The sequence below is a fragment of the Lutra lutra genome, chromosome 5 (genome assembly GCF_902655055.1).
Source record: "Lutra lutra chromosome 5, mLutLut1.2, whole genome shotgun sequence".
NCBI classification, from domain to species: Eukaryota; Metazoa; Chordata; class Mammalia; order Carnivora; family Mustelidae; genus Lutra; species Lutra lutra.
The window spans coordinates 148,011,412-148,083,218 of NC_062282.1; the positions used below are offsets into that span (position 1 = coordinate 148,011,412).

At 46.1% G+C, this 71,807-nt stretch overlaps 1 long non-coding RNA gene and 1 pseudogene across 3 annotated transcripts; both read right to left on the reverse strand.

Moving 5' to 3' along the window:
- Positions 1-25,700: 25,700 nt before the first annotated feature.
- On the reverse strand, positions 25,701-26,535 carry LOC125101224 (GTP:AMP phosphotransferase AK3, mitochondrial-like; annotated as a pseudogene).
- A 4,058-nt stretch (positions 26,536-30,593) lies between these two features.
- LOC125101321 (uncharacterized) lies at positions 30,594-36,742 on the reverse strand. 3 transcript variants are annotated; one of them, XR_007127786.1, is made up of 5 exons: positions 36,711-36,742; positions 36,087-36,250; positions 34,970-35,044; positions 30,953-31,091; positions 30,594-30,723 (listed from the first exon to the last, which is right to left on the reverse strand). It is a non-coding gene; the product is annotated as an uncharacterized LOC125101321 (long non-coding RNA). The 3 variants fall into 3 exon arrangements; XR_007127787.1 differs by lacking the exon at positions 36,711-36,742 and having other exon boundaries at positions 30,953-31,072; positions 36,087-36,699; XR_007127785.1 differs by lacking the exon at positions 36,711-36,742 and having other exon boundaries at positions 36,087-36,699.
- Between the last annotated feature and the right edge of the window lie 35,065 nt (positions 36,743-71,807).

The following is a 71,807-nucleotide window of genomic DNA, read 5'->3' on the forward strand; positions in this document are numbered from 1 at the left end:
TTTTTGGCCAGCATGAGTGGTGATAAATTAGCTGGGCTGCCAGACCTGTCTTGTGGAGACTTTAAGGTCAATTTATTTTCAGAGGCCCATGGAGAAACTGCTGAGGACATTTGTTTGGTGATGTGTAGGTTAATTTGATCTTTTTGGTGGGGCTCTAGCATCACAAAAGCCATTCTTTAAAGATTTTTTCTTTTTTTTTTAATTTGACAGGCAGAGATCATGAGTAGGCAGAGAGGCAGGCAGAGAGAGAAAAAGGGAAGCAGGTTCCCCGACGAGCAGAGACCCCAATGTGGCTCTTGATCTCAGGACCCCAAGATCATGACCTGAGCCGAAGGCTTTAACCAACTGAGCCACCCAGGCACCCCTCAAAAGCCATTCTTGATGAAGCTTACCACTTGCCTGTGAAATAAATTCATTAGTCTGAATACTAGCCAGAGGACCAAATTTGGGGTGCCTGTAAATTCTTTGGCTATTAGCATATACGTGGGATGTGGGTGAATATGTGACTTGGGACTTTAGGGGTCTTTGCAGTGCATAATTCTGCCCTACAAAGTGATCCATGACCATGGATATGTCACTGATGAGGTCACTGATGTGGCAAACTCAGTCTGTGCTTTTGGTCCCAGAAAAGACTGTAAGTATTTCATGGGATATATCTGACATTTCCAAGGAATGCCAAAAACATTCATCGTAGGAAATATTAGAGAACTTTGTGGATTTTTTCCTCCCGCTACTCATTTGGTGATTTAGAATTGTGCTGATTTTCAGTTACCCAACAGTAGGGGAGTGGGAAACGTACTGTAATGTAGCCTCTGAAGATTTTAATCTGTCTCTAAACGCCAAGGAGCTTGCCAGCGAGAACTGAAGAAGAACAAGGTGTGCTAGCATGGGGAATGAGGGTCCAAAGAATGGGAAAGCAGGGATGGGCCTTGACTTCTTTCATCACCGGGATACCAAACACTTCTTAGTAGAGAATGTTCTAGAAATGGGCTAAAGGTTTGCTTTATTTTATGCAGAGAGAGGAGTCTCGGCTCTTTCGTAAATGGTTTGAGGTTTCAAAGACTCTTTGGCTTCCTAATTTATTTGAAACACTCATTGCTTTATGAAGTGGCCTCCAGCCCTCCTTGATAGGCTGTTTATGTTGACAGCTGCTGTGGGTTTGTATCAAGCCCCAGCTGTGTAAACAAAGACTATCAACCTGTTGGTTGGATTTCAGCGACACTTTGGTCTGCACCTGCCCACTGGAATTTCCAGTTACTTGGTCTTCAGATTCTTTGTGGGACAACAACTGAAGGTGACAGGTCTATTTCTAAATAGCCCTCGTGACAAACATGTGTGTTCGAAAGAACGACCACTGGGGGAAATAGGGACTGGCATTCTCTTGACTCTCAAATTCATGGGGAAACATTTCAAAGGCGGGGGGGGGGGTGGAGGGGAGTCAAAATGGCTCAGAAAGAAAGAAGGTTCCAGACTGTCTTCATGTTAATGAGGCAAACTCGTATTTTCTACAAGGAGTGCGTGAGTCACAGTAGTATTTTAGTGGCCCGTTGTGAAATACTGGGCTTCCCGCATCTATATTCTTTCTTAGATAAGCTTTTAGAGGACCACGTGCTTTTGGGTTCACCCAAGGAGACCCAGAGACGAGGCTGAGTTTAGCTAGTTATTCAGAAGCGGATTCCAGAAAGCCACCTTGAAGGATGCATATGGTCACGCAGGAAGGGAAGAAAGCCAGTAAATCAGGGGTCACCATCCCAGGCCCTACAACTCCATCCTACCAGATCCTACCAAGAATCCGTAAGTAAGGGACTAGCATGAGCTTCAGAAAGTTCCCAGGGAAGGCCAAGGAATTTGGGTTATTTATCAACCAACTCTCCCAGTTACTGGTCAAGGATTGCTCTTGGAGTCTTTGAATTCCTGAGAAAACCCCAGACAGAGAAGGAGAATGGCTTGGGGCTTCGATGAGAGGCTGTCAGGGGACAAAGAAGGTGGCTGGAGCTAACAGATAAAGGGAAACATGGGGGTGCCCATCAATGGGACCGACGCACTGGCCACTTTTATCTGGTGGAAAACTGTAGGTTTGTCCTGAGAAGTTGTGTTTACTTTCTCCAGCAGGAAGAGGGTCTATTTGACTGTTTCCTAAAAAGATTCCAGCGGAATGATTTGGGTTACATTTCCCATTCGCACCCTCCAGTAACCATAACGTGATGTGTGAACAACACAAGAGAAAAACATGGTTGCATTATCTGAGTGCTGGGACATATTATGAAGCTGTTTGCTTTTGGAATTTTTAAGAACAGGAAAAATGCCTAGTGAGATGGTTTTTGTTAAGTAAAAAAGAGCAGGTTCTCAAACTCCAATTTCAGTTATGTGAGAAATTTTTTTTTTTACACAAAGAAAAACAAAAAAAAAAAGACTAGAAAAAATTTTCCAGGATGTTAAACAGTGTCTATCTTGGGGCGTTGATATAATGGAGAATTTGACAACTTTTCGTGCTTTTCTTCCTTTCCCAAATGTTCTACAGTTGAACATTTTTGCCTTTTTTTTTTTTTTAAATAAGTAAACAGGTTTTTTGTTTTCTCTGTGTGATCAGATTAAATGGGAAGCTTGCTGGGTGGACAGGTGGACTTGCCTCTTGAGCTCGTTGGTTTGGACACAGAGGACAGGCTGTTACTCGGCTCAGTTACTGGGCCGGGAACTCAGCCCAGCTCCCCAGGGCAATCTGACAATCTGTAGGTGCTCATTTCAAGGTTAGCTCATGAGTCTGCTTCTGCATGAACTTGCAAGGCCAATCGGGCAGTTCACAGATGGTATGTGCCCAGCCAGACTCCTGCAAGGGCCGTGGGGAGGCAGTTGGCTATCCCTTGCTTACGACACAGGAGGCCACCGGGGAGGCTGTACCTGGGCCGGGTTTCCCACACGTTTTTTTGAATCAAGCTGAGGAGCCTATCCCAGTTTACGTCTGTATTAGCTAACTGTCCTCAGCAGCCCTTCAAGCTAGTGTTGGTCCCTGGGCAGTCCATTCCCAGCCGCATCTGAGACCAGGCATGGTGCTGGGAGTCAAGAGTTTCCTTAAGGAGGAAATGTTCCAGAGGGAAGGTCATATAATCCATTAATAATGACTGATTGTGTCAAGAGGATGTGTTAAAGACCAAGGTAACCTGCAAATACAATGTGTTAGGAGGTGGTTGAGTTGGTGTGTGGGGGGCAGGTCTCAGAAAGGGTCACCATGGACTGAAGTGGTTGAGAAAGACTTTCTAGAGAAGGTAGTGCATTGAAGAATGGGTCCCTTGGAAAACGACGAAAGACCACCTAATTCGGTAGTATTTTTCATCTTGGGTCATGTGCAGCCCTGGAGTCCTGAACAGAGTAGTGTCTCTCATTCCCTGTGTGTCATCAAGAGTGTATTTCGTGGCCCCTAAAATGCCAGGGGTGACTGCCCCCAGCCCTGCAGGGGTACTCTGATGAGTAACCGCTGGTGAACATCCTGGGCTGAATTTGGGGGTGCTGTGGCCAAAGGCAGAGGGAGCCTTCCAGTGGTTTCCTGAGCTACAGAACAATGATCGTGCGAGAAAACTCAAGGGTGTCAGGGATGCTTGAAACAGTGTCCAGCATCAGCAAGCCGATCAGGAGGAATTCTCCTCGCGGGCGTGCGAGTTGCAGGCTGCACGGAGAGAGGCGGAATCCAGTGAGGACTGCTTACTCAGTTCCCCGTGTGTGTCTGACATAAAGCTGGGTAACATTGGGGGAATTAAGGACATCATCAGCCAGAGTGTTGGGCCAGTGAGTCTGTGGCATCCCAGCCTCAACCAGAGGCTGTCGGTCCTCAGGACTGCAGACATGCAGCTGGGTTTGTACCGCAGAGTTCACAGAACCTTCCGGAAGAAACCTAGGAAAGGCTCAGTCTTCCCCCAAGGACCTGGTTCATTACAGAATCTAATTCTTTCACGTCTTTGAGCGCAAGACCCCCTCTTGCCTTTGCTTGTCCCGTCAATGGGAGGTACTCTCATGAATCAGGACGCCATGTCCCCAAAACCAACCAACTAGCAAAACTCACAGCATGCCAACCCCGACTCACCCATTTCTTTATGCTGGACTATTTGCAGTATGGTCTGGCCGCTCCTGCACACTGAGCTGATCCGTCCCCACGGTGCGAGCTCTCCTGCCCTTGGGGGCAGTCCTGGGAACTAAAGGGGCAAGAAGAGGTTAGGGTTTACTCTGTCACTTCTGGGCATCAGGAGCAGCGAGGTGGCTGTTTGTGTGCAGAATACCATTTTACACCTGGCTGCAAACCATCTGATACGAGATGTTGGAATGGCTCTAGAGTCACCAGAAAACAAAAAACAGAAAAACAATACACATGAAATACCATGAAAATGAGGCCACAGGACTGCCCTTGTAACATTTCCTTCAGACAGAATTTGCAGCTCTTTTGCTGAATTGACTCACGAAGTAGGAAGCTGGAAAAGAAACGTGGTTTATAGCTGGGCCAACCCCACTCAGTGCTTGGGTACGCCCCGCGGGACTCCTCTGCTGGCCCTGGGATCATGCCCAGAAACGAGCGCTCCTCTACATGGAACCTGTAGTCTTCATCGGGAGCGTCTTCTCTGCCTGTCTGAATTCATAAAGGGCTTTCTTCTCCGGTTTGGAAGAGCCTCTTCTTCCAGCAGTTGGAAGAGCGAGGAGGCAAGAAGATTTGCATATGATGACATGTGGCCTTGTAGAGACAGTCGTTCTATTCTATTCTAATTTTTATTTTAAAGCTTTTATTTATTTATTTGACAGAGAGAGAGCACAAGCAGGGGGAGAGGCAGAGGGAGAAGCTGAGCAGGGAGACTGACACGGGACTGGATCCCAGGACCAAAGGTTAAGCCAAATGCAGATGCTTAACCGACTGAGCCACCCAAGCGCCCCAGAAATAACCATTCTATTTTCATATGGAAATGTGCTGTTTTCTTTCTCCCCCTCCCTTCTGTGTCTGCGCTCAAGGAATGAAATGCAAAGTCTCCTTTCTTCCTGGGGACGTTTGCTGATCAAAGACAAACCAACATCTTCTTTGTGAATCATCACACTCTGGGGAGAGTAGGCCTAAAGAATGGTTGCAAAAGAACAGGACGGACAAGAAGCTTGTGTTTTGGAGGAAGCTGCTTAGTAAAGAGGAGGTTCTCTTGGAACAGGAGAGGGAAGAGGTCTGTGGGTCCCTGGAGAGGGGAATGTGCCTGTCTTTTAGTCCAGGTTTCCTAAGGAAGTGGCCAGTCCTCGCGGGAGATGGTTGGATGATGGGCCTGAGGACACTGGCTCTGGGGTTCTGGGTCCTGGCGGGAACTGCCGAGTCTCACGAACGGACAGGGCAGCCATCCTCAGAGGGGTGTGTGTGTGTGTGTGTGTGTGTGCGCGCGCGCGCCTGCCAGTAGGGTGGGGCTTCCAAAGGGAAATCAGGTTGATTCACATAAAATGCAGAGAGATGTGGTCCTTCTTGCACAGCAACGGAAAGGCAGCAGCTCTCAGCATTTTCCTCCATGACCCACATCAGACCGACCTGCACTTACAATTCTGCCCCTCAGAATCTCTACGTGGCACGTTCAGGGGCTACTCCAGATTTTAGGAGACTGAAAGTTACTCAGTCTTGGGAAGGGGGCTTCTTGAAGAAAAGGGAAATTGCTTCGAAATGGGAAATTAGCTAGGGAGCCTTGGAAGGAGTCTGGGCCATCGAGGAGCCCTGAGCGTACATTTCACTCATCATGTGGCCATTCATCCTCTGTTGGCCTTATTACGTCTTGTCCTGGTTAAGCTGGTGGAAAAAGAGCCCCAGACAACCCCCCCCCCCCAACCATCCACGGACATCCTTCCTTCTCGTGAAGATATTTCCCGCTTCCTGATTTCTCCACCTCTCTGCCCATCCCAACACCGGAGACTCTGAAAATGGGTCATTTACACAAAGCATTTGTTCAGAGGCTTACTGTCTCCCTTGACGGGGTGACTCAACCCAGGTGTTTACCTTGAACTTTTAAATCTTTTACCGCAGAGTGAAAGCCTTCACTACTGCAGTCACTTCCCTCCCCCACTAAGACTCAGCCTTCTCCTTCTTCGTGCAACCATCTTTGAAAGAAAATCGATAGCTATGTTTTCTTTTAGCTTTAAAAGAAAACTGTTAGCACCGGCAAACAGGCCCAAAGACTGGGACAAAGAGGAGGAGGAGGAAGAAGGGGACTTGCCACCAAACCTCACTGGAGCCATTGATCAGACTTTGAAGGGAGACTGATTCGCTCTCTTGATGGTTGAGAGCAAGCACAGCTCTGAGAGTTTCTCCATCTGAGGCTCATTTCGTCACGGTGGAAATACTCAGGTTCACACGAGTGGTCAACATCCTGTGACTCACCTCCCACGGGGCTTTTTTTTTTGCAGGCTTTTCTAGAGAAGGTGCTGAGAGTCCAATCTCACCAAGACTGAGAATCGTTTTACTGACGACCTGCAAAAGAGTGTCCCATAGATGCGAAAGAAAATTCCCAAGAATTCCAAAACCTTTCGCACTGAGCACGATGTTCATGCTGCTCATTTGGTCGTTTGGTCTCTGTTGGGAAAGGAGATTGCATTGTCTAGGAATCAGACCTCACCTCTACTTGAAGAAAAATGCCTCCGCATGGTTGAAGGCAGAGACCTTTACATATGAAACACTGTTTACCTCAGCTGACGTTTTCCAGTGTTTGCACTGGGTGGAATGAATACAGAAACGGCAGGATCTTATCATAGAAAAGGAAGAGGTTTTAGTTGTTGGAATTCCAACATAGGATTTATGACTTTGCCTGTAGCCTTTTTTTTTTCCTGTTTTTTTTTTTATTTGTTTGTTTGTTTGTTTTGCGTTCTTTAAAAAACAACGGAAAAGCGTAAATTGTCAGAAGAGGACCAGCAGCCTAAGTGAAAGAGCAGGTAGAAGACCTGGGGTCTCGGCCCCCTTTGGCCAGTGGCCAACCAGGCTGGGGATTTGGTCCATGTGCCTCAAGCCATCTGCTTCATCCTGCTCATTAGTGCAGGCAGCGCTGGGTGGTTCCTTGGGTGTTTTCCAGTTCTGCTGCTCATTTAATGATTTTCCTCTCAGAATTCCAGGGACTACCTAACGGCACACCTTAGGGTCCATTCAGGGGATGCTCTCCTGCCATCATAGAAATCTTCAAGTTCAGAGAGATGTTCCAACCCAGGCAGGACGGCAATGGTATGTTCAGACAGGGGCAGGGAGAGCTAATAGAATCCATCACCCCCACAGGCATTGGTGTGGGGCTGCTGTCCAGCTCAGAGCCCACAAGGAATCTTTGCAGGATGAAAGGGTATGTGGGGGGAGACCTAAAAGCAAGGGCTGGGGGGAGCTCTGCCACAAACATCGTCTGACCTTTGCCTAGGTCACTGGGCTCTCTGGGACACTTTTTCTTCCTTTTTTTTTTTAAAGATTTTTTTTATTTATTTAGAGAGTGCAAATGGGGGAGGGTCAGAGGGTAAGAGGATCTCAAGCAGACTCCACACTGAGCATGGAACCCAACGTAGGGCTCCATCCCAGGACCTCGAAATCATGACCTGAGCTGAAATCAGGAGTTGGATGCTTAACCAACTGAGCCACCCAGCTACCCTGACACCATTTCTTTCTGGGTGTGAGGTGTGAGTAATGCCATCAGCCCTGCATGGCTCAGGGGATTCTGCTAAGGCCCAACCACGTATGGAAGTAAGAAGGTATGGGAATCATACAATGACACATAACGAGAAGGACCGTGATCCCCCTTGGAAAGGTGTTTCTGTCCCTGTGCCTGGCCTCAAGGAGAAGGAAGGGCTTCCACTAGAAGCTGCTCGTAGGCTGACGAGACCCGCATCAGAGGGATGGGACCCCATGGCAGTTTTGGGGAGCTTTTGGCTCTCAGAGCTGCCATCTGGGGCCTGCAGAGCAAAGACTCAGTGGCCAGACTTCCCTTTGGCAGGGTTGGTGGCCTGGCCTGTGACAGTGAGGCTGCAGGTCTTTGTGAATGACCTTCTCCTTTCTGACATTGTAACACCAGCTACCGAAGGGGTCATGGCCGCATGGATGGAATCACAGAGCTGCCCGAGTTTGGGGGAGGAAAGTGCCTGCCAGACCGCCTCACGTTTCACCCGCATCTGCATTCCCCAGATATGACACTTAACGACGTGCCCTCCCTGTGTACGACCTTTCTCAATTTTCCACCACGGGGGCCAGGAGTGTGACATTCCAGGTTTGCCATTCCTTCCAGAGTTTTGTAGTAAGTGGAGTAGACACGGGTGCATCTGGGGCTGCTCTCCAAACTGCTCCCTTCCCCTCTCCATGTATGTGCTCCCGGGGAGGGGCTGGGGGGGATGCCTACGGGACACTTCCCCCAATGTCCCGCAACTGGAGTCATGAGAGGATAGCCCCGGACAGTCTCTCCCTCCCCCTCTCTCTCTTTTTTAAAAAAAGATTTTATTTATTTATTTGACAGAAAGAGACAGAGAGCAAATACAAGCAGGGGGAGTGGGAGAGGGAGAAGCAGGCTCCCCACTGAGCAGAGAGCCCCATGAGGGACTCAACCCCAGGACCCTGGAATCATGCATGACCTGAGCCAAAGGCAGCCACTTAACTGACTGAGCCACCCAGGTGCCCCTTGGACAGTCTCTCTTACTAAGGCGCCTCTGGTTCTAAGATTCGGTGCCTCAGGAACTACCATCCGTGGGGCGCGTAACACACTCAGCTCTGGAAACGTGCTCTTCACAATGGTTTGAGGGAAGATGGGGTTCCGGTCTTAGCCCTCTGGCAGGTTCAAGACCTTTGTTCTTCCAAAGGTCTTGTTTTCCTGATCAGGACTTGGCAAGTGGAAGGATACCTTCCTTCAGATTCCCTGGTTCAACAGCGGCAGAGCTGCAGTAAAAGTAACCGGAGATTCAGTGACCCACTGGGACCCACTCTGGAGCTCACAGGCAGGGCGCAGAGAGCCCCAGGACAGCTGGGAGGCCCTCCTGTGCATTCCTGCTTCTGCCGGGCACGATCCTCACGTGGACTGCCTTATGTAAGACTCCGAGGCCGCAGCCTGCCCCTCCCTGCAGGGACAGCTCACCAGGACCCGGGATTAGCCGGTGACAGCCAGGCTCTATTTCTGGAAGGCAGAAAGTTCAGCTGAAGGGTAGCCACCGGCAAGACATTCATTTACTCCACTGAAGGGAGCGGAGATAGAGATGCCTAGGGAGAGCGTTATTTTGGGACACTCTTTTGTACCAATGTGCCAAGCACATTTGGGATCAGAGCAGGGGAAGAAAGCAGAGGGAGCGCACACTTGGACAGGAGCCCTTCTACCTCCTGTCGCCATGCCCTCCTTTAGCTTCTGTACAGATTCAACCCCAGGATTTAGAAAAAATAGAATTTATAAAGATTGTGGTTTTTGTCTTCACCACCAGCCCACACTTAGATTTGAGTACAGATTGTGCATAAATAGGTACAGTAAATCCTGATGATTCCCAGTCCCCGTGCCAGGCTGAACACTGGTTATTGTAATCAGGTTGCTGGAAGGGCCGTTATCCTGCACATGCGAGGTGGTTAGTTCTTGAGGACAGAACGAAGGGATCATTTCATGTGGCTAATTAAGGAAAGATGATCTGAACTCTCAGTTTTAGTGGTGGTGGTGATGTGTGTGTGCGTGCGTGTGTGTGTGTGTGTGTGTGTGAGAGAGAGAGAGAGAGAGAGAGAGAGAGAGGGAGTGATGGGTGTGATGGATGTGTGGAGTCTGTTGGAAATGACCATTTTCACTGGGGGCGGGGGATAGGTCCAAAGCTGGGAAAGGGACAGCCAAACTGGGATCTGGGAACTAGAGGTGAAAACTAACCTTCACAGCTGGTTGAAAGCAGGGACATTGAGGCATGGGAGCAAGGACAAATCTGGAAGGCAGGAACCAAATCAGGAAAGGGCTGTCCTATGACAGGAAGGGGGTATGGAATGGGAGCCAGGGAACTGGGCTTTGACAAGACCCGGGACATTCCTGAAATATCAAGGTTAGCGAAAGGAGCGTCCACCCCAAGTCCCAAAGGGCTCCTGGTCTGTACCATGGGCAGCGGATTCTGTGACCCGAGTACTCGGATACACTATAGGCTTACGTGATGTTATCTCCTCAGATGATCACCCAGCGTTCTGGGAAGACACATTTGGAAACTGCTCCCAGAGACAAGTTTTTGGGCAACACAGGGAAAAACAAATATATTGAGGTCTTTGTCAATGGTTTTATTATTTTACCCTTTCTACGGAAGCATAGGGGTGGCAAGACCGAAGGTGTCTCGGATGTCTGTTGGGAAGGCATCGCTGCGTCCAGGAGCAGATGACCGTGGCCCAGAGCAGGAGGGGGTTGGAGATGCAGAAGAGGCGGGCAGATGAGCGCTAGTTAGACCGCAAATAGCTAGTTAACGCTAGTTAGACTGCAAATCAAAACACCTTAATAAATTTCTGTCAATCATGAGAAAACATGAGCTAGAAAACCAGAAACCTGCAGGTGAAGAAAGACTCCAACGCATCTACCCATTGAATGCCGGGAGTGTATTTGGGGTCTTTATTCAGGCAAACGGAGAAAGACTCAGGAGACATGGAATGTGGAAGACTGACTTTGTATTAAGGAGTAATGGGATCCTGGCATTGTGGCATTGTTTTTTTTTTTAGAGTTTTTATGTTTTCCAGATGTATGCTGGGGCATTTTTGGATGAAATTAGATGACTGGAGTTTTCTCCAAAAAAAAAAAAAAAAAAAATGGGGGAGCGGGCAGGCATTAGCTGAAACTGAGTTGGCTCCGAGTGACAATGTGTTAAAGCTGAATGATGGGCTCCGGGAGCTCACTGTGTACGGAGCCAAGGCTTTCCTTGTGATGACAGCTGCTCGTGCCCCAGAAACTTCTCAGAGCTCTGTGTCTGCTCCATCCATCTCTGAAGTCTCCTATCGCTCGAGGACGAAGACGTCCAGATACTCATATTAGTAGGGACATAAGACAGCCTCCAGAAGGTGGGGGAGCTCCACTATTTGTTTTAGATGGATAGCTCTAGCCCTTCTTGCTAAAAATGGAAGAGAAGCAGCATTTTGGAACTTACCCAGAGGAGTCCAGGCATCATCATCTCACACTTCACAGACACTGGGTTTTGGGTTTTGGGTTTTGTGTGTGTGTGTGTGTGTGTGTGTTTTCTGTTGTTTTTGTTGTTGCTTTTACAAATTGAACATTTGTGGCAACCTGCTTTTCTGACAGCATTTGCTCACTTCGTGCCTTCATTTCACGTTTTGGTAATTCCAGTATTTCAGATTTTTTTCGTGGTTATCACGTTTGTTATGGTGATCAGTGATTACAACTTGCCCAGAGCTCAGAGGATAGCATTTTCGGCAAGAACGTTAATCGAGGTAGGAATGTTGCTTTTTTAGACACAATGCCATTACACAGTTAATAGACCTCGGTATGTTGTAAACATAACTTTCATATACACTGGGAAACCATTTGACTTGCGGCTTTATTGAGATATTGACTGCATTCTGGTGGCCTGGAATTGAATATCTCTGAGGTCCGCCTGTAATAATTTGTGGGAGAGGCTAGCTGTCCCCCTCCTCTTCTGCCTCTTAGAAGCTGAACCCTAATTGTTTGGCAGGCTTCACTGCGGGCCAGACACTTCCCAGACTCCTTATCTCAAGGCACGGTCATGTGATTTGGTTCTGTCCAGTGAGATGTAGCAGAAGTGTTACGTGGAACTTTCTGGAAGGCTCCTTCAGGGGAGCTGACTCCTGTAGGAGGTGTCTCCATCTTCTGTTCTCCCCCATCTGTTTCCTGCCGCCTGGAATGTGGGCATGGGGTGCAGAGCCCCCCACAGACCCATGCTGGCCCATGAAGTGGTTTTGAGGATAGAAGGCGCACACTTTACATGTCAGCAGAATAAAGGAGGAGCCTGGGTCGCTGATGAGTCTCTGAACTGGTTGAAGGAAGGAAGAGTGAACTTTCACATGGTTAAGCCAAAATTGCTCTAGGCTTTTTTTTTTTCTTTTAGATTTTATTTGTTTATTTGAAAGAGAGAGAGCGCAAGCAAGGAGAGCGGCAGGCAGAGCGAGATGGAGAAGCAGGCTCCCGGCAGAGCAGGGAGCCCGACGCGGGGCTCAATCCCAGGACCCGGAGATCATGACCTGAGCCGAAGGCAGCCGCTTAACTGACTGAGCCATCCAGGTGCCCCTTAGGTTTTTAATAATAGGCAGAGTCTTACTGCTGATTGGTACAGGTGAGTGTGTGTAAATGAATAAAGCACTATATGCCATCATCTATCAAAAAGCAAAGTGCTGGGATACCTGGGTGACTCAATCAGTTAAGTGTCTGTCTTTGGCTCAGGTCATGATCCTGGGGTCCTGGGATCAAGCCCACGTCAGGTTCCCTGCTCAGCAGGGAGTCTGCTTCCCCCTCTGCCTCTGCTCTTCTACCTGCTTGTGCTTGCTTGCTCTCTCTCATAAATAAATAAATAAATAAATAAATAAATAAATAAATAAATAAATAAATAAATAAATAAATAAATAAATAAATAAATAAATAAATTTTAAAAAAGCAACGTGCACAGAGTCATTGACTTGGCAATTTCAATCAGGACTGCAGACTGTAGACGTACAGTCTGACTGCATCAAGAATAGTATTGTTTGCAAGAGCAAACGCTGTTAAAAATAAAACACAGCAAACCTTCAGCATCCAGGCATGGGGACTGGTTACGGAAACGATCCTTCAGTGGGAGATCAGGCAGCCGCTGGAGAGTGAGACAGGCCTGTTTGCGTTTCTGTGAAAGAGCCTCGGGTCTTATTAGTAATTGAAAACAAGGAAGTTATTTTAAGACGCGTGTTTAGTTTGATCTCTTTTGTGAAATAAATATAAAAACATATGCGTGTATTTCCTAGAAGGAAAGACAAACCTGCCAACTGAAGGAAGAGAGGGTCAGGGGGTCAGCATGGAGAGAGGTTTTTACTTTGTCGGTAATATACTTTTGTACAGATTGAATTTTCTATCTTTCCCAATACTAATACAAAAAATTCCCTCCGATAGCACACCTTTGCTCAAAGCCTAATTTCCGAAAAAAGTAGCATGAATAGGGGTGCCTGGGTGGCTCAGTGGCTTAAAGCCTCTGCCTTCGGCTCAGGTCATGGTCTCAGTGTCCTGGGATCGAGCCCCACATTGGGCTCTCTTCTCGGTGGGAAGCCTGCTTCCCCCCACCCTCTCTGCCTGACTCTCTGACTACTTGTGATCTCTGTCAAATAAATAAATAAAATCTTTTAAAAAAAATAAATAAATAGCGTGAATAGTTTCTAGTCCTTAGACTTTCTCCGCCGTCACTATCTTCAGATCTAAGGTACTGTCTGATTTCCTGTCTGAACTAACTGAGATGGTCACAGCAAAGATACCTTCGTCCCCCTCCCATCTCCCTGTCCTTCTCTCCCTCCGGTCCCTCCTCTCCCCTTTCCATAAATGTCTGATGTTACGGACTCTCCAAAGACCTCATCTTCCCAGGGCCCAGGCAGAGGAGCAGGGAGACCAGAGCCCAGGAAAGCAGCTGGCAGGAGTGCTGGGCTGGCTAGGGATTCCGGCCGTCCGCCCTAGGGCAGGTGGTGAAAACTCCGCCTGAACGCAGAGTCCTGGTAACACTCAGTGGCCTCCAGGTAGTTTTCACCTGCCGTCTTGTTTGTTTCTTGCCGATGAATGAGGACACACGTGCTCTGACAACAGTTGGCATTTGTCCTGGAGCTCAGCGACCCAGGCTTCCATGGGTGTATCTGAGGCTTCCCTAGAACAAGAGAGCTCCGCTTATGGGAGCAGGACGGGAACACAGCAGGGAGCTAGCGGGAAGACAGCCATGTGCCAGGAGGCAGACGGCTGGAAAGTGACATTTGTTTCCAGAGGATCTCCAGGCCCTGGGGAGCTCACAAGAGCAGCTCAATGAGTGGGTTTCTAGAGGACTGCATGCTTTAATGAGAAGACCCGAACCCTGGCAGCCCCATGGTGCAGGAAGGATTACGTAGGATGATCAAGAACACTCATGTCTAAGGAGTGGCGAATGCCAGGGCTGCTCAGGGACAGACTCTCACATACAGTAACGCGAGTTGACAAAGTCTGAGCAACGAAGGGGAAGGGGCATGCGGGAATTATGGGATCTCCGGTGTATGGATCCCACGCACTCTGGTTGTGAAACGCATGCCCAGCTTGACCTGGCTTGAAGGAAAATCGGAATTTATTGTAACTGGAACATTCGGAAGGCGATCTCAAGCCCGTTTAGATCCTGGCTTTCAACAGTGCGTGAAGGACACTCTGACTCCCTCCCTCCCTCCGCCCTTCCGGGGCTGGCGTTCCCTACAAGGGGCTCCATCCACCAGCTTAGCAATCCCCATGTCAGACACTTCTTTCTCTCTAGCTCTGACAATGTCTGGGCTGACTTCCACGCCTCGTTTGGGACCCATGCCCATCTCTGAATCCAACACAGCCCCTGCAGACGCGGTGCCGAAGCCTGGAGCCTGGGTCACAGCAGATGTTAGGGGGGCCACCGCTCGAGGTGCAAGTTCAAAGAGAAATCAGAATGTTGTTCTCAGGGGTGGGGAGGGGGCGGGAATTCGACAGACAATTAAACGTCCACTACACTAGAGGCGCCTGGGTGGCTCAGCTGGTAAAGTATCTGCCTTTGGCTCAGGCCATGGTCACAGGGTCCTGTGATGGAACCCTGCATTAGGCTCCCTGCTCAGTGGGAGCCTGCTTCTCCCTCTCTCTCTGCTCCTCCCCACTGCTTGTGCTGTCTCTCCAATAAATAAAAATTTAAAAAATAAATAAATAAATGTCCACTACACCAGTGCATTCTTCCGAGCTTCAGGTTCCTTCCCAGTACTAAATAAAAGGCAGAAAGGAGACTCCCCAGACCCCCAGTATATAATCCTTCTTTGAAATGTTAGAGATTAGAGGCTCCCAGACCACAACCAAGGCTTTGGGGCTTTCTCTAGGATCTTTGGGGTTTTGTTTGTGTTTTGTGGTTATCCTGAGTTTGGGGTTGAAAATAAATTGGGACTTGAAAACATATACAGACTCTTAGGAGTATTCTCCAAGCATGGAGGGATTCCTGGTCTAGGATTCCCCTTGGAAAGGTAAAATAATGCCATAGTGTTCCGAGGGGATTCCTGGAGTTTTTCTGTCCCAAACCTAAAGGAGCCAGCCTAACTTATTCTTCGTTCCATATTTGCCTGTGTTTTTAGAGACTTTTACTAATGGTGAGCCAGACATTCAGGTGTGTGGCCCCCAGTCAAGCAGGCTGTCCTCTGCTCTGCCGTGGGAGGGTAGGAAGAGCAGCAAAGGACTTTGGTGCCGCTTTCCAGAAATGGGATGTTTGTGGGGCGCCTGGGTGGTTCAGTGGTTTAAGCCTCTGCTTTCAGCTCAGGTCATGTTCCCAGCGTCCTGAGATCGAGCCCCTGCTGAGCAGGGAGCCTGCTCCCCCGCCCCCGCGCCCGCCTGCCTCTCTGCCTACTTGTGATCTCTGTCAAATAAATAAAATCTTAAAAAAAATAAAAACAAATAAATGGGATGTTTCAAAAGAAATCTTCGTAAGACTGAGCAGCGTCGTCTTACATAATAGATTGAGCAGAGTCTACAGAGACTTGGAAAAGGCTGGACCCGAATGCAAATGATGTGATCAGACCAAGGAAGCCCAGAGAGAAATGCAGCATCACAAGCCCTCTGCTTCTTTTCTGAAAATGAGAAGTGGGTGAAGACAAGCAGCTCCCCTCAGAACCTGATAGCCGTCAGTTCTCTTCTTTACTGGTGAGAGAATATTCTGGAACTGGTCCTACAGGAGTGGCCATCAGGCATCAACCTATTTCCAAGCAAGAGTGAGTAAAGGAGGAGTGTCATTTGTAAATGTGAAGGAAAAAAATAAATAAAGAGTCTATCTTGACCACACAAGAAGCTGGGGTGATGGCCCATATTCAAGACTGCTCTGAAACCCTGACTGAGAAGCAATTGGCGGAGAAGATGCCACCACAGTTCCTCTCAGATGTCGAACCCCCACCAAAGCATGCTGGGAAATTTTCACAGGGCATCTGATCACTGCCAACTGCCACCTCCTTTTACTTATAGGAAGGATTAGAAAGATCAGGGAAGACAGGCCCTCTGCTCCCTTCTCAGTCTGAGAACGTGATCCAAAGAGGAACCCAAATCTGGCAGTGTCAACAGCGATCACCTACAACTTCTAGAAAGGGCCACCCAAGCCACCATTGGACCAGCGATGGCCACTTAGCAAGGCGGCAGCCACTGAAATTACTCTTTAGGGATTAGGAACTCAGAGACAGAGACAGAATTTGCCAGTACGTTTGAGGAACAGAAGGAAGTAGATCCGTGGAACAGAAGGAGAGTCACCGGGGCACCTGTGGCTGGAAGCCAGCCACCCACAGGATGTATCTGAGGTACAACATGTTTTGCTTGGCCCGCAGGGTTTGAAATTCAAAATGATTGCCAACCCTTAAAAAACTCTACGCTTTCACTTTCTACAATGGGTGGGCTTCTGGAGCACACAGGGGAGAGGGGAAATTGTGACTTTCTAAGAATAAGTCACTTGGGGTACATTTGGGACTTTTCAGACTTTGGGGACCTGCAGTCCCCAAAGATCACACATGTTCCCGGGAGGGTCCCTTTAGAAGCACCACTGGCCAGCCTCCAGATCCTGGAGCGGTCTGTGGGGTTCTACTTAGAATAACGGAGCTTTTAGCAAGCTTAACGGGGCACAGGATGAATGAAGAATTTTATATAAGTAGCCCAGAGTCCCCACCACTCCCTTCGCTCCCCAGACCCGAAGCCCGAGTGACTCAAGCAATTTTCTGTTTTAGACCCACTGTGGCATGTGTGAACGCCCACAAACCCACAAGAGGGGAGCCAGGGAGCCTGCACTAAGCAAAAGATCTTAGTTCTGACTGTGGGGGCTTCTGATGAACCACTTCCTGCCCCTATGGAGGTCTGGTTCATTAACGATTCCCTGATCCCTAACCCTACAGAGAGTGAGCTTTCTCCCTTTTCTCTGCTTCCCCCACACAACACAAAATTTACTGGAGCAAATTTGAGTGGGTTTCAGACCTCGCTGCCAAAAGAGCTCTCGGCTAAGATGACTTCTGAGGATTAACCTTGCCAAGGAAAGATGCCTGAGGGAAGAGCCCTTGACCATGGGGCCGTCACCTGAAGCCACTGGCCCCTGCAGCAAGGTTCTCCTTGCCCCTTCTTGGTGGCCTCAGGACCCTGTTGATACGGATGCTTTTAGGCTTCTTCCTACCCGCGGCATCTGGGCATAGCTAACTATATCATAGAAGACATCAAGCTAGAAACGACTTTTTTTTCTTTTCTTTTCTTTTTTTGGCCCCCACATGTTGGCGCAGGTACTCCACTTGTCCCTTTGGGGGCTATTTTTAAATGTTTGCTTCTCTCCTGCTGGATTTTGATGACCTCACTCATTGGGTCTCTTCGTAAACACCAGAAGGGGAAAGGGTCTCCGACAGGGGCACTCAGAGACCTGAGTTTTCTTTTGGCCTCTCGCCCAAGGCAGTGGGTGTGCGGCATGTTTTCAAGCCATCAGGCAGTTCTTTGCTCTTTCGTGTGAGTCAGAGTCATGTGTCTAAAATAGGTGGAGGGTGTGGGCAGGGTAGTCCAAACCCCAGAGCAAGGCACGGAGTTGATTCCCAGGGAGAGGTGGCCCCTTCCCCACAGCCTCAGCGAGGCTGCACGGGACCTGCGCCAGGATCGCACGGAGCACGCCCGCCCGCTGCGCTGTGGGGCTTCTCGCTGCCCCCGGGAGCCACACATGCACCTTCCTGCTATCTCTTCAGGGAGGTGGGAGCAGGTGCATTTTACCAGATGTCTGGACACGAAGCAGGCACATCCTTGGGGCTGGGCTTCCCCAATAAACTGTACAGAACCTGGGGTTAGCGAGGAAGGTGCGTGCTCCTTCATGCAGCTCAAGACTGAGGCATGTTTGGGCTGTTTACACGTTTACATGTAAGTTTGGAAATAAGGTACCTCCCCCCTCACCCCGCTCTCCGACACACACATGCGTGCATGCCCACAAGCATATCCTGGAGATGTTCCCGGGAACGTTTACCCAGTAGCTCATGCTGATTGTGGCACCAAGAGCTCAGTTCTAAAGCGACCTGGGGCTGGTAAGGCTTAGCGGGTGGCTCAGCTGTAGATCACGGAAAGAGTAACCACATGACTATTGGCAAATGCCCTTGAGACGTCTTGGAGGAGATGATGAGCTAACTGCCCCCCCCCGCCCCCCTCCCCAATCCCTGGCTGTAATGCATCTGAGCACGGAAATAGACATTCTTTCCTAGAAGAAAAGCCAGAGGAAGGAGGTAGTTGCTTAGAAGAATTGCAAAACACCTGTGCCGAAGAAGCTTAGTCACTGGCGAGTACCTGTTGGGTTGGAGGAAACTTTTCGTGATCGCTCTATAGGGGGTGAGGAGGAAGGTTTTGCTGAACCAATGGAACAATCCCATCACCGCCCAGCCTTGCCCTAGGCAGCAGGTTATCCATCAACCTCCCTTTCTGGAACAGTTTCTTGACCTCCCTCCTGGCTTTCACCACATCCCACCTCACCACCAGTCATACAGAGGCAACCATCACTCCCTCCACCCTCTTAAATTCTCCATTTTTATCCTGTGATTTCCTATCAGTCACTGTGTTAAAGTCTTCTGAGATGACTCTAAGCATTATTGTTAACCGTGGCGAGAAGAATGTGTCCCCCTTTGGCAATTATTATCAGAAGAGGAAGGGCATGTGGGCGATAGGAGGGCTTTTTAAAAATTTATTTATTTAAATTCAGTTAGCCAGTATCTAGTACATCCTTTGTTTCAGATGTAGAGTTCAGTAATTCGTCAGTTGCATGCTCATCACATCAGGTCCCCTCTTTAATGCCCATCACCTGGTTACCGCATCCCCCCACCCACCGCCCCTCCAGCAATCCCCAGTTTGTTTTCTGTAGTTAAGAGTTTCTTGTGGTTTTTCTCCCTCTCTGATGACTTCCCATTCAATTTCCCCTCCCTTCCCCTATGATCCTCTGCGCCATTTCTTATACTCCACATATGAGTGAAACCATGTAATTGTCTTTCACTGATTGACTTATTTCACTCAGCAAAATACCCTCCAGTTCCATCAAGATCAATGTAAACGGTATGTATTCATTCTTTCGGATTGTATATATGAACCACATCTTTATCCATTCATCTGTCGATGGACATCTGGGTTCTTTCCATAGTTTGGCTATCGTGGATATTGCTGCTATAAACGTTGGGGTGCAGGTGCCCCTTTGGATCACTACGTTTGTTTGTAACTTTGGGGTAAATACCTAGTACTGCGTTTTCAGGGTCATAGGGTAGCTCTATTTTCAACTTTTGAGGAACCTCCATGCTGTTTTCCAGAGTGGCTGCACCAGCTTGCATTCCCACCAACAGTGTAGGAGGGTTCCCCTTTCTCCATATCCTCGCCAACATCTGTTGTTTCCTGTCTTACTCATTTTAGCCATTCGGACTGTGTAAGGTGTTAGCTCACTGTAGTTTTGATTTGTATTTCCCTGATGCCAAGGGATGTGGAGCACTTTTTCATATGTCTGTTGGCCATTTGTATGTCTTCTTTGCAGAAATGTCTGTTCATGTCTCCCGCCCATTTCTTGACTGGATTGTTTTTGGGGTGTGGAGTTTGATAAGTTCTTTATAGATCTTAGATACTAGCCCTTTATCTGATATGTCGTTTGCAAATGCCTTCTCCCATTCCGTAGGTCCGCCTTTTAGTGTTGATGACTGTTTCCTTTACTGTGCAGAAGCTTTTGATCTTGATGAAGTCCCACTAGTTCATTTTTGCTTTTGTTTCCCTTGCCTTTGGAGGCGTGTCTAGCGAGAAGTTGCTGCAGCCGAGGTGGAAGAGGTTGCTGCCTGTGTTGTAACAGGAGGGCTTTTACTTTCCTGAACCTGCAGATCATGGTTTAGGGCACTAAAAAAAAAAAAAAAAAAAAAAGGCAAACAACATATCCAGTGGGGACCAGGAGTTTAAAGCCACCCACATAGAAGGACAGTGTCCCTAAAAGGGACTTGCATTGCTCTTATGTGTTGCTGCTTTTCTTGTTGTTCGAGTTGTTTGTTTCAGTTTCAGTTTTGTTTTGTTATGTTTTTAAGGACTTGGCATTTCCCTTCCCCTGGGGCCTCAAATGCAGACACAGCACTGACTAGCTCTTGACATCTCTTTGAGGTCGTGTAATCCCTGCAGCTTCCTGGTAAGATTTCCTCTCCTGACAGTTCCTGGCTACTGCATTTCACAAGGGCATTTTAAGTGACGAGAGAGCTAACAAACTACTGCTTAAATGTGTTAACTTTTAGAAGCACTCTCCCGGAGACTGAAAAAAAAGAAGGTGCTGGGACTGTTAAACTTGCTAAAGATTTTCACGGGTGCTCCAGAGATTTCTGAAATGATCACCATTGAAGACATATTGCATGCAATGTTCCCACCTTTGAGGATCTCATGAAATGGCCATTCCAAATGGTAATGACTCTAGGAAGCAAGTCCTATTGTTGCTAGATGAAAACCCCATTAAGACTTCATTTGCGGGGCATCTGGGTGGCTCAGTGGGTTAAGCCTCTCCCTTTGGCTCAGGTCATGATCTCAGGGTCCTGGGATCAAGCCCCTCAGCAGGGAGCCTGCTTCTCCCTCTCTTTCTGTCTGCCTCTCTACCTACTTGTGATCTCTTTCTCTGTCAAATAAATAAATAAATAAATAAAATCTTTAAGAAAAAAAAAAAAAGACTTCATTTGCTTCAAAGTAATTACCTGGACCTCTCTTCACTTATCACAGTTAATTGTTCTTATCAATGTCCCAGTAGGAGTGCTTTTCCATAAGAAATAAAAACATCGAGAAAGGAGAACTTGAACTCATGATCAATAAGCATGGGTCTGTTGCTTTACTCCTGTTGCAATGCCATCCATTCTCTTGTTCTCATTTCTTTCTTAGTTCTAGAGATTTCCTTCTAATCTATTGCACTCTCAAATCCCATGTCCTACCAAATAAGCAATTGCCCATTCTCTTCTGAGTCTTTCCAGTCAACATCTAACCCTAACTTCGTTTCTCCCACTCAGTGGGTCCTGCCCTTACCCTTAGAATCATGACTGGTTTGGTGTTTGATCAATCCTCAAAGCTTTACACTTTGACCATTGCCACATTTGGTATCCGTGTGGCTGGACTTCTGTCCACTTCATTAAACATACATTCTGATTACCTACAGAAAATCCCAGCTACCACCACCCATTTTGAATACGCTTTCTAGTCTCTCGATATTTTGCAGATTTTGTCAGCTTGCTGAAGGGAGGGTGGTACCACTGTGTCCTATTCGAAGTCCTCTTCCATGTGTCCTCAATGTGCCTTCCTTCTTCCTCATACCTTCTCCCCAGCTGTCCTCTGTTCAAACTCACCATTTATTCCGAATACCCGGAGTTTCCCTGCCCCTTGCTGGAGAAGACACTATCATAAGCTTGCTAGATGGTCAAGCACCAAAAGTGTGCAAGGACCTCACGAGACCAGGGACCTCGACCTCAGTTGTGGGCCGAACTGGAGAATAAGGATATCCCACAATTGCCATTTCAGCTGATCTAAGTGTATGTCAGTCAGTTACTAATATAAAACGTAGCTGTTTTCCAAGAAACAAATTGTGTTTTAGGGCTACTTAATCTTCAGAGTCCAGTTAATTGGCTTTTTAAAAATCAGGTTTTTAGTTGGAAATGAACAAAAGCTATTTTGAAGACCAGACAACATTAAACCCATATATTATGATTTCACTGCAAGTTGGCTTCACAACCCGCACACTGGAAAATAAGCATCACTATAGCCAAATTGAAATGCCGTAGAGTCATCAGAGAGCTTGACCAACTCCCCCCACCCCTGGCCGGAAAAGGTGTTTATTTAACACCTTTTTTTTTTTTTTTAACAAGCCAGGGAACCCAGTTAACTAGGGTGACATTTGATCAGCAGCAACACAGATGAAGTGAAAAATGAAAAAATGGTAGCCGTGGTAATGACTAATGATAGAATAATGAGGAAATATCCACTGCTTAAATATCCCTGTGTCGCGGGAGGAAAAGGGGTAAGGGGCTCAGAACCTTTTGTGATATAAGTTCCAGCTGGTGAGAGGGCCTGGTGGTCTTGAGTCTCTGCTGAACATGGATTTGTATTTGGATTTGTAGTCTGGTGCTTTGAGTTAATCAACTTGTTACTTTACTATAGTGACTTATAAAAAGTAGGGAGCTCTTAAAATACGGCAAACATAGCAATGAGCATGATTCTGTTCCCTTTCCCACTACACCTGACTATTCAGTCAAATTGTTAGCGGTGTCAGTGTTCTCTTAAAGCTCCCCAGATGATTCGAGTGTGCAACCAGAGTTGAAAGCTACGGCTGTAGGTGTGGTGGCGTTTAGATTTTGAGGCTGGACAAGGAATTCTGGTTCCATTTCAGGATGGTGGATTCAGGAGCCTACGGAGTCCTACAGATTCTTCTCTTCCCATGAACCAGAAATCGGGAAAGATCCTGAAATGTGGCACGTAGAGCTGGCTGATGCAAGGACAGAAAACCCAATCTAAAATGCAAACAGAGGACTATCGTCAGAAGGGTGCGGGGAGCACCAAGTCTGCTCCATCCCCAAAGGTGGCAGGCACCAGAAGCAGAAGGGTTTCAAGGACAATCAACATGTAGGCCCTTGGGCCATTGCTGCAGGAGGGGCCAACGATTCATCCTTCACTGGTGCCCTTCTGTCTGCTCTTGACCTGAATAGCAGTGACAGAATATCAGCCTTCAGGTAAGAGCCATGGCCAGGGAGCCCAAATTAGGTGGGCATGGCCATGTTTCTTGAGGCTGTCCATTGCCAGGGGAATGGGGTAGATCTGAACACCCCAGAGAAATCTCACTCAGTGGCTTATCCTTCTTCACTGTCCCTGAGAGTCATCCAATTCAGACCAGCAATCTCCCCAAGCAGATGACGCCCACTGGCAGGGAATACAGACTAATGGAGAGTCTCAGCCCATCTAGAAGATTCCAGGGTCAGGATCACCACACACTGGAGGAAGACTCAACAGTGCAAAAGACAACTGAACAAAATAGGCAAATTAACACCCAAGCAAGATAAAGCACACAGCAAGCAGAAGAGGAATTAAGAATAAGCCAGACAAAGACAACTCCCTTATGATTTCACATAGACAGGTACCATATGACTTCACTTATATGTGACATCTCAAAAACACAATAAATGAGCAAACAAACAAAAACAGGGACAGACTCATAAATACAGGGAAATAACTGATGATTGCCAGAGGGGAGGGGAGGAGAAAAGAGGGGAGGGATGGGCAAAATGGGGAAAGGGGATGCAGAGATACAAACTTCCGGTTATAAAATGAGTAAGGTACAGAAATGAAAAGTACAGCATAGTGAATATAGACAATAGGACATAGTGACTTACGCTTATTGTGGCGAGCACTGTGTCTTGTCCAGAATGGTCAGATCACTGTGTGGTGTATTTGTATATGTCAACTAGGCTTCAGTTAGAAAAATAAGCATAAGTAAATTTCTCTGCTGTTTGAGGATAAAGCAGTCACAAACAAACCAACTAGTGGTCGTAGAGATTAACGATTTGATCCTTAAAGTAACCCGAATAAGCAGATGAAGTTACTTTTTTTCTGAAGTGTAATTTTATTGTAATGAAGACTAACTTGTGTCTTATAACCTAGGGACTCATGATTGCTCATAAGTTGAGTAGTTCAGTTTTCTAGAAAGCACATAGTATCCAAGCAGGTCGTTACAGAGAGTATTTTTGAAGGATGAAATGTTTTCTGTAACCCTTTTAAGAAGACTCGGTCCATTTTGGGAAAATTGACGATGAATGAAAAATACAATTGAAAGAAGAAAAGTAAGTTTTTTCTCCCATATATCTAAGAGATCTTTGCTGGTTTTTGTATTTTAAGTGCCCTGAATGAAATGGGCCTCATTTTCAAAGGGAGTTAAGTACCAGCATGCACAAGAACTTGTTTCCTTTGATGTAGCACCAACTGAAATAAGGATAAATATGTCATTGAAGATAATAGTGTGTTTCTCCTCTACCTCCCCAACTCCTTTAGGCCACAGTAGGTATGCATGTGTCCTCCCAACCCCCCAACCCCATGAAGGAACCTAAAATAAGGATTTAAAGATGGCTGGTCAGATTACATACACTGCCAGGACTTCTCCCCTTAAGAGAGGATGTCAGGGAATGCTCTCAGGTATCACCTTCTTCGATCAGAAATAAAGAACTCCACCTTCAGCAAACTTACTTTCCTGGTCCTCTCATAGAAAGCTTTTTTGTTGCTACACCTGTTTATTAATTATGACTGCTATATTTATCAAGGAAATTTCCCACCAGGTATGCAGGATCTATTTCTATCTCCTAATGACAAAGCATGTGTGTTTTATGTAGTGTCACCAGTTTTTCTTCTTGTTAAAAAAAAAAAAAAAAGACTTGTTACCCTTCAAGGCATAATGATCAAAAAGAACTATCAAGTAGATCCTAAAGCACACACTTCTTAACCCCTGAACCTTTCCTAACCTCTGAAAATGTTAGGATGGCAATTACATTTTCCATTAAAGAACATCCATTCAACTTTGGTGCTAATCCAAGAGCTTGTATCATCATGTCAATTTCTTTTTATTTTTATATTTTATTTTATTTTTTATAAACATATAATATATTTTTATCCCCAGGGGTACAGGTCTGTGAATCTCCAGGTTTACACACTTCACAGCACTCACCATAGCACATACCCTCCCCAATGTCCATAACCCCACCCCCTTCACCCAGCCCCCCTCCCCCCATCAACCCTCAGTTTGTTTTGTGAGATTAAGAGTCATTTATGGTTTGTCTCCCTCCCAATCCCATCTTGTTTCATTTACTCTTCTCCTACCCCCTTAACCCCCCATGTTGCATCTCCTCTCCCTCATATCAGGGAGATCATATCATGTCAATTTCTAACATCAGTTATATCCCTCAGAAGAAAACAAGTCCCATCAAAGGAATATTTTCCTAAATGTTACTTGATACATTTTTATAGCAACTTGAAGATCCTGAGTAAGCTGAAAGTATGTTTAGCAACAAAATAAAATGTAACTTAGCTAGCCACCTGATAGGTTTCTTAGTTTAAAGGCAGCAGTGAATTTGCCTCCTGCCTGGAATCTGAAAATCCAGTTATTTTTATCTGGAATTTTAGAGGTACAGCCTCTCACAAAACCGTGCCCCATGTGCCAGAAATGTCTTTTTTGGCATCTGGCTGCACAAAAGCCTCTGATGAGATATTGTCTCCAAATTAGTGTCAATTTTTTCCCCCGCCACTTTTCCAGAAAAATAGGAAACCAATTGATCTTCCCTCCTGAGGAAAAGTCAGATTACTACCCCTTGCTCTTTTAATTTTGCCTTAGCTGGATAAAACACACTAGGCAGCTTCCAAAAGACAAATCTCAGCATGAGACTCATCTGGCATTATTAAGTATCCAAAATAAAACTCACAGAAAGGAAACTACTATGAGCCTCAAGGAATTCACACGCGGTGGAGCCTTAGAACAAGAGCCTTAGAACAAGGAACTTCTGAAAGAAAGGAGGAAGCGAATCTGTTCATCTCGGCTCTTTACAAGCATCGGCACTCACTGAGCCACCGAAGCTTGCGGTCCATTTCTGCAACCTTTGTCTGCAGGAAAGCATACACGCAGGGCCAGACCTTGTCGGTTTCCAATCCGGAGATGGTTTCCAGCACCCCCTTTCCCCGGTAACAGTCCAGGACGCGTTTGGTTTGGTCTTCGTAAGCCTTCAGCCTCTTGGTGAGTGTCTCGGGTCTGTCATCCTCATGCTGAACCAGGGGCTCGCCAGTCAGATCGTCCACGCCAACCGCTCGGGGCGGGTGAAATTCGAGGTTGTAGACGCGCCCACTGCTAGGATGGATCCAGCAAGCCGAGAGGCGTCGCCTGATGACCTCGACGGGCACGTCCATGTTCATCGCCAGGTGTATGTGATACCCTGTCCAGGGCCTCAGCTTGCCGCAGCGTCCTGGGGAACCCGCACAGCAGCCAGCTCCCCCGGGGGGAGCTTTTCAACTCCTGAAGGGTCAGCCGGGTCACGATGTTGTCCGGGATGAGCCTCCCCTGGTCCATGAAGATCTTGTCCCTCTGTGTCCCTCAGCATGTTGTCCCGGAGCGGGTCCCCTCTGGAGAACTTCTGCAGCGGGAAGTGTTTGACCATACGTGAGACCAGGGTGCGCTTGCCGGAGCCTGGGGCGCCCATGAGCACCCCATGTAGGAGCCGCCCCCACGCCCCCATGGCTGCTGGGCCCGGCGGGGGGGCTGCGGACGGTTGGGCCCCCGCGCTCCCTGCAGCGTGTGCAGTCAGGACCCAGCCTTCCCGCCCCCTACCACCTCCCTGCGAGCAGGTACAAGCAGGTGTTGGACACCGCCAGACAGCTTTGTGACTTGCAACATGGAGTGGCCACCTCCCCGCAGCTCGCAGTGGGAAAGTTGGTAAGCAGCAGAGCAACCCAGACACCGGAGCTGTCGATTCAGAGTTCGACCCTTCACACGCAGAAAATGGGGAGCATGGAGAGAGACGGGCTCTAGAGAAACAATTCAAGAGCACACGAGCGTTTCTTTCACCAGCTGAAAGAATGATGGGAGTCACAGGCGCAGACAGTCCAATACGTGGAGAAGAAAGCCCTGGCCGAGGTGTGAGTAAGCAGGGCTCTCGCACTCCAAGGAGGGAGGGACGTCCTCACCCTCACGGCTGGTTTGGAAGGGCAGCCCTGGCCGTGGCTTTGGAGGTTTTATAAAATTACTTCTCAGTATCTTCCTTAAGACAAGCTCTCCAAGTAAAACAAGAAGGCACACACAGGATGTTCGATTCGGCTATATTGCAACAGTGCAAAATTGCTAATTACCTAAGTGCTCACTAATGAGAGAAGAAAGAAATGAACCTTAGCCCTGCTGGCCCTTCATAGCAGCTACAAAGACAGATCCTTGTGTGCTAACGTGAAAGTAACTGCGGAGTTGCCGCATGGTATAATGTACATCCGGTTGATACTAAGGTATGTTATAATTTATATAAATATATCTGTGGAGTGAACTGGGAAGCCAGGTTGCAAGCAGCAGAAAGACAATTTGATTTCTGCATTTAACAGATTGCTCCATCTGCGACAATGAAGTGAAAAGGTGCTGGGAGGAGGCTACTTCAGCAGACCAGCAGACGGGTGAGAGAGGACCATTTTCACTTTTCTTGCCTCGACAGGAGTGAGAGTGAGCACCTTTTCGTTGACTGTGGGCCATTTCTACCAAATCTACTAGGATTTTTTTTTTTTTAAGATTGAATTTATTTATTTGAGAGAGCAAGTTTGTGTGTGTGAGAGAGAGCATGAGCAGTGGGGAGGGGCAGAGGGAAAGAGAGAAGCAGACTCCCTGCTGAGCAGGGATTGCCCCCCCCCCGCCCCCCCGCCAGCCAATGTAGGGCTCAATCCCAGGATCCTGAGATCATGACCTGAGCAGAAGGCAGACGCTCAACCGACTGAACCACCCAGTCATCCTCCATGTAGAATTTTTAAACTGATAATTATCTGCTGATCATTTCCTTGGAAGGATGCTTTAGGTTTCATTTATTACACAAGCCGTGGGACAGATCTGTCCTCAGCTTGGTCTTGGGTGGTCCAGTTGGCTCAATACAGCGTGGGACCCTGGATCGTAGGGAACATTAGCTCAGGAGAGAGTGCTGACCCCAGCATCCATTTCATTTCTCAAGAAGATCCACAGAAATGAGGTGATGGGCTGTTCTCCTCCGATAAGCAAGAGAGAAAGATTTAGGGGCGTAGAAACCCAATTTCTGTATTTGTGTTTTGTGGGAGCCAACAGAACTGCCGTTCTAAACGCGCAGACTTTTTTTTTTAATTGTTTCTGTTACTTTGGGTCTTTAAGTTAGTCATATAATCTCCTACTGTTACCATATTCAAAAAAGTTACGTTGAATACATAAGAAGATTCAAAAGGTGTACAGATATTTAATAGAAATTTGGCCCATATCCTCCAGCAAAGGAAAAGAGAAATGATGTTATAATTGCTTTGTGTGATAAAGCAGCATACTCTTACTGTCTTTTAATTATATACACAAAAAGCGATCCCACCGGGGTCTTTCTATCTTCCCGGATAGATTTAGACTTGGAGTATATTCAACCGTTAATTGAGACACCTAATTTGGTACCCGGATGTGATCCCAGAATATCCCAGAGAGTAGCTTCAGAGAGAAGGTGGCATTTTGCTCAGCTGCAGGTGTGAGTGGGCGACGATGTGTTTCCCAGCAGCTTAGAACAGGCACAGAGGATGCTGGGCTGCAGGTAGACATTGGGTTCCTACTAAAGCACAGGGTCATTTCTGGTTCCCGAGACCACCTCGGTCCCTCCTCTTTTCCCAGGCTGATGGCACTTAAAGCCACTTGGGACACTGGTTGTACAACTTCACAGCATCTGTTTAGGAGACTTTCTGACCAAATACGTAAAGCCCAATAGCCTAGTCCCATCACGGAATCCGTTTGGCCACATTTAGCAGACAATGTCTTGTGCCCACTGAGTGTGATTATGGACAGTTACTGAGACTTCCTGGGTGTTTTCCGTGGTGACAGATGCCAAATGGTGAGAAAACAGCTGGGGATCCTCCCACAAGGCTTCTTTTTGCAGTGCTAGTCATGTTGGGGTACAAATTTCCAAGTTAATTGATTGCCCCCTTTCTGGAGAGAGTTAGCAGGTCAGGGCATCCGAGGAGACCACAAGGAAGGTAAGAGGCTTGATAATCCTTCACTCATGGATTCAGCAGACTTTCATGGGGGTTTATCTCTGTGACTGGTTGTTCAAAGCACAGGGGTATAGCCCATGTGAAAGAATGAAGCCTGAGCGTCTGTCCCCGTGACTCTGACCTTCTAGTAGGTATCATGAGCTAGTGTTTCCCACTGGGGAGTGTGACATGGTTTTAGGTCTCCACAAAAGAACATTCTCCTCCCCACCTCTGGGTTTGACAACTGTGTTTTACTTCATTTTTTAAGACACTATTTTATTATGAAAACGTCAATGACACGGAAAATTAGATTGATGTTAGAATCAGAATGATTGATGCTTTCCCAATGCTATTCTATCTTATTTCTTCCTGGAGTATTTTCCAATCTTGTCCTATCTTCCCCGCCCCGGGATATTTTAAATAATAGCATTTTCCATTTTAATGGTGGATGTGTATGTTTTAATATGTATAAGGAAAAATATAACTAGCATTCAGACCTAATATCTGGTAGTGTTCTTGCTTAGGACAAAACTACACCAGAAATTTAAGTTTTAAAACTGCTGCACATGGGGGACATGGCACCTGGCTGGCTCAGTCAGTAGAGTGTGTGACTCCTGATCTCAGGGCTGTGAGTTCGAGCCTCACATTGTGGGTAGAGTTTGCTTTAAAAAACAATGGAAACTGGTACACAGATCGGCAAAGTCCAACAGGGATACATAAATGATGGAAGTTTATGAACTATTGGCAGAAGCAACAAGAAATGAAGAGGGGGTAGAAAATGTTCCCCTTATCTTCCCTCCTTCGGTGAGGTTACGATGGTCAGAGAGATTCCTTGTATAGAAAACCTTTAGCACCATGCCTGGCACTTAGTAAGCACCTTGAGAAGAGAGGCTAGTATTGTTTTGGGAAGGCATCTTTGATTCTAGAAACCAATGCTAGCTAGTATTTATTAAACACTCACTGTGTACAGATACTGTTTTTAGAGATTAAAATATCTCACTTCCTCTTCATAGCCCCACTAGGAGTAGATGATAGGATCCCCAGTTTTGGGATTAAAAAATCGTCTTGGAGAAATTAAGTAACTCAAGGTTACAGAGCTCTTCAGTGGCTGGACTGGGGCTTGAACTGAAAGCCTGCATTCCTCCAAAAGCCAGGTTTCATTTTCTTCCTGGCTCCCAAGACCACCAGAAGGCAGCTAGGGAAAGACCTAGCTGGGAGTCCCAGTGTCAACCTGACTCTTCCATTTGCTAGCACGGTGACCTTGAACATCTCACTGCACTTTTTCTGAGCCTCTGTGTCTTATGCATCAAATGGGGACAGCAGTGCTAATGACCCAATTTGCAAGCACAGGATGAAATAATGGGTTACGGAAATCCGACGCTGGAGGCATTAAGTCTGTGTGCTATATTCACACATCACGGACAGGGCATATGCGATTTCAAGCAATCCCCTTCCCTCTTTGGGTCTTGGTGTCCTCAGCTGTCAAGATCATGGGGTTGACCCCAAGAGCCCCACTAGGGAGAACGTTCCAGAATTGGATTCTGATTGGACCAGGGTAAATAGTCCTGACTCTTGACTCTTAATGAAAAGAACCGGATCAGCTTCCATCCAGTGTGCTCTTGGTTGGTAATTGTAATTATCATCGTCTGCAGTCCTTAGAAAGCCGAACCTGACAATAGCAGGTTGCTGCTGCTTTGTCAGGAGCAGTCCCCGGGAGCAGAAGCAAGAGAAAAAGAATGAGACTAAGAAGGAGGAAGGGCACCTGAGCAGACACAGCTGGGCTGGTTGCCACGAAGTACCCGCCGACGACTTTATTTCATAGCACCGCCTCTGAAAAGCGGCATCTCTGGACAGTCTGGAGTAAATAGAAAAGAGAATGAATTTATTTACCCGTCTCCATCTCCCATGGTGCAATATTTAGACCATGGGGTGTCATGTTAATTCCTCTGCAATTAGGGGTCATGCGGTTCTGGGCTCTGAAGCAAGGTCCCCTACTGTCCCACGTCTTGGGGCTCCCAGGGAAGCCAAGGTGGGAGACGAGAGGCATGTGTATGGGTGTGAGGCTGGGCTTGGGGAGCGGGTACCTGGGAGAAGTTACAGGTGCTGATGGCTATGGTGGCCGTGGGAATGAGAGACAGGTGAGGCTGAGGGTCGGAAGCTGTCTCTGTGTGCCATCCCGTAGCTCGGCCCGGCCAGCTGCCAAACTGAATCGGAGGGGGCCGACTTGTAAAACAAGGACATCGATGAAAGAGGAAATAATCCATAAAAACACCTGAAAAAGGAACTCAGTTTTTATCCTGAAAAGGAGGATAATAGTAATACAAACCCGTAAGTAATTAAGAAGTTAGAGGCATTCAAGGAGTTAAGATCTGTAAAGCGTTTAAAACATTAGGTGCTTACAGAAGCTATGATGTAGACATTTGGTTAAAAGAATGGAACACCAGCCACGTGAGCTTAGGTGATTTCTGCAACCTCACGTGTTAATTTTACCTAGAAGCTTTCTGGCTATGAAGGAAAAATAAAACATGGCAGGCTTCATAATTTCTACAATCTGATTGAAATGAGCCTGCTAATCCTGAAGGAGAGCCAAGAAATTACGTGGCATGAAAACTACAGGGAATCCATCCCAAGGGACATTAAAAAGCAAAATAAAGAAGGAGCACCTGGCCTGGGTGGCTCAGGCTGTGGGGCGTCCAACTCTCCATTTCGCCTCAGGTCATGGTCTCAGGGTCGTGAGATTGATTGGATTGCTTGAGTCTGCTTGAGATTCTCCCTCTCCCTCTGCCCCTCCCCCTGCTTGCACCCAAATAAATAAATAAATAAATCGTTTAAAAGCAGAATACATAATGTGCTCAGAATGTTTAAGTGCGATGTGCAGAAGAGTTTGCTCAATCCTCTTTGGCTGGTGCTTTACCAGACGGATTCAGCTGAGCTCTGAAAGTGAAGATAAAGAGATTGGAACTGGAGGCTTTCTGTTGGGTCATCCTGAATCAGTGACTCTCCAGCGGAGGCAGCTTGCCCCCCCCCCCCCGCCCCGCCCCGGGGGACGTTGGGCAATGTCTGGTGACATTTTCAGTTGTCAGAACTTCGGGCCAGGCTGGGTCTGGCACGTGGCATCCTGTGACTGGAGACCAGGGATGCTATGAATAGTGCAGGGGACGTACCTATGACCTGTCGTTTATCCGAAATTCACATTTAACGGAGACCTTTGTATCCTGATTTGCTAACTCTAGCCACCCTAGCGGCTTAAATATTTCTGCAGCGCACAGGACAGTCCTCCACGGGGAAGGATTATCAGCCCCCAAGTCTAAATGGTACTCAAGTTGCAAAACCCCGCCCTCAATGAAGTACAGATGTTTACATGCTTTCCGAGGGGAAGGGGGACCCAGTCTGGACGTTAAGGTATCTTATCCTCAGTCAGACTTCTGCTTCAGATGAGTTAGCTGACAATTAATTTCAGGCCAGAACCTCTGGCCGTGTCCAGAGGACACGCTCTGCAAATTCAGCCGACGACAGGAGAGGCTGTTACTAACCGCGAAAGGGGAAACTAACAGACACACGGGAAACTCAGCGGCCGGCTGCTCTCCTCGCCTAACTTGCCTGTTTAAGGTGCAAGGTGCACTCTGCCCGGGGCTAGCTCACCTGAGGTTAGGACATCTTCATCCACATCCATCCTTTGGGGCCTTTTCTGAGCCATTTCTTAGCTGTGATGGGTGGCGACTGCGTCCCCAGCTCCCTACCACGGTCACAAGAACTGAAGGCAGACCCATTCTTGGCCTGGCATCAGGTACTAGCCGATGTTCTCATCAGCGACCCGACTCACCCAGAAAGGATTCCGTTATGCGTACTGTCCTCTGAAAGGGCGGGGGACTGGATCATCATTTGAAAGCTTGCCATCCAAAAAGAGCTGAAAAGGTAAGCTGGTTTTTTTGTTTGTTTGTTTTTGTTTTGTTTTGTTTTGTTTTCCACGTTAGGGTTAGTTTTGGCTTTCTGAAAAACGGAGTTCTGTGGCTCACTTCCTTTTTCATCTGCAGGGGGAAACAAGGGACCTCTGTGTTTTCATCATGTGTCGTGAGTCCCAAAGGTGCAGGTGACCCCTTGTTGGTTTCCATTTGAATTGCAGGGTTCTTGATGCATAGAGTCCTTTTTAAATTTTATTTATTTATTTATTTTTAAGATTTTATTTATTTGACAGACAGAGATCACAAGTAGGCAGAGAGGCAGGCAGAGAGAGAGAAGGAAGCAGGCTCCCCGCTGAGCAGAGACCCCGATGCCGGACTCGATCCCAGGACCCTGAGATCATGACCTGAGCCGAAGGCAGTGGCTTAACCCACTGAGCCACCCAGGCACCCCTATAGAGTCCTTTTTTTAAAAAAACAAACTCTTCTGGGGATGCCTGGGTGGCACAGTTGGTTAAGCATCTGCCTTCTGCTCAGGTCATGATCTCAGGGTCCTGGGATCAAGCCCCCATGTCTTCTCCCTGCTCAGCGGGGAGCCTGCTACTCCCCCCCCACTCCACTTGCTCGTGCTCTCTCTCTCACAAATGAATAAATCCTTAAAACAAACAAACAAACAAACAAACTTTTCTACTGGAATAATGTCACAAGTACAGAAAAGTTGCATTGACAGGACCAAGAGTTTTCATACGTCCCCATCGTCTGGTTCCCCCTCTAGTTAATATCTTACGTGACAAGCAAGGTGCATCTGTCCCAGCTGAGAAACTAATGTACCTCCATCGCTATTGACTCAACTCCAGACTAAATTTGGATTTCACCCCATTTTGTATCAATGTCCTCTCTCTGTTCCACATTCCAGTCTACACTACTGTGTTGCCTCTAGTGGCCACATCTCCCTCATGTCCTCTGGTCTGTGACAACCTCTCACTCTTTCCTTCTTTTTAATGATGGACAGTCTGGAGGGGTGCTGGCCAGGTGTCCTGTAGGAAGGGTCCGCCTCCTGTTTTCCCATGATTGACAGGGATTATGGGTTTTGGGGAAGGATGCCACAGAAGCAAAGTGGTCCCATCATGTCACAGGTATGTGATACCCCACGACATCTCTGATGAGGTTAAACTTTGTCACCTGCTGAAGGTGGCGTCTGTCTGCCAGCTTGTTCCCCTGAACGGTTACTGCTTATGTCTTTCCCCATTCTGTCAAGTCTCTGGAAGTGGGTCACGAAGTCCCACCCTTGGGACGGATGGGGTTTAGCGCCACCTCCTGGAGGGGTGGGCAGTGTCTACTTACTTGGAATTTTTCTGTAAGAAAGATACCCCATGCAGCCATTATAATGAAAATTTTAAATAAATACATCTGCCAAGCTCCCAGATTTAACAAATGTTAACCTTTTCCCAAAGATGCATCAGCTCTTTATTTTTATTTATTTTAAAGACCTATTTATTAGAGAGAGAGAGGGAGAGTGCAAGCAGAGGGAGGGACAGAGGGAGAGAGAATCTCAAGCAGACTGCCGGCTGAACATGGAGCCCAACACGGGGCTCGATCTCATGATCCTGAGGTCACGACCTGAGCGCAAACCCAGAATCAGACGCTCAACCTAGTGAGCCACCCAGGTGTTCCAACTCTTTGTTTTAAATAAACTTTGACACATCGTAACGGAAATGGTTGAGGTATCCCTCCTATTTCTCCCATTCTCCTTTCTCCTTCCCTTCAGGTAACAGCTAGCTATCTCCATATTGTCTCTGTAAGAGGACTTCCAGTATTTCTGTTGCATTATGCAACTTGTTTTCTTCATGCAACTTTATGCTTCTGTTCAGGTTGAAGAATGTATGTGGGACGGCATCGTAATCTTCCTGGTAATTGGCCCCCAAATCCCTTTATGAGTTGGGTTCTTTGTAGAAAGTTTTCCTGTCAGCTATTTAATTTATTTATTTAAGTGTTTTGTTTTATTGAGAGGGAGGTGGAGGGGAGGGGCAGAGGGAGAGGGAGAGAAAGAATCTGAAGCAGGCTCTACACCCAGTGTAGAACCCCCCCCATCCAGCTTGATCTCACGACCCTGAGATCAGAACCTGAGTTGAAATCAAGAGTCAGAGGCTTAGCTGACTGAACCATGCAGGTGCCCCGTTTCCTGTAGGCTATTAATCATACCTTTGGTGTGTGAATTGGTAAGACGCACATGACACCTCCCGGACTTTGTTCTTAGAAGCGGGACTGGGGAAGGTTCTAGAAAGAGAAGAGGGAAAAGAAGAACTGGTTATCCTTTTTGCTGCTTCCTACAGTCTCTAAACACTGGCTGCCTCTTCCACTCTTCTTTCTGTCCTGGCTACTCACCTCCCCTGGTGTACGTGTGCCCTTGGAGCAAGTCCCTGATAATTGGTGAGGCATGACAGGAGGCGGCCATGTCAGCCCTCCAGAGGCAATGCGAGGCCCCATCAGAACTGAAGAAAACAGGGTTTCAGTGCCTGAACTCCAAACTTGGACATCTTAAAACTCAGACTCAGTGTGTGTCAAGCCAGTCATGGTCTTCCCCGGCAAGCTCTTCTTGCATCAATGTTGCCAACTTTAACATCTCTCTAGTCGCCACAGCTTCCTGGGAGCTGTTCTTGACTCCTGCCTTTCTCTCTCCTGTCACTAAATCCTACCACTAAATCAAATGCTATTATTCCTTAAAAAAAAAAAAAAGACTTTATTTGAGAGGGAGAGAGAGCATGTGTGCACGAGCAGCGGGGAGGGACAGAGGGAGAGGGAGAAGCAGACTCCCCACTGAGCAGGGAGCCTGATGTGGGGCTCCATCCCAGGATTCCAAGATGATGACCTGAGGTGAAGGCAGACACTTCACTGACTGAACCCCAGGTGCCCCTCAAAGTGCTACTATTCCTAATTGTAAAATACCTTAGTCCTTCCATTTCTCTCCAGCCCTAGGCTGTCACCCTCAACATTTGTATGATCTCACACCCAGTTACTATGGCCCACACCCAGCTAGACTCCCTACCTCCAGCCTTACCCCACCACTCCGTCTTGTAGCCTGGAGGCTGGAGAAATCAGACTCTCTTAGTTCCCCAGGGAAACCTTGCCCACTGGACCTCAGGACATATCCAATCTTCTGATACAGTTTGCAAAGCCTACAAAATCTCTCTTTCGCTTATTGTCTCTAGCCTCCCTTCCGATCCTCTTTGCCCCAGACTTCGTCTGCCAACATGAACAGCTTTGTCTTCTTTTGCGAGATATGTGGTGTTCCCCTCCCAGCTGGGGCGTTCTCACTCACCCTTCTCTCTGCTTGGAAATCTGCCGCCGTGCAACTTCTGTCGGCTTTTATTCTGCAGCCCAAATATGCCATTTCTGCAGGAAGCACTCTGACCAAGTCTCTCTCCTGACCAAAGCCTCCTGGGAGCCCTCTTGTTGGGGCCTGACCTTGGGCCCTTCCTTGGCCTACCAAGGTGCGATTTTAGCAAGAATCTTGCTCAGTCTGTTTAGTGAGCCCTCCCCCATCTGGGTATCTGATCACCCTCCTCATTCCCCACCCTGGACACCTAACTCCCTGGCCTGCCTCCAGCAAAATTCCTGTTTGGCCACTGAGGCAAGAACCTGCAGCCCTGGATGTCTCCTCTCTGTGATTTTTTTATCCACGGATCCCCTGGCTCTTCTTACTGGCTCTCCATCCGCAGTTGTCACTGCTGTATTTGGAATCGAGCTCAGTCCATCTTGAAATCTCTTTCTCTAGTCATTACTGAGTAATGTCTGCTTTGACCGCCTTGACCTAGGGTCCAGCTTGGTTTCTCTTTAACAATGCCCCAACCACCCCCGACTCCAGACGAGGTCACTTCGGTTTCCCCCATTGGGATTATCGTGCTTTCCTGTAACTCCTTCTATAACTCTGTTGTTTTCTTACTGAATTTCACGTCTCCTGAGGGAAGGGTTAGGTCTTGATTCCCAGCACATCCCGAAGCTTGGCACGTGTAGGACGCAGTCAGTATTTGTGACGTCATGGAATGAATTCTCCGGGTTGCTCACTTGCCTGTAGACACTTTGCTCCAAGATAGGCAGTTTTAGGTAGTGGGGGCATCCTCAGAAGGTGGTGTGGTAGGCCGGCACCATGGGTGCGATGAATCTGTCTGTACTTTCAGACTGTTGAGCGACGCTCAGCCCAAAGCCCTTCCTGGGTCTGGTCTTCCCTTGAGCTGAAGCCCTGAGCTGATTTTCCCCAGCGAGGCCTCCCTGGAGAGAACTGGCCCCTGCCTCATTCATTCACGTTCTCAGGCTGGTTCTCTTCCTCCGCAAGTGCCTAAAATTCACGATTGCACCTTCTGTCCACCTGTCTACCCGATCCACCTGTCTTTCTCTCCACTTTCTGGCTAGCACAAAAGTAGACAAGACCTCAGTTAATGAAGTGTGGGGCTTGGGCACAGAAAGGGAATTGCTAAGTTGTTCGTTTAAGGTAACCATTACTTGTCCTGCATCTGTCTCTGCTTATTCATTTCACTGATGCGTAGAAGTAATCGACTGGTTTTACTACCTTTTGGCATACTAGTAGAGACTCTCGGATACATCTTGGGTTTGAATGGGGCGGGCATTCTGATCTGGAAATGAGAGGTAGCCCATAATTTTCGAACCAAAATATCTTGATTTTTTTTTTTTAAGATTTTATTTATTTGACAGAGGGAGAGAGATCACAAGTAGGCAGAGAGGCAGGCAGAGAGAGAAGGGGAAGCAGGCTCCCCGCTGAGCAGAGAGCCCGATTCAGGGCTCGATCCCAGGACCCTGGGATCATGACCCGAGCCGAAGGCAGAGGCTTAACCCACTGAGCCACCCAGGTGCCCCAAAATATCTTGATTTTTAATGCATTTCAGTGATGTTTGGAATGTGAGTAGAGGCAAACAAGAAAGTGATTATGTCACAGTTACTTTAAAAAAAAAAAGATTTTATCTATTTATTTGACAGAGTGAGCATGAGCAGGGCAAGGGGCAGAGGGAGGGAGAAGCAGACTCCCCACTGAATGGGGAGCCCCATGCGGGGCTCAATCCCAGGGCCCTGAGATCATGACCTGAGTCGAAGGCAGATGCTTAACCTACTGAGCCACCTAGGTGCCCCCAAATGAACTTTTTTTTGCCCCCAAATTAACTTTTGTTAAATGGATTAGAAGCAGAAGAGTGTCACCAGTATTGATACTGAGAGACCAGAGATCTGTCAAGCCCTTCTCAGACCACCAGAACTGCACTCCAGAGAGAGGAAGGTCTCATCTAAAACCCCTCTCTAATTAGTGAATCTCTGTCATTGTTTTAAAGGTTTATAAAAAAGAGGATTCCATAACCTCTCTGGCAAAAACCTTCTAGCTGTTAGGAATGCTGATTCTGGGAAACTTGAGTCTATTGATTTTTTTTTTTTTTTTTTTTTACTTAAATTTTTCAAGCTGCAGGTAAAATGCAATTCCTTTCATCTTTTTGCTGTAGACGGAAACCAGAGGCTTACCAGAGGTTAAATTATCCATAATCACTCCCCGTAAGTAAGTAGTAGGCTTGAGATCTGGACTCCGGCCTGTCCAATGCTAAACCGCCTTCTCTTTTGTTCTTTGACCCATGAGCCTGCCTTGCCTAGTCAGGGGGACTGTTCAGCTGACGAAATAGTTCAGTCCCTTAGCGAGTTCAGGTTAGAGGTCGTGCCCACCATTGGCCACAAACCCGTGTGTATGTCTCTAGCTCTGTGTCCTGGGCCCCATGTCAGCCGTTGTCACCAAGACAGGCTGCCTTGGGAACCACTGGCCAGTGGAGGCAAGACTGAGGTGGGTCAGGGTGCAGCATGGTGCTAGAGGAAGCCAAAAAGCTCCTGGGCTGTGTGTGTGCCAGGCCTTAGCGTGTCAGCCCAGAACATTCTGACACTGGAAAAGCAGTAAACGCGGACTGGAGCTTATGACTAGTAACCCCGTCTCAGACCTTGTCTGTACTGTGAGGGTCGTAATCCCTGTACAAAGGACCCAGGCCACATTACATGCCAAGGATTGAAACCAAGCCTCGTATACCATGAGTTCTCGATAAAGCTTCCATGCGAATAATATATTTAAGTTGTTACTGTTACCTATGTTATTGCTGTTCTTATAAATTGAAAACAAAGTGTTGAAACAGAGCCACCAGCCGATTAAGTCATGACAGGGCCATGGGTATCGTGGTGCCTGACTGGCTGGTGACTCAAAATCAGTAGGAGAAGTTGGTGGCTCCAGCAGCTGTGTGTGCTGGGGCCGGGGTGGCGGGGGCGGGGGGGTGGTTAGTCGGTAAGTTGTCTGCCTCTGGCTCAGCCCATGATCCTGGAGTCCCAGGATAGGGGCCCCAGGCTGGGGTTCCCTGCTCAGTGGGGAACCTTCTTCCCCCTCTTCTCCTTCCCCTGCTCCTTCTTTTTCTCACTCACTCTCTCTCTCAAATGTATAGAAAAAATCCTTAAAGAAAAAAAAATTAAAACACACATCTACATGGGTGCCAAAACACCCCGCCATCTTGTACATTCAATTCAGCTACATCTTCTGTCTGAGAAAATGTTCATCTTTACTAATTAAATATTACATTTAATATTCGTCCCCAAAGCCTTGCTTTCCAGGCCTGTTTATACCGGGTGGCTCTTGGGTTTCTCTTTTTCATAACAGCTCATTGATTTATTCACATCCAGAGATTGTGTTAGCCTATATGTACTTTTCAGATTTTTTAACTTGCCTCTTACTTTTTCTCTCTTCATTTATAGCATTTTTTTCGTTTCATATCTATGTGACCTTTTCTCTAATGCTGCATTAACATTTCCTACCTACAGCTCATCTGTTTGGTTGTTTTATGTGTGTGTATATATATATATTTCTTAAACTTAAAAACCTTTACATAAATGCTCAAACTGCACAAGAAAGTATCCTTACTGTAAACACAGAGAAGCACATGCAATTCTTATGAATCCTTGTCCATATTTATTAGCTTCGAAGTACTGAGCACCTGTTTTAAAGTTCTAATGGTAGAAACTCAAGGTTTTATTTTAAAATCTACAACCAAGGGTGCCGGGGGTGCTCAGTCAGTTAAGCGTCCGATTCTTGGATACGGCTCCAGTCATGAACTGAGGGTCGTGAGATTGAGCCCCTCATCGGGCTCCACACTCAGCACGGAGTCTCCTTGAAGCTCTTTTGCCCTCTGCCCCTCCCCTGATGCTCTCACACCCATGCGCGTTCTTGCTCTCAAATAAATAAACAAATCTATAAAAATGTATATATACATATGCAAACAAAATTCTGCCACCAGCAAAGCTGAGAAATGCATAACGTCATGACGATATGTCCCCTGACGTTGTTGGCAGTTTGTTAATTAACAGATACGTGTGTGATCACCGGGTCCTTGTCCATTCATTAACTGGAGGGGTCCCGGGAAGAACGCCCTTTGGATGAGTCAGTAGGAAGCACGTCTGCTTTCCCTACAGTTGTGTGAACCCACAGGTAGAGCCCATGGGTAGAGCCGAAGGGCTTCATGTTCCTCCTGAGACACCTACATACCCATATGAACCTGATGTTCATCTTGATCAGATTTTATCTCTACACAAGGGAGGGGAGAGGGACTGTGTCCCAGGAGTAGACTAGTGTGCCCATGCCACTCCCCCAACCCCGCCCGCCACCTTGCCTAACCTACACTTGCACATGAGCAGGCTCGCTTGAGCTGGCTCAGATAGAAAATACCCCCCAGGGAGTCTGTGAAGAAGAATGGCATGTTTCAGGTCTTCCTCACGGTCGATGCTGGTGGACAGCAGGGGATGCCGCCATCATCGATGTCTTGTTATCCTCTGAGGGCAAACCCCATCCTTTCCGATGACATTGTGACCTGGCAGAGGGATTCACGCAGCTATAAGGAAGTTATTGAGAGGTCGAGGCTCTAATTTAGGAGGATTTAATGGGACCTGGTAACAGGACCTTCTGGGTACCTTGCTAAAGCCTGCACACTAGTTACATATTCGGCCGAGGGCCAGCTGCCCACATGGAAGGTTCTCTGGGGCTACACGGTGAGTCAGTAGGTGAAACCCACCCCTGGAGGCCAGTAAACACTCTGCCTCTTGAGGCTTCCTCCAGCTGCAGGGTAGCAGGAAGTAGCCCCATTAATGCAGGTGCCTTCGAGGTGTCGAGGCGGGGAGAAATGCAAACTACCAGGAAGTCCTAGGGTTCTCAAGAAGTTCAAAACCCTGGGTGAACCAATGTCGAATTTGCAGGAAATCTTGTGTTGGAGATTGAGGTGAAGGCGTCTGATTTCTGAAGTCTGACTATGACTCAGCAAACCACCACCACAGGCCCCAGATCATCAGAGGAATGCCCGCCTCTCTCTGAGTCAAGGCGATGGGTGGGAACACTTGCTCTGTGCACATCTATCTGGGGGAGCAGAGCGGCAGAAAAGGAACCGGGATTATGTCAGAACCTGGGCCAGGGACTGAGGAGGCTTTTTTTTTTTTTTCTCCGCCTAGGAAATGGCTGCAGGGACAATGACCTTTTTGCACCAGATACTGGAATAAGTATTAGCGTCAAGCTAGGAAATAATTTTATTTTAAAAAGCCAAAGACTGTTTATTCTGTTCCTGGACAAATGGAGATATTCTTTTTTTCGTTTACTGTGATCTACGGCAGGCAAGGGAAGAGTGCTGGGTTCCTAAAGTTTCTCTAAGTTCCTGCTGGAGTTCTCCACTTCTGTATCCATAGGACAGAGAAGGGAATAGCAGGTCACACGGTGACTTAAAGTTTCAAGGTCACAGTTCTCAAACTCCCAACCTGACCACAGATCTCTATTTCTTGGACTAAGCTGTTTTGTCTTGAGCCATTTTTAAAATTGCAATTTTAACTCTACCTCTAGAGAGTGTTTTCTGTATTCCTTCCCATCTACTTAATATCCTTGACTCGGATCTTAATAGGTTTTTGGAAATGGACCGGTTTGCCTCCAAAACTGATTCCAAAAATCAGTCTTGGAAATCACCACTCTTCTTTCAGCAGATGGTATTTGCTGTTTAATTGACTACCCGAAAACTTGTGGGTTCAGAGAGGAGCAATTTCTGTAGCTGACAATTTTGTGGCTGAGCTTTTCTGGGCAGTTCTGGTCTTGGCTGGGCTCGGCCACGAGTTGGCTAGGTTGGCTGAGAGCTATAGGGTGGTCTCAACTTGTTCAGCTCGTTCTGCTTCATATAACCTCCTCACCTTCCTGGGGGGCTTACCCAGGCTTTTCCACATAGTTGTCTGCATAAGCTTCTGAGAGAGAGCGAGCAGAAGTGTTCAAGGCCTACCTTGGAACTGGCATGGCATCATTTCCATCACATTCCATTTGCCAAGGCAAACCCAAGGCCATCCCTGATTCAAGGTTTAGCCTATGTCTTGATGGGAAGGGTGCAAAGGGTTACGTTGCTGAAAGCAACAGACGCAGGAAGAAGAATTGGAGCCATTTTTTTGCAATCTGTGATGCCTACCAAAAAAGGGAAAGTGTATCCAAATAATTTGATTGCAGGGGAATTTTTTCATGGAAGAGAAGTGGGCTGACAGAAATCTGTATAGATCTGTACCTTATTTGAAGTGGTTGTGACCAGTTGTTCTTGCTGATACTGACACCATGAAAACAGAGAACATGGGGCAAATTCTCAGCGAGCTGTAGTCGGGCGTCCTAGATTTTATACCCAATAAATGTGAGGCCCTTTCCCTCCACACTACAATCATTTCTGTTTTGCAAATGTTTGTGTGGATGCTTGTTGCAGGCTGGGGTTTCTGGGAGGTCGACTTGGAGACAGAAGGTCGGGTAAAAGGTCTGTGCCAAGGCGAACGCTTGGATCAACACCTGCAGTGGAAGGATGGTAGAGTAGAGAGCAGCTGAAGGGACCTGCGGGCCCATGGCTTCAGACAAGCTGTGGAGAGCTCTCCCTTGTCAGGAGCCTGTCAGAGGGCTGTCCCAGATTGGGCCAATAGGCCTGAGACAATCCCCAATGATGCCAACATGTGAAAGCTCTCTGCTGATTACAGTTCTGGGGCTGAAGGCCCTTCATTCTGGATCCAACAGAATGTTCGTGGAATCACAGGGAGAGTCTAGCTACCGACCTATAGCCGGTCTAGTCTGCAGGAGAAGCTGCATGGACACATAATGCGAGATATTTGTTGACTCTGTTGTTCTCCTCAGAAGCTTGCAAACATCTTCGTGAAGGGTTTCTGACTCAAAGGACTGCTACCTTCCTTTTGCTGCTGGAGCTGAGCTGGAAGTGGTGGGCTCACTGAGGAACTCGCTTAGCCATCCGTGCAAGTCTGCTTCATGCATATTTTATGCCTCCTCCTCCTCCCCTTCCTCCTCCTCTTCCTCCCAAAGGAGCCCTGATTCCTGCCACCCTAGCTTTTAGCCAGCAATTCCTGGCATGGCAGATGGGGATGTGGACTTTTCTCGCTCCTCTGTCTGATCACAAGGTATCCTCAGTGCTAACAGGGAGTGCATTTGGGCTAAGGGGAGGGTCAGAGCTCAGCGCTCCAACCCAACTCTAAGGTAGTCATAAATATAAAAAAATCTGACTTTACCAAATAGAACTACTGGAACAAATTGAGTTGCCATCCTAGTTTTCTTTGCTTGGTGAAGGAATGAAGTTAGCTTCCCTGGTGGATTTAGAATAGGATTTCATTTCCAAAAATCTGATTTACATACAGCTATCATCTGCTGCATTTACAGCAGATTAGGAAAGCCCTTCTTGGATTTTCCATCTCAATATGGAATTTCCCTTTTAAAGGCCTTAAGTGGTCTTTGCAAGGGTTCAACCAGCCCCAAGAGGAGGCAGTATTGCCTAGTGGTGAAGAGCCCAGGTTCCAGAGTCAGGCTGTTCTGACTCTGGGGCTTCTAGGTGTGTGTTCTTAGAGAAGTCATTGTCTTAAAGCCTCAGTTTTCTCATCTGTACAATGGAGATTACAATAGCTGCTTCTTCCAGACACTACTTATCGGGAAGATTTGGTGAGGTGATGCCCATGAAGAGCCTGGCATAGGCCCTGGCATCAATAGTGTGAACTTCTCTTCTTTCAGATGATGGTGGTGGTGGTGATGATGGTGATGATCCTGATGACAGTGATGATGACAGTGATGATGATAATGGTGGTGGTGATGATAGTGGTGATGGAGATGATGATGATGGTGATGATAGGGTGATGATCATGATGATGGTGGTGATGGTGATGGTGATGATAATGGTGATGGTGTGGAGATGATGCTCATGATGATGGTGATGATGATAATGATAATGGTGATGATGATGGTGATGGTGATGATGATGGTGGTGATGGTGGTGATGGTGGTGATGGTGATGATGATGGTAATGATGGTGATGATGTGATGATAATCTTGATAATGGTGACAATGATGATGATAATGGTGGTGGTGGTGATGATATTGATAATGATGGTGGTGATGATGATGATGATAATGGTGGTGGTGATGATGGTGGTGGTGATGGTGATCATGGTGATGATGATGATAAAAACAGTGAGGCAGGGGCACCTGGGTGGCTCAGTTGGTTAAAGCCTCTGCCTTCGGATCAGGTCATGGTCCCAGGGTCCTGGGATCGAGCTCCGCATTGGGCTCTCTGCTCAGCAGGGAGCCTGCTTCCCTCTCTCTCTGCCTGCCTCTCTGCCTACTTGTGATCTCTGTCTGTCAAATAAATAAATAAAATCTTTAAAAAACAAACAAACAAATAAAAACAGTGAGGCATTTGGTCTTTGCTTTCTGTCAAATCCCCACACTCACTCCTCTTGATGGTTAACTTCATCTTCCAGTTCTTAATTTTTTTGCTGCAGGATCCCGAAAGTCATAGGTCGTGGGTAGATATGAATGAATGCCAGGGAAAAATATATTTTTGACAGATTTCTAAAATACAGATTCAACTTCAAGATAGCAAGATAGCATCACATGAGTAAGTTCTAAGAATTACATAAAAATAAGTAGCTTTGGCTGATAGAGTGGTCCCTGCAATGAGGCACCTAAGGTAACAGAGCAGGGGTGCACTTATGGGGTGGTGGCACCACAGGAGTAAACCCTCGGGTGCAGGATCAGGGGACTGGGTGGAGAATAGCAGGCAAAACAAGGGGCCATGGTTTGTGGACACGTGGGAGGCACACAAAGCCACAAGCTTCTCATTGTTGGGTCCACCAGTGGCTAGCCAGCAGTGACTGTCAGGGCAGACAAGGCACAAAGCAAACTGAGTAAGATTTCTAAATATATGGACTTTTGACATTGGCTGTGAAACCCCAGCTGTCCTATAATAAGCTTTAACCTTTGTCCACTCTGGAACAAGACTTCACAAGAGGGTGGTTTCCTCTTGCTTGGCCTCAGATCACCACAGGTATCTGCAGAGAGGTTACATTGCTGACATTTATTTTGACATTTATTTTGCAAGTGTGGTTTCGGTATGAGCCTAATAGTCTACAGTGGAAGAGAAGATTCTCTGTCTTCAGTGGATGACTTAGTAATGCGTTTCTTGATTTGGAAGACTTCCTTCATTGGCATCATAGGCATCTGGTGTGTTCTGATTCACCACTGTGTCTTACTGAGCCATCTACTGTGGTCATACTCGGGTTATCAACTTTCAAAGAATCAGAATTCGGGACGCCTGGGTGGCTCAGTTGGTTGGACGACTGCCTTCAGCTCAGGTCATGATCCCGGAGTTCCAGGATCGAGTCCCGCATTGGGCTCCCAGCTCCATGGGGAGTCTGCTTCTCCCTCTGACCTTCTCGCTCATGCTCTCTCTCACTGTCTCTCTCTCAAATAAATAAATAAAATCTTTAAAAAAAAAAAAAGAATCAGAATTCAATGAAATGCTTGAATACTGACGCTGTTTAAATTAGTGGACCCTTTCGCCGCCAATTTAGAAGAGCTTTAGGATCTCTGAGGACTTTGTTGCTGGCACTATCACCATGTGTTTTCATGGGTTTTGGAAAATGTAGGCAGCGGGGCCCACCATAGTCCCTGAAGTCCTCGTGTGACTATGTCCCTAGCATCTGATTCTGGACTTCCACTACTTTCTCATAAAAGTAGGGAGAAAGCGTGAACATTGGTCATCTCTGAGGACAGGAGCTGAGTGAGAGTCAAGGTGGGAGAAGAGAAGGTTTTCCCTGTTTATCCTTTTCTGTTTATCCTTTTGAATTTTAAACTGAGTGACTATTATAGCCATTTAAAAAAATAAACAAAATCCATTTTTAAATATGAAATCTTCCAAAAGGGGGTGAGGGAGTGTTGTGACTTGAGGAGATACCATCCCTAGTGGTAACCGGAAATGGAGCAAAGAGATGAGAGGATTATGAAAGCACAGACAACATGAGTCCCTCAGGAAATCACAGGAGTAGGAAGAAGATTCAACTGTGCAGAATTAGGGTTGGGTTTCTTTATTCGTGGTGGTTTTTTAATTTTTCTGAAATACGTATTAAGACATGCCTCATGAATGTGTATGTGTGTGTGTGTGCTGGGTTCCCTTGGCCCGGGACTGGGAAGCAGACGGGCGGGCCAATGGCAGGAAAACACAAGATGCTGGAGGTAAACATCTAGAAAGCCCTCGTGAGTTGGAGTGGTCTCTCCAGTGGAGCCTGCCAGTTGTGCTCAAGTCTGCATAAATGTGTGTGTGCATTTCTGTGGGGGCCCACCATCAATTAGGGATCAGAAAACACACCAAGTGTTCAATTTTGTGAGGCTTGTTTATGTCCTGGGCAGGAAGGTGCTGGGTTTCGATGATTCCCTGTCACAGCATCTCCTTTAATGAACCTCCGTTCTCCTCAAAACAGAATAAATTTGTCTTCCCTGGCAGAAACAATAAATAATGTATATGGAGATCGCTTCACGTATTGGTTAAGGCTGTTTCTGTAATCCGCTGTGTGCACACCTGTCACTTTTTCTTGGTGACAGATGAGCTTAATACAGTGGGAAGCTACCACAGAGCTCTCCCAGCACAGCCCTCAGAGAGGAGGTTACTGTTCACCAGAAAGCTAGCTGGTTTGCAAATGTGCAGGTCAACCGCAGCAGGCTAGCAGCAGGAAAAGTCTTCAAAGCAGGGGCGCCTGGGTGGCTCAGTGGGTTAAAGCCTCTGCCTTCAGCTCAGGTCATGATCTCAGGGTCCTGGGATCGAGCCTGGCATTGGGCTCTCTGCTTAGCAGAGAGCCTGCTTCTCCGTCTCTCTCTGCCTGCCTCTCTGCCTACTTGTGATCTCTGTCTGTCAAATAAATAAATAAATCTTAAAAAAAAAAGAAAGAAAGAAAGAAAGAAAAGTCTTGAGAGCAATTCGCCAATGGCAAAAACTAGGATGTACTTAATGAGCATACCGGAATGCCCCTGCGGCTAATAATACATAATATGTTAATTAAAAATAAATAAATAAAAAATAAAAGAAAAAACAAAAAAATAAGCATACTGAATGAAGATTCTGTCATAGCGTCTCTGCACAGTCTTTAAATTTCAGAGGGTTTTTGTTGTTGTTGTTTTGTGGTTTTTTTTTTTTTTTTTGGTTTAGAAAAGGAAGACATGCACAAGATTTGTTCCATTGTATTTGCATTTAATGGACATTTTAAAAGTTCATACCATACTATTCATATTGCCACCCTAAACCATGAGAAATTGGGAAATACACACATGCCTGAGGTGGGCAGAATTCTCTCCTGGACTACAGTCACGTGAGCTACCCCTTTTCGAACCACAGAAGAGTGTGAGAGACCAGAGTCCTTCGTTTTGTTTCTCTCCTTCCAATTAGGTTGACTGTCTTAGTTTCACTGTTTGAACAGTGTAAATGGATTATTTTGCAAGATCATCTCAACTACCAGTTAGGTGTAATTATTGTGTTTTATGGATGAAGAAGCTGGGACACAGAGAGGCTGAGTCATTTTCCTCAAATCACACAGCTAGCCAATCAGGAGTCTAACCCAAGCAGTCTGACTCTCAAACCAGCATGCTAACCACCATGTTGTATTCTAAAGAAAAGTACTTGGGCTCTTGTTATAGAAGCTACATTTAATGGAAAACCATTAACTTTATACTTAAATATTAGAACTAAAAAAAAACTGTCATAAACCTGGGCTGCCATGTACAGTTGTGCAGGTGAGCACTGCCCAACCCTAGAGGGGCATGTGTTTATGTTACAGCCCCTACAGGACACCTATTAAAGCTGGGGAGAACACAGTATCCACAGGTGGGTGCTATGGCCCTGAGTAGCCTGAAGGATTGATGAACTTTGGGTAAATGCTTCTTCACCAAAAGAAATATTATTTCCTAAATGATCCTAGTAAAGTAAGGAAAGTTGATTGTGGAAAAAGAAAAGCAGGGGCACCTAGTTGGCTCAGTCAGTACAGCACCTGACTTGATCTCAGGGTTGTGAGTTCAAACCCCACATTGGGCCTGGAGCCTACTTTAAAAAAAAAAAAAAAAGGAAAGAGATTATGTAAATCTTTAAGTAATTGGCAAATATATTTAATTATATGCTCCAGATTGACAGAGTTAACTCACTTTGCCATGAGAGATGTGGTTATTAGAATAATCACTTACCAGGGTGCCCAGGTGGTGCAGTCGGCTAAGCATCTGCCTTCAGCTCAGGTCATGATCTCAGGGTCCCGAGATCGAGTCCCACCAAGGGCTTCCTGCTCAGCAGGGAGTCTGCTTCTCCCTCTCCCAGTGATCCTCTCCCCTGCTCTTGCACTCACTCACACTCTTGCTCTCTCTCTCAAATGAATAAATGAAAAATCTTAAAAAAAAATTATCACCTATTGTCTCACATCTCCTCTATCTTCTGATTATTTATTGTATTAGTATTTTTACATCATCAAGATTTATAATAGAATTTAAATTTTATTGGGGATTGTAATTCCCATAGTTGCTTAGCCTTCATCCCACATTAAATGGATCACCAGACCTTATATCATGGCCTCTCCATTATTCATTGATTAACTTTTTAATTTGGCCCCCAATTGTATTGGGTACCTGTGATATTATGACTCGTTTCAAGTATCTTTGTGAGATAAGAGTCTCAAAAGTGGGAATCATTTGATAACACAGTATACGGATATTAAAATGTTGTAGGCATTGTCAAATTGGCCTCTAAAAAGGCTGGACCAATTTCCACAATCTCCTATAGTCTATAAAAATATCTATTTTTATGCCCTTACCTCCCCTGAATATTACCACCCAGATTTTGCTTGTATGAAGGATTGAAAATGGTATGCTACCCTGGAACCCAAGTCAGAGATAGTGACTATCAACAGTGCACTGTATATTTTCCACAACTCTTTGCTGATATGGAAACATAGAATGTACACACAGACTGTCTTTTTTAACATAAAAACACCCTTCATCTTGCTTTTTTCCCCATCACAGAAAATTCCATAGCAACACATACCGTCTAGCTTTTAGGAGTGGTGCAATGTATAGATGTTCCAACAGATCAATGGCCATCAAGAAGACATTCCAATATTTACTCAATGTTCTGTTGATGGTCTCTTAGGTAGTTCTGGACTCTTGTTTCAAAAGATGTAGCTGTAGATATCTTATGCCCACATCTTTGAACACACGGATGAATATTGATTCCTGGAAGTGAAGCTTCTGGGTGGAAAGGTATGTGCATTTAATATTTGATTGATTTTGCCAAAATGGCCTCTAAAGAGGTTACAGATTTGGGAACCCACCAACGGTGCATGGACCTGTCCAGTTGCCCACAGCCTTTGCAAAATAGGTTGGCATTAGCCTTTTGGAACACAGCCTAGAAATCTGGAAAGTGAAAAATGATATCTCAGTTTAATTTTAATGTCCGGCTGTCTTATTTATGGTAACAGTTGACAGACTTTTTAGTACATCTACGAGGCATTTGTATTTCTGTGTGTCTTCTTCTGTGAACTCTTTTCATGTCCTTTACCCATTTTTCGGTTGGGTTTTTGGTAAGGACTATTTCTTTTTGGTTTGTAAACTTATTGATATGTCAAGTAAATTAGCCTTAGTCATCTGTCTTGTTAAAGTAATTCCCACTTGTAGTTTGTCCTTTGTTGTTCTTTGAAGTATTTTTGGCCATGAAGATGGCCAAATTTTTTTTTTAACTTTTATACAGGCAGATTTATTAATAGTTTATGCATCTAGGTTTTGAGTCTTCCTTACAAAGACATTCTTCATGCCAAGATTGAATTTTCAAATTATCTCATATTGTCTTCGGGGGCTTTTATAGTTTCTTTTTTCCTTTTTAAGTTTTTATTTATTTAAATTATCTCCACACCCAACGTGGGGCTTGAACTCATAACCCTGAGATCAAGAGTCCTGCGCTCTTCCTACTGAGCCAGCACCTCATTGTTTCTTTTTTTTATGTTTATATACTTATAATTATATAAACATATATTTATATTTTATATTTATATTTTTTATATTAAAACATTTGTCTCACCTGCTACTTACTTCAGAGTAAGGTAGGAATTGTTTCCCTTTTTTCCTCATTGTTAGCCTGTTGAACATTCAATGATCCTTCTTCTCCCCACTGCTTGGAAACACTGCTCTCAAGAAAATCCCAGAGTTTCCAGGGGAAAGGTTCCTAGGGACACATCTCGCTCTGTGGTTCATGAATGTTGGCTTGCAGATTGGTCTTACACCGGTCACTTGACCGTCTCAGGAGGGGCTCCCTAAAAATACAGGTCCCTGCCCCCGGCCCTTCCAATTCTGAGGGCCTCAGGTGGTGAAGGGTTAAATTATTGTCTTTTTCCCCTGTTTATTTGAAATTGTTCAACTGCATATAAATATTTCATGAGTAGTTCAATAATCGCTATGCATACTTCCCCTAGGTTCATTCACCATTCTTAACATTTTCCCCACATTTACTTTATCTTTCCATGTATTTATGTACACACACACACACACACGTATTTCTTCTTGGAGCCCATTGAGAGTTAGTTACAAACAAATTTCTCTTCACCTTTTTATATTTCCACATTTTTATCCTGAAAACCAAGATATCTACCTCCATTGCCACCATATAATGGTCGTCCTCAGGAGATTTTACCATTGCTAAGAAGACTATTATCTAACAACCCATTTTCACACTTCCCATTGTCCCATATGATGTCCTTCATAGTTGTTGTTTTTGTTTTGTTTTAATGTTATTTTATTTTTTCAGTGTTCCAAAATTCATTGTTTATGCACCACGCCCAGTGCTCCATGCCATACGTGCCCTCCCTTGTTTTGTTTTTCATCCCTGATCCTATCAAGAGCCCTCAATGCCTTTGGCTTTCACAGCCCTTTAGCCTCCTCAGGACAGTTTCCAACTTGTTCTTCGGTTACCTTGATATTTTCGCTGTGTTGCAGAATGGCCTTCAGGGGGGACGTCTGTTTCTTCGTGGTTAGATACAGTCGGAGCGTTTCTGGCAGCAACACTGCATAGATGATGTGTGTCACGTTAGCAGACACACCATATCCGTTTGTCTCATCGTCCGGGACGTTAGATTTAACTGCTTGGTGGATGTGGTACCCCACAGATTTCTAGCCCTCAGATATTTTTAGTTGCTCCCGTGTGATTCTGATGCAGAGCCCCATTTGGGATTCACCAGTCAACTACACTGCTCTGAGATTTTGTTGGGGGGTCGGGGTCTCGTCCTGAGGGGCAGGGGGTCTCTGAAGGTGGGGCATTTGGAAGAATTTTTTTGGCTCCGGTAAAAGGGAACTTAGAGTCTTTAGTGGCAGACTGATCCTCCGTCTGGTATAGCTCATTACAACATATTTTTCATGCCCAAAAGCAAAAAAATAAAAGCAGGGACTTGAGGGTGAGTCCACTGGGTAGCTCCGTGAATTTAGTGTCTGACTCGATTTCTGCTCAGGTTGTGATCTCAGGGTCATGGGATCGAGCCCCTGTGTTGGGCTCCACACTGGGAATGGAGTCTCCTTGAGATTCTCTCACTCCCCCCTGCCCCTCCCCTTACCCTACCCTGCACCCCTTTTCTCTCTCTCTCACACTGCACCGTGGACACAAAGCATCATAATCTTTGACGTTCCTGAGTGAAGGAAACCAGACATAGAAGGTCACGTACCGTATAATTCCACTCAGATTCTTAGAGACAGAAGGCAGAGTGGTGGTTGCCGGGGGTTTGGGGGGAAGGGAGTGGGAATTAGTACCGAGTCACTGTTCAGGAAGATGAGAAGTTTCTGGAGATGGGTTGGAGGCGATGTTTGCGCAAGAACACAAATGTGGTTAATGCACTTCAAAGAGATTAACACAGTAAACTTTAATTTCATGTACATTTTACTGAAATAAAAAAAAGTCTTTTTTAATTTATTTATACTAAGGCTAGATGGCCTACTTTGTAACTTCCCTTCCTTGGTTTTAGCTTCTGGAATAACAGAAGATGAACCTTTCTCTCTTCTGTATAATATCCTTTCAAGAAGTTTCCAGCCTATTACCCGTGCTGCCCCTCCCTGCCCCCCATGTCCCCAACCACGGTGGGAGCAGTAGAAAGTCTAGTGGAAATTTACTTCTCATAACTGGATATTAAAGCAGCCTAGGACTGCCTTAGGGGACAATATATATCTGTGTGTGTGTGTGTGTGTGTGTATTCTTTTTTTAAAAGAAAATGAACCATTTTTAAAAAGATTTTATTTATTTATTTGACAGTGAGAGAGCACAAGCAGGGGAGCAGCAGGCAGAGAGAGAGGGAGAAGCAGACTCCCCCACTGAGCAGGGAACCCAACACGGAGCTCGATCCCAGGACTCTGAGATCGTGACCTGAGCCGAAGACAGACGCTTAACTGACTGAGCCACCCAGACGCCCCCAAATTAAACATTTTCCTAGTAAAGCAGTCCACCCATTTAGACAGGGGACAGTGTCTGTGATCCTCGCCCAGAGCTCTCCCTTTCTACGTGTGGAGTCCTATGCCCGCAGAGAATCTTGTAGCTGCTGCTTGAGAGCAAGTTGTGTGTAATGATCTGTAGCGAATAAGCTATAGAGAAGCTGGGGTCTTTTTATCTCCTTTGGGTTTCGAGGCAGAAAAGGAAAGCTTGGTCATCTGCAAACAGCCTGATGTTTCTTGTTAGGTTCCTATAACAATTCGTAGCCTTTTTAAAAAGACAGGTCACCTTCGCCATAGCAACAAATCCATTTCCTCCGGTGAGGTAGGCCCTGGCATGGTTATTAGTGGTCCTCCCAGCTCAGTGTGCACTTGGCCTTCAGGCTGTGAGCTGTGCCCGGTGTCCCTTGCAACTCCAGATTTAGGCCAAACCAGCTCCTTGGTGTCCTCCGGGCTCCAGGCTGATCAGATGGGCCCGAGGCCCATTCCTGTCCCACGGAAGTCACTGAGTAGGCAGAGGGTGTCTCCTTGCCCCTCACGGAGGATGGATTCATCCTCTTTCCATGAAAGACAAAGGGCGAAAAGAGCCAAAACAGGGACAAGAAATAGAGAAGTCCAAGGTGAGTAGAAGAGGACTGGAGCATCAGAGGCCTTGGAAGGAGCCAAGCTCTCGGCTTCTCCAGATCACGGGCCCCCTGCACCCACCAACCTGCATGACGGTGTGGGGGAAGGAAAGCACTCTCGCTGCCTGCAGCCTGACCTCAAGCTCCCACCTCCTTCTCTAAGGTCTTGGGTTTATGTGCTCCCATCTCCCCCAAAGGTAGAGTAGCCCGTCGGGTCTTGGGTAAAGGGATGGCTGCTGTTACCAAGGAGAAAGAGCAGTGAAATAAACATCTGTAAGGAGTTGGTGGCCCTCAGCCCAGGTATGAAGAGGACAGGTGGGCCTTGCAGCATGCTTTGGGTCCAGCCTGATTCTCCCAAGGCCCATAGAACAACAGTCCTGTTCATGTGGGAGGTCAGCCCTTCAATGACAGGCAGGAGGCTGGGGCTGGGGGTCCCAGATCCTGAAAGCAAGGTCTTCTCACACCAGCCCCCACCCTCTTTCCCCCTACCATCCTAGGCTGAAGCCATGCCCGCAGCACTGGAAGGTTCAGGCTCTTTGCAAGGGGAGGAGGGGACACGGAATGGGAGTTATTTACGTGCCTCGTGACTGCCCCCTCCCATTTCGCTCAGCCCCTCCTCTCTGGCAGCCACCCGTCTGGTCTCTGTGTCTATGAGTTCCGTTTTATTTTGTTGGGTTTTTAGATTCCACATCTAAGCACCACCATGCAGTATTTGTCATTCTCTGTCTGACTTAACGTCACATAGCGTGACACCCTCCAGGTCCATCCATGTCGTTGCAAATGACCCAATTTCACTGTCCGTTGGACCTCGGTTTAAATAAATAAATAAATAAATAAATAAATAAATAAATAAAAGGGAGAGAGAGAAGAAAAAAGAAATCGAGGAGACAATGCCCTTGGACCCAGAGACCATCGGAATGGTCCCGTCCATCTAGAATGACAAGGGCTTTTCTTCCTCATTCCTGCTTGCAGATGGACTCCTGCTCTGCAGGATAGTACTTTCCTTTGTGACAAACCACCTACACATCGTCAGGCAAATGCCAACCACTCATCTGCACGACACTATATTTGTGCCCAGTTGGCTTGCTGGGAACTACGTTGCTTCCGTCTGCAGTGCAGACGGAAAGAAAAACAACAACAACAAAAGATCCAGTCCTCTGCCTTGGTGTTAAGAGCAGAAAATGGACAGCAAGAGTAAAAGCAACTAAGAAGCATTTTGTGTTGAAGGAGGAGGTGAAGGAGGAAGGGGGGCAGGGCTGAAGGTCATGGCCAAGATGCGTTTCCTCTATTCAGTATTTGGCCTGACCATCTCTCTGTACACCCAATTCTGTCCTCCAGAAATAGGTGCAGTGACCCATAAGAAAAAAAAAAACACTCTGAGCAAGTGGGGAGTTTCTAGAAACCTTTGATGATTTGTCAGATTATCTTTGCAGACCCATCACAGAGCAACCTCTAGAGAAACCATATGTAAGGGCCTCCTTAGCTAGAGGGAGCCATTTTGTTGTTTATGCAGTAAACTTAGATTGACCCTGCCGCTTCCAGAGGAACTTACTTAAAAGCAAGTCCGGGAAATCAGTCCCAGGTAGCAACCCTAACCCTAACCCTAACCTGCCTTTTGGGTGCCAATTCTGACCAAGGTGATAGGCTAGTTCAAATATCTACTAGGGTAAATTGTAATTCAATTGGCTACCCGTGTATGACCTAGCATGACTGTGCAGTTTTCTCTGTGTGTTACAATCTCATTGGCCACCTGTGTGTGGCCAGGCCCAACCACATGGCCTTTGCTCTAAAAAAGTTAGTCTGTGAGGCTGGGAGGGGTCGCCTCTTTGTAAGAGATGGACCCGACCTGTCGGTTTGATTCTCGATGCTTGGGGCGAAATAAAGCTTTGCTTGACCTTCACTTTGTATCAGTCTCGCTCCTTTGATCACGGATCCATTATTGGGGGACCTATCACATATATTTTTTTTTTAAAAGAATGAGAATTGACACCATGACATAAAATTGATACATTGACATAAAGTAATCTGGAATTTCATAAAATAAAAAAATATCCACAGAGGGGCGCCTGGGTGGCTCAGTGGGTGAAGCCTCTGCCTTCGGCTCAAGTCATGATCTCAGGGTCCTGAGATCGAGCCCCGCATCAGGCTCTCTGCTCAGCAGGGAGCCTGCTTCCCCCTCTCTCTCTGCCTGCCTCTCTGCCTATTTGTGATCTCTCTCTCTGTCAAATAAATAAATAAAATCTTTTAAAAAAATCAACAGAAATATTAGCCCGTTTTTTGTTGAGGATGTGCTTTGAAGAGGGAAGTGTTGGTGTTCCAAGGACTCGCCGAGAAATATGAAATACTGTGCCTAATTGTACAAGAATGTGGCCCTAAGAGTCTTTGCACAGAAATACTTTCTTGGCATGCGAAGCTGTCAACGGACAGCCATGGCGACCTCTCCCAGTTTCCACTATTCTAGTAAATACTGTGAGATCACATTCCAAGCTTAAACATTCTCCCTCTGTGGACATGGCCCACCATCTTGGAACATTTAGAGCAGTGCCTATGGGGGTGTTAGAATGAGCTGGAAATGTTTATAAAAAATAAAATTAAAAAAAAAAAAAAGAATGAGCTGGAAAGTTACCTTCCAAATGGGAGGGGTCCCACCACCCTGAGCTTATTGCTCTCAGCTCCTCTCCACTGCCTACTGCCAATGCAGGGGTGAGGACAGGGAGGATGGGGGTCACAGGCAGTGGCCCTGAAAGAAACTCCGATTTCAGTCCTTGGGTATCTACCCAGGGAGGCAGGAGCCCTGCCCGAATGGTTGTCAGTAGAGAAAACCATAGAACAAAAGTTCGATGGAGAAGGGTTCTAGATGGCCCTACTTGAACACATCAGGTCCTACATGAGGAAGCTCAGCATTTCTTAGAGCAGAACAGTTGGACTTGCATCTCCTGGTGGTACCCTAGGTGATCTGTAGCATCACCTGGGAGGTGTTCTTGCCCCCCCTCCCGCTTTTTAAAAAGATTTCATTTGAGAGAGAGCACGAGTGGGGTGGGGTACAGAGGGAGAAGCAGACTCCCCACTGAGCAGGGAGCCCTAAGCGGGACTTGATCCCAGAACCCCAAGATCGTGGCCTGAGCTGAAGGCAGACAATTAACGACTGAGCCACTCAACGACTGAGCCACTCAGGCACCCTTCTTGCTCTCAGATCTTAACCTATGTTGAATCAGTCCTAGAAGTCTGATTTCTAATTTATAGGAAATACATAGGTAGAGGAACAAAGTTAGATGATCCTTTCAGGAAGCAGGTACTGGATTGTTCTCTGAGACACTGGGCCTTGATTTTTTTGTTTTATTTTTTTCAACACATCACTGGGATTTAAAAGTAAGAAGAAAGAAGAAGGACAAGAAGCAAAAGATGTGGGAGAAGGCTCTGCTCTATGTTAAAAGATGCTTCAGGGGGCGCCTGGGTGGCTCAGTCGTTAAGTGTCTGCCTTCGGTTCAGGTCATGATCCAGGGTCCTTGGATTGAGCCCCGCATTGGGCTCCCTGCTTGGCAGGAGACCTACTTCTCCCTCTCCCTCTCCCCAGCTTCTGTTCCCTCTCTCACTGTGTCTCTCTCTGTCAAGTAAATAAATAAAATCTTAAACAAACAAGTTGCTTCAGGGACATAATAAGCAAATGCAATATATGGTCCTTATTTGGATCCTAATTACAACTGTGTGTGTGTGTGTGTGTGTGTGTGTGTGTGTGTGTGTTTTGGGCGGGGATTGAGGCAATTAGGAAATCTTGTGTATGGGCTGCATGATGCCAAAGAATTATCCTTAATTTTGTTGGTTATGATATTGACACTGCAGTAAGAAAGTTCCCATAGTTTTTAAAGATGTATGCTGAAGTTTGTAGGGGTGAAATGATAAGATGCCTGATACATTCTTTAAAATACTTGAAAGGCAGTAAGCTTCTGACTCTTGATTTTGGCTCAGGTCATGATCTCAGTGTCCTGAGATCGAGCCCCGCGTCGGGCTCCTTGCTCAGCGGGAAAGTCTGCTTGAGATTCTTTTCCTCTCCTTCTGCCCCTCCCCCTGCTCATGTGTTCACTGTTGATCTCTCTCTAGTAAATAAATCCTAAAAAAATAAAATACTTGAGAAAAAAAAGGATCGATAAAGCAAAAGTCCTTTTTAGAATTCTTATGAGATGCTTGTATTCATGGTTTTATGTACGTGAATATACAGTGTGCACTGGTATAACACATTTACTCTGTGACATACACACACACCATTGAAAATACATTAGGCCTATTAGCACGCCCTTCAGCAGAAAATAATGTGTTTCTGAGTCTCTGGAAATAGTTTGTTCTTTCTCCCTCTGTTGAAATAATCAAAAACAAATGAACTTTAGGGCAGAGACAGCTCACATACAAAGAAATATGGATGACGTTTGAAAAATATAATTTCTTTGAAAATCCACTGATTTCTAAGAAGTTTAAAAAAATAATAACCTGGGCGCCTGGGTGGCTCAGTGGGTTGAAGCCTCTGCCTTCAGCTCAGGTCATGATCTCAGGGTCCTGGGATCGAGCCCTACATCGGGCTCCCTGCTCAGCAGGGAGTCTGCTTCCCTTCTCTCTCTGCCTACCTCTCTGCCTACTTGTGATGGCTGTCTGTCAAATAAATAAATAAAATCTTAAAAAAAAAATCTTACCATTGCCACTTGGAACAAGGTGAGACTGCATTCTTCCTGGGGGGCGCAGGCTTTCTCTAGGACAGTAGTCTTCAAAGTAGCACCTGGGAACTTTTAGAAATGCAAATTCTCCAGGTGTTCCCCACCCAGGGAATCAAAGGTCTGTGGATCTACCCCCAAGGCTATGGGGTGGGGCCACGATCTTGCTTTTAACAAGCCCTTGGGGTGATCATGATGAGAACCAGGGCTCTGAGAGCCAACAAGTTTTAAGTGTCAAGAAGGTGCTATCAATTCTGGGAACCCCTGAGAGGCTTGGGCCATGTGGAAGTAACGCATTAAATGATTCGTCCCTCCTATTTGCTAAGTGGTGGGGGTTTATCCAAGGCTAACATCCCACATCCCCTCCTATAAACATCTCAGCTCATATAGCTATTGCCAGGAAGTATGGGTTGACAGTGCTCTTGAAGTACAGACCTGGCCAGCAGGCTATGTTCTGGAAGGATTGTTCTGGAAGGATTTGGAAGGCAGTTGCCAGCTTGTGTCTTTTTCACCTCTCATGCTCAATTAGATGAACTGCACCCTTGAAGTTTTATCAGCTGCGCGGCATTTGGCGGATTCCTCTGGCCTTAAGGGATAGAACTTGATCCAGTCCTTGGCAGGTCCCCAGCTCATTTCAGTTACTCAGCTCGTTGAATTTATGCAAAAGTTAGAAACAGGCAAAGGAATTAGCAGGCATCTGTGTTACACTGGAAACATTTTCTCTCCCTTTGATCTCTGTGAGAAATGAGAAATCATTCTGCAAGGGAAAATGTCATATTATTCAAAGAGGAAACTCCCCTTGAAAAATATCATTGTACTTCTATATTGCCTGCATGCTAACTCCTGGGTGAGAGCAGAAAAAAGGAAAGTCACCTGCCAGTTACATGGACTTCTGGAGGCAGCTTGGAACAGGCTGAGGCTGTGTTGCTGGAGGGCCCAAGGACCCAAGTCTCCGTTTTAGGGAAAAATCAACTTGAATAATCTTTAGTTGGAAAGATACCATTGACCATCCAAGTCCAGTCTCATGAGGGTCATGACTGCTTACCAACTTGGAGATCCAGGTCATAATTCTAAAAGCGGAAGATGTTCTACGGATTTAATGTGATCCCGATCAAAATGCCAACAACAGTTTTCACAGAATTAGAACAAAAAAAATCCTAAAATTTATATAGAACCATGAAAAACATTGAATAGCCAAGGCAATTTTGAAAAAGAAAACCAAAACCATCACAATTCTGGACTTGAAGTTATATCACAAAGCTATGGTCATCAAAACAGTATGGTCCTGGTACAAAAATAGACACACAGATCAACAGAACATAATAGCAAACCCAGAAATAAACCCACAGTTATTTGGTCAATTAATCTTTGACAAAGGAAGAAAGAATATGCAGTGAAAGAAAGACAGTCTCTTCAACAAATGGTGCTGGGAAAACTGAACATCTACATGCAAAAGAATGAAACTGGACCACTTTCTTGCACCATACACAAAAATAAATTCAAAATGGATTAAAACCTAAATTTGAGACTTGAAATTATAAAAATCCTAGAAGAGAGCACAGGTAGTAATTTCCTTAACATGAGCTTTAGCAACATTTTCCTAGGTATGTCTCCTGAGGCAAGGGAAATAAAAGCAAAAATAAACTATTGTGACTACGTCCAAACAAAAAGCTTCTACACAGCGAAGGAGACTAATAGGCAACCTACCGAATGGGAGAAGACATTTGCAAATGACATATCTGAGGAAGGGTTAGTATCCAAAATATATAAAGAACTGAAACAACACCTCCAAAAAACATTGAATCCAATTAAAAATGGGCAGAAGACATGAACAGACATTTCCCCAAAGAAGACATCCAGGTGACCAACAGTCACATGAAAAGACAACCATCATCACTCATCATCAGGGAAATGCGAATCAAAAGGTCAGTAAGACATCACCTCACACCTGTCAAAATGGCTCAGATCAACAACACAACAAATGACAGGTGTTGAGGAGGACATGGCAATAAAGGAATCCTCATGCATTGTTGGTGGGAAGGCAACTGGTGCAGCCACTGTGGAAAACAGTATGGAGGTTCCTCCAAAAGTTAACAAGATCCAGTAATTGCACTACTGGGTATTTGCCCCCCAAAACAAAAACATTAATTCAAAGGGATACATGTACCCCGATGCTTATAGCAGCATTATTTACAATAACCAAATTATCGGAACAGTCCAAGTGTCCCATCAGTTGACGAATGGATAGAGAAGAGGTCGCATGTATATACAATAGAATATCTTTCAGCCACAAGAACGAATGAAATCTTGCCATTTGCAACAATATGGATGGAACTAGAGGGTATAAGGCTAAGTGAAATAAGCCAATCAGAGAAAGACAAATGCTATATGATTTCTCTCATATGTTGCATTTAAGAAACAAAATGAGCAGAGGGGAAAAAACAGAGAGAGAGAGCCAAACTAAGAAACAAACTCTTAACTCTAGAGAACAAACTGGTGGTTACTGAAGAGGAGGTGGGTGGGGGGACAGGTGAAATGGGTGATGGGGATGAATAGCATACTTACAATCATGAGCACTAAGTAACGCATAGAAATATTGAATTGCTGTATTCCACACCTGAACCTCATACACCTGTCGGTTAACTATACTGGCATTTAAAATACAGTAAAATAAAGGGGGAAGCTGTTTTCCTCCTAAGTGACAAGACAGGGTGTAAAGAGCATTGATCTGAAAACCTAACAGTACGAGGTTCAAATCTCAGCTGAACACTTAACATCTGTTTGAACTAGATCAGAGTCCTTCTTCTGTGAGTCTCCATGTCCTCGTTTCTGGAATGAGAGTAACAGCTAGCTTGCAAAGGTTATCTGAACGGACACACGCACACGCAAGCACACAGGTGTGCATGCACATGCACACACGCATACAGAACATTCTGTTCTGCTGCACTCGTGCTTCTGTAAGCATGACTTAGCTCATATCTGATTGCTAAATCCTGGAATAATGGCAGTATTACATGGAGGTCCTGATGAATTTCCCCAGTCTGCTAACTCTTCCTGCTGGGGTAGCAGCAGTTGACCACATCTATCTGCAGAGCTTCAATATGGCAAGTATAAGGAGCACAGCACTGTCGGTGATGACGGGTTGCCTGTTACATTTTTGGCTCAGTTCAACCCGCTGCTCTCAGAAAGTGCTCACCGTGTGATTTCCCCCACTCTTGGGGCGTGTTGCTGTCACCACCCTAACTCGGCAGCCCCATGTGCCTTTTTACACTCCTCCTGTGAAGATGCATTCACATCCTAATTTTTTTAAGTAAAAATATCAGGTTTACTGTAGCATCTATCTCTTTGTTAGGAATGTGTTTTTTGTTTGTTTGTCTTTTACTATACTCATGTTTTTATTAAGATGATGATTTCTGTTGATGCCCTGGCTATGAATTTTTGTAGATTTTAAGAGATACACTCCTACTGATATTTTCGCAGAAACCCTGCTGGCTTAAGGGTGAATGCTCATTTTAGTCTGAATCTTGCAGAGTGCTGGACTGATCGGGAAGACGGAGATTGTAGTAAAGCAGAAATTGCATGATGCAAAACAAATGCATGTGTGTGTATACACACACACATGTCCACATGCATGTGCACACGTGCACAATATACACATGTGTAGACACATACATATACATGGATATGTATATATACATGTGTATACACACATTCACACATTTATACGTGTGCATACATATGTGTACCTCCCCATATGTATGTTTTGAGTCTTGGTAGCAGTGGTAGACACTTGTCATTCACCTTGATCTCCCAGCTCCTAAACTTCTGTCCTTGGAGGTGTCATCCATGCCCTTATGACTTCCATGGGGACAAAGATTACCTCTCGATACAGAGTCTTGAAAGGCTAGATAACCATTTGCCCACCCCCACCCTTGCAGCAAGGGCAGAGGTCTGTGCACTAGCTCTGCCTCCCAGAGCCACCCATGCCAAGACTCTGCTATGGGAGCTAGTGACGCTAAACCCAAGAGCCAGGAACTCTGTCATTGCCATGGTGAGCTTCCCAGTGTGATTTTGAGCCATAGCTCCCTTGTGCTTCCTTCCTGTGCCTCCTGAATGTAGCATTTGTAAGTCTTTCTATGGTTCCTCTTTCCAAAAAACTCATCTGCTTAGCTCCACTGGAATTAGCTTTCTGTGGCTTGTTATAAAGAACTCCAGCTAACCTGGGAGTCATTATTATCCCAAATTCATTCTTTTCTTTCTTTCTTTTTTTTAATTGTTTTTTTTTTAATTTATTTGACAGAGATCACAAGTAGGCAGAGAGGTAGGCAGAGCGGGGGTGGGGGGTGGGGGAAGCAGGCCCCCTGCTGAGCAGAGAACCCTATGTGGGGCTCAATCCCAGGACCCCGGGATCATGACCCGAGTCAAAGGCAGAGGCTTTAACCCACTGAGCCACCCAGGCTCCCCATTCTTTTCTTCCTAAACGTCTACCTCATCCACTCCACTTTAAGGGATCCCCGGGTAGGCAAATTACCTGTCTGTTCCGGGTAGCTATGGCCTCATCTACCAAGCCATCCCCAAATATTAGTAGCTTAGGACAACAATTTATTATTATCCTGGTTTCGGGGGTTGACAGGTGTCTCATGCAGTTGCCGTTCCACAGTTGCTGGATGGAATCTTCTGGAACAGGGGATGGTTCCTTCCCTGACCCCTTTGGCTCCTTGTCTTCTCTCTCTCTCTCTTTCTTCATCATGTCCTAACCTCCAGGCCCCGCCCTGTGGCTTTCATAACACGCCGGCTTCACAGTGGGCATAGATGGCAGCTAGGTTCGAAGAGGCAGGAAAGGGGCACTTAAGGGGCACTTAAGGACCACCACTGGAAGCCACACAGAATCACTTCTGTGTGCCATGGGTCAGAGCGGTCCCAGGGCCTGCCCCAGCGCAAGGGTGGTGGGGGGACGGAGGCATGACCTCCAGTCCTTGAAGTGGGAGACCCAAAATCCTGTTGCCAGTGCCAGAGACATTTTTGTGGTCCTCTCTGGAAAATGCAGTCTGCCATACTCCTCCTTGAGGGGTTAGAGCCTATCCAGAGACAAACAGAAAACATTCAAGCAGTCTGTTTTTTTAAAAAGCAAAGTGTCCATCCTTACAGGGACGAGATTAGTTGTCCCTGGAATCAGACACAGAACACGCAGCGGAACAATTTCTAACGGGAGAGGTCAGCTTCTCATGGGAGAGCCTGCCTCATGCCCTTTACCCAGGGTCCTCACGTCTGCTTTGCGGGGGAATGATGCAGCACAACTAGGGACTTCTTTGAGAGTTTTAGAATCTCAGGGAAAAGTTCTCGCCCAGGGAGTTTTGGGTTTTTTTGTTTTGTTTTGTTTTTTTAATACTTGTGAAAATCTACCAAGCCAATAAAAATGATAAGCAGGATTCTACCTGACAAAACTTTGGAATCGAGTGTTTTCAAAAATAATAATAAGCAAATTAAAATGAGAGTAAATGCACTGCTGAGCTGTGGGCCTTGCCCTGAGCTGCATGAGTTGTGGGAATGCTGTAAAGGGCCAGGACAGCATTCCTCAATTTGATTTTAGCAGTTAAAACTGACGCTGTCTGAACACAACTTGATTTAACAGAGCGGCTGCCCAAGGAAGAGTCTGTTTACCTTCCCACAAAGCAATCCTTTCCTGTGGCTCCCCTTCAGGGAGGCAGAGGAGTGTAATTTGTCTCTGATCTCCAAGACCTCGGACTCTTAAAGATGGTTTTTCTTATTTATCATGTTGACATTATTGCCTAGGGCTGCCTGCAGTCTTGATAGCAAGTACCTGATGGAAGGATCTCTCTTGGTTTCACAAAGTTTCTGGATCTAGCTTTAAAAAAAAAAAAAAAAATTCTGTTCTGGGACATCTGGGTGGCCCAGTGGGTTAAGCGTCCGCCTTCGGCTCAGGTCATGATCTCAGGGTCCTGGGATCGAGTCCCGCATCGGGCTTGCCGCTTGGTGGGGAGTCTGCTTCTCCCTCCATCTCTGCCCCTCCCCACTATTCGTGCTCTCTCTCAGATAAATAAATAAAATCTTTAAAAATGGATGAGTGAATGAACAAACGAAAAATGTGGAGCTCTTCCATACTTGTCCAGAAAAAGGTCTTGCTCTTCTGGAGCCTCAGGGGTCTAGGGTCATGTGGATCCTTTTTGGTTAGTGGACCACTACCAACCACCCCACCCCACCCCACCCCTCCCCCGTGCCCACCATGCTGGAGGCCAAGGTGGATTCCATTTGGCTCAGAGAGTGAACCAGACGCTCTGAGTGCATGACAAGAAACAGCTCTGAGAGTTGAACAGCAATGAGTGTGCTTTCGACCATCCTAGTTCTTTTTAAGCTGCTGTTATTTATATGACGCTATTTAATCAATAGCACTTGACACATAGCTGCAAAATGCAGCTTAAAGGAGTGAGCTTCTTACTTAGGGCGAAGGCGAGTTCCGTCCTTTCAACTGCCAAGCAGGGCTGCCGGGAGTCAGGTGCGTGAGACGAAAACGTCACCCCCTTGAAGCATTAATTCAATACATCGGCATTGAAAGCCGGTCTTCGGATCTTTATTTTTAGATTTTTTTTTTAAAGATTTTATTTATTTATTTGACAGAGAGAGATCACAAGTAGACGGAGAGGCAGGCAGAGAGAGAGAGAGAGGGAAGCAGGCTCCCCGCTAAGCAGAGAGCCCGATGTGGGACTCGATCCCAGGACCCTGAGATCATGACCTGAGCCGAAGGCAGCGGCTTAACCCACTGAGCCACCCAGGCGCCCCTATTTTTAGATTGTTTGGACTGCACAAGCAGCATTTGCTCCTGTTATCAAGCAAAGTACGTCTTATATCACCGTATAAATGAGTGGTCTTAAGTCTCTCCCTCGGCGAGCCAGCACATCGGACACACGTTACTCTTAGCCTGACTGGAATGCTTCCAGAATGTACTTTCACATGTTACAGGTGCCTTACTGTCTGAGTGGAGTCTTCCCACAGCCCTGGTTGGAAGTGGCGGGGGGGCGGGAAGGAGACGGTGAGGGGGAGGGGAAGGGAGGGGGTGATCAGGGAAGAAAGTGTGAAGACAGCTCCCGCACTGCACAGGGGACATATGCTTTCTGTTGTGTCTCTCCCACCCTGCTGTCTGCTTCTGCCGTCTAAGCAAGGGAAAAAGCCGTTCATCCCTCTCCAGGGTCCAGACTTTCAGGAGAGGCCAGTAATGGGGGTTGCTCAGAATGGCACGTACCATTCTAGACATGTAGAGGCCAGATAAGCCATCACAAGCACTGCCATGAATGCCTAGAGCAGAGTTCATGCATTGCCTGTGATGCACGTCTTAAGGTGGTAGGCAGTAATTCTCCAAACAGAATTACAGTTGCGAGGGGCTGAGCAGGATCCTGACGCATCAGCGTCTTGTTTGATTCGAGTACCCTATTGTCTGTTGAAGAAAATAAGGGCCAGCACATGCCTGACTGTGGACAGGAATGCAAACTGAGATCTTCCCAATACACACACAGATGCCATGTCTCTATACACAGAAGGTGTGTATTTGTACAAGACGCATTGTGTTTAATATTCATCACATCTCTGTTTGACATCCAATATAGACTATATATTTTGATGTGTGTGTGTGTGCATGTATGTATGGTGTGTATACACACATCGCTTTTTTAACTTTGGGAAGGAAGAAATGCAGAATTGAGTGCAGCCTCCTGAGTATGAAGGAGAGAAACCCCCACCCTCAGTGCTCATGACTCCCCCTTGGAAATGTTGGGCATTGCTGCTGGGAAGCATCCCACCCCAGTGTGAGCAGAAAAATGGTTATAGGCAGCTTCACCCTCAGACCCTGACCCCATCATTGGACTCGTTAGGTCTGCATTGAGAGGGGCAGGTGTTTTCCCCATCAACAGCCTCTTTGGGGGGTGCCTCATGACTTGGTGGCACCTCAGGGAGGAAAGCCAGGTGAATCTCATGGAGAAAGACCCTACCTGCCACCATCTTCCTGCCCAAAATGGCTGCCCTCCATTTTGCATGAGGTTAAATGTGACTAATGGCTTTGCCACTGACACTATATTGCCCTTTGACCATGGAGGAACTGAAAAGATTCCCTCCATGTGTCTATAGTCAGCGCCTGCCTAGAATGAGAACTCTGGAGAAGCATAGAGACAGACCCATGAATCTTCTGACTAAGTTACAGGAGGTGTCAGAGCTACTGGGCAGGGGCAGATGGCGCCTTGTGTGCACTTGGCCATGGCTGCAAGCAGCAGAGAGCCCAGAGACCATGTGAAATGGCAGCCATCCCCCCCACAGTCAGCTCTGCAGCCGGGGTAGATAGGGCTAGAAGGTCACTCTTCTCTTGTCTGTGGAGCCTACAGTATAATCCTCCTTCTCCCCAAGGTAGAGACCAGAGACGCACTGGACACCTTGAGTTTATATGATGCTCTTCATCCGGACACCTCAAGACACTTCCTCAGAGAGAATTTCTGAAAAGAAATCTCCGAAAAGAGATGGGAGAAAAATCAAAGCAATCACTGTTACAACCCCACTCTGGTTCTAGAACATGCTGAAAAGAAAGGGTCTGTCCTGTCAGTTCATTTCCCCCCATCGCTCCCCCACCGACTGATTCCCAAAGGTAACTTAGCAAATAGCCAGCATTCCAGGGACTTCATCAATCAGGGCTATCTTGGGAGATTTTGACATGCTGAAGGGGTTTGGTGAGCTGTGTTTCAAACTTGATTTTTCATTAGAAAGGACATGGGAAGTTGGGAATTAAGTGGGAACAGAACAAACTGGCAAGGGTATGTGTTCCAACTGCTAAATCAGACAAACACTGAGTTATCAGGCTTCACCAAGCCCTTCTCTGTGAAAGCCGTCCATGGACTTGACCACCTGCCTGTGTTTGTCAACTGCAAATAGGTTCAAAGACATTATTCTGATAAAAGGTGGATTGACTTCATTCTTGTCCCCCACTCAAGGACTGACCTAAGAGGTGGACTTGGGATTTTCTTTTCTTTTTTTTTTTTTTTGAGATTTTATTTTTAAGTAATCTCTATGCCCAAATGTGGGGCTCAAGCCCACGACCCCGAGATCGAGAGTCATGTGCTCCTCCAACAGAGCCAGCTGGGCGCCCTGGGAGTGGATTTTATTTGTAAAAACGCTTCAAAGGCTTCACAGTCAGAATATTTATTTTGTTCTTCTGCATTTCTAATGCAAAATAAAATGACCTATTTCACATAGCCCCAGCCACGTAAAAGATAAAATTTACCTTCCGTCCTCAGTGGCAGGAGTAGGAACTGTTTGCTCCATCACAAAATAAACTCAGCAGTTTGAAATCAGGTCAGATAAAATCAGCAGTCAGGTTGGGTAACAGGTCTTTTCCTCTACCTTTGCCTCCTTTCCCACCAGCCTTAAATTTTCCATCAGGGGGAAAAAATGTAACAGCAGAGAAAAAGAACAAAAAAGGGAAAATAATAAGAAACGTGGAATATGATGAAAATATGTAAAATAGGCCTTGGTGAAATTGCTGTTGGTTGAAAAGTGTATCTGTGTGGAAAACGCAGCATTTTTGCCTTCCGTTGGTTTAGGAGATATTTATAAAGTACTCGTGGGTAACTCCTAGGCAAGAGACACAAGCAAGGTGACTTGAGACAATCATGTGTCACAAATGCAGAAGGCTACAGGACCAAAGCAGGTAATGCAGTTGTGTGGCTGTGACCAAGGCAGGAGGGAGGAGCAGACAAACAGGAGGATGCTTGCTCTTCTAAAACACTCAAATTTAATTGAAAAAAAAAAAAAATCACCCACGGCCTATTATGGGCTTCCATGTTTCCATCCCTGTTAACATGAGGAAGAAGTCAACCCTTCTGGAAAAGTTTTGTTTGAAATAAACCTTGAAGAGGGGGTAAGGTTTCCAAAACAGAAGAATAAAAATGAATAAGAGCAGGAAAAGACATTGTCACCTGAAAATTCTTACCAACAGGAGCCCAAGTTGTTATAGAAGAGCAACTTCTGTGAGTTGGATGAGGTCCTAAGTACCGGTGGGAGGAGTATGTCTAGAACAGAATTCCAGATCACTTCCAAACTGTTCTTTTTTCAGGGTCCTGTGGCTCCCAAATGGCCCTCCCATCCTTCCTGTCTTTCTGGTCCAAACCTAGGAGTCATCATCTTTCACTTTGTTTCTCTCTCAGACCCCAGGGACAGGGTCAGGTGTTATGGAAATGAATCTCACACACTGGTGGAGAGCAAGGGTTCTTTTTAAGAAAAAGACTGGGGCTGCCTGGGTGGCTTAGTTGGTTCAGCAACTGCCTTCAGCTCAGGTCATGATCCTGGAGTCCCAGGATCGAGTCCCACATCAGGCTCCCAGCTCCATGGGGAGTCTGTTTCTCCCTCTGACCTTCTCCCCTCTCATTCTCTCTCTCTCAAATAAATAAATAAAATCTTTAAAAAGATAAGAAAAGACTATAAAGCTGAGTTCACAAGTGAATATTGATTTTGGGTGGGCTTGTGCAAGTGGCAGGGAGACCCCCTCCACAGACCCTCTACTATAGCCATCCTTGGCATCCATGGCCTCTATCTTCAAAAATATGTCCCAAGTTCAACTGCTCCTCCTGACATTCACCACTCCCTCTCTAAACCAACCCACCACCAGCAATGGCATAGTTGCCTACACTTCTGGCCCTTAACTCTCCCCCTAGCAACTCTCCCGCTTTGCTCCACTGCCCTCTGTTCCAAACATGTCAGGCACAATGATCCTTTTAAATCAAAATCCAGTTACATCATCCCTTTCCGCTAAGCCATTCATGGCTATCCATCCCACACAGAATAAAATCCAAAGTCCTTCCTCTAGGCTCCAGGTTCCTTGTATACAGCCCCTGCTCATGTCTGCCACTGTCCCCACTCATCACTCCATTGTAGCCATTCCTATACCAAGTCCAACATTCCACTGCCTTGAGGCCTTTCTATTTGTTTCTTCTTCTGCCTGGACCATTTTTTCCCTAAATATTTTCATGTTTGTCTCCCTCACTTTATTCAGTCTTAGCTCAAATGTTGCCTCTGATGATTCTCTCTAAATGCACCACCTTTTAACCTCTCTATCCCCTTACTTTATTTACTTGATATCCCATTATCACTGTTCACTTTATTATTATTTATTCATTTGTTGTCGTGTAGTGCCCACAATGGATGTAAACTCTGTGAAGGCAGGTATTCTGCCTGCTTTATTTGCTTCTGTTTTCCCAAAGCCTAACGCGCTACCTGCCACAGAGAATACTGTAAATCCTTCTCTGGAGAAATACGATGTCTTCCAAAGCCTCCACAATTTTTAGACCCAATGCCTAGCATTTAATTTAAGAAATCATTCCAAGTGTATCAAGAAACAAGACCAAAAAGAGAAAAAACAGGCAACAGAAAGAGACCCATGGATGACCCCATTATTGAAATTATGAGGCACAAATTCTGTGTTAAGTGTAATTAATATGTTTAAGGAAATGGACTGGACATATGAGACATGAAGAAGGTACAGATGAAGTATGGTAAAAAGGCCTAATGTGAGATGAGTTCAAAGCAGAGAAGACATGGGGTGTTTGAAGAGAGTTCAAGATGAGTTCAAGGCAGAGAAGACATGGGGTGTTTGAAGAGATACTGGCTAAGAATTTTCCAAAAATGATAAAGTACATTCAGCTATAAATTCAGTAGACTCTCCAATCCCCAGATGGAGATACCTACAAAGAAAACCACAGTTGGGCCCATCATAGTCATGCTGCTAAAAATGACAAAGTGGGAATCTTTGAAAACAGAAGAAGGGAAAGAAAGACAGAAAAGGGGAGTAAAGGAAGCTGGAAAAATAGGCACTATCCTCAGAAGAAAAAAGAAGAGTGACAAATTGGTTCCCAAGAGATAACGCTGGAAGTCGGAAGACAATGTAATAGCGTCTTTAAAGCACTACAAGAAAACAGTTGCCAACGTAGAAATCTATACACATCAGCATATTTTTCAAAGATGAAGGCGAAATTGTAATTTCCAGATAATTCCAAGAAAAATCTGCTACCCATGGACCTGAATTAAGAAACGCTAAATGAAGTTTTTCAGGCAAAGGGAAAATTATTGCAGTCAGATGCACAGAAATGTAGGTAATGAACTTCCTGCCTCTAAACATAGCATGGGCCTCCTGCCACAACAGCACCCTGACTCCCTCTGCAGACCTCCCGACTTCAGCTCACCCTCTGTCTGGAGGGCTGCCATCGAAGCCTCACTCTGCTTCCTGCTTTCCTGCTTACCCAGTGACTCCAAACCAGCTCCTGCTGGGGCACACCAGTCAAACTTCTCTTCTATCAACTGGGCTGAACTACACTTTCTCCAGTGAGGTCCGAACTGCTCTCATGTTTGTCTTTCCCCCTCTGAGAACTCTCTCAGCTGTAGGATACCATCTAGAGCTTCCTTATACTTTATAGTCACTCTTAGGTTGAGACCCAGAAACTTCCACATAAACCATACTTATCATGGCAACAGCCGTCCTATACTATTCTGCTCTAGGTGCAAACCACTTGCTCCCTGCTTCTGCCACAGCGCTGACTTTGGAAATGTGTTCTGAGGGTGTCTAATGAGTCCCAGAGGAAAACCAACTCCTGTAGGTGGTGGAACATTCTTTTTTTTTTTTTTTTTAAAGATTGTTATTTATTTACTTGACAGAGAGAGAGCCCAAGCAGGGGGAGCAGCAGGCAGAGGAAGAGGGAGAAGCAGGCTGAGCAGGGAGCCCACTGCAGGGCTTGAATCCAGGAACCTGAGATCATGACCTGAGCTGAAGGCAAATGCTTAACCAACTGAGCCACCCAGGTGCCCTGAGTGGAACATTCTTAATTTATAAAAGGGTGTCCTCTCCCATAAATGAGAGCAAGGTGGGCCTTGATGCAGGCAGAAAGGCTGGGAAGCTAGCACACCTGCAAAGGGTTTGACTTTTTTGCCTTAGGTTCCAGAAACAGGGATACAAAGTACAGGTTGAAGGTAGAGGAGGGTATTGTTGTATTCTAAAGTGTGGAGACAGTTAGTAAACTAACTGAATAACTAAGTTAAGTAACTGAGTTAGTAAACTCAGATGCCTAGCTTTGTTTGCCATGCCTTGGAGGGTTTCATAATGGCCAGCATGAGGCAGTGTTAACTTGGAAAGGGTCTCTATCTGTCTCAGATGAGAGACTGAAGCAGAAAATAAAAATTCAGCGGAAAGAAACAATTGGACCAGAGATGGCCAGAGATGTGTCAGCTTTTGAGAATCCTTGGAAATATCTGGGGAAGGCTGGGATGGTCATTCCAAGCATACTCTTTTGAAAATTAAAGAGCTGTAACCCCATAAGTTCAAATATTTAGGTATACCCAAGAGATATCTGTGTGTCACCTGCACTTATGAATGAACTTTATTGTCCAAGGGTAAAATGGTCAGCCAGGAAGGAATTTACCAAGGTTGTATTTCTTTTTTTTTTCTTTTTTAAATATATATATATTTATTTGACAGACAGAGATCTCAAGTAGCGGGAGAGGCAGACAGAGAGAGAGAGGAGGAAGAAGGCTCCCTGCTGAGCAGAGAGCCCGATGTGGGGCTCGATCCCAAGACATTGGGATCATGACCTGAGCCAAAAATAGGGGATTTAACACACTGAGACACCCAGGTGCCCCCCAAGGTTGTATTTCTAATTCCACTTTCGGGAGCTGTATTTCTAATTACACCACAGCCAGATTTCCAGTCATTTTTATTTTCTGGTAACATATATAAAAAAACGAATCTAAATTGGTAGACGTCAGTAGCCAAGGCTTTCCTCATTTTGAAAGCAAACTCTTACTTGATGTCACCTACCAGAAAAGGAACGATTTAATTTTTTTTTTTT